A 60948-nucleotide genomic window follows, 5' to 3' on the forward strand; every position below is an offset into this window, starting at 1 on the left:
AACATAACCAAGAAGGCTTCAAGAGTTGTAAACCTAATCCTATGTAGCTTCTGCTCTGGCAATCTCTCACTACTTACCAGAGCTTACAAAACTTTCGCCAGACCCATCCTTGAATATAGCTCACCTGTTTGGAACCCATATCGCATCTCAGACATTAATACCCTTGAAAATGTCACTCCTCCACTTGAAGCAGAATACCCTACGAGACTAGACTTTCAATCCTGGGCCTAGAAAGTTTAGAACTAAGACGCCTTAAATATGATCTAAGTATTGCCCACAAGATCATATGCTGCAATGTCCTGCCTGTTGGCGACTACTTCAGCTTCAACCACAACAACACAAGAGTACACAACAGATTTAAACTTAATATTAACCACTCCAAACTTGACTGTAAAAAATACGACTTCAGTAACTGAGTTGTCGAAGCGTGGAACTCATTACAGGACTCCATAGTGTCATCCCCAAACCCCCAACACTTTACCCTTAGATTATCCACGGTTGACCTATCCAGATTCCTAAGAGGTCAGTAAGGGGCGAGTACAAGTGCACTAGAGTGCCTCCCATCCTCTGTCCTATTGCTCTCCTACATCTCCTATACCTTTCTTCTATTCCTATATCTCTTCTTCTATTCTTTCATTGCTATGTTTTATTCCTATATCTTCTCTTCTATTCTTTCTTAGATATATTTTACTATGAGTATATCCTCTATAACCTTCATTAGGTATTTTACTATGTGAATACCCACTAAAACCTTCATTATGTATTGGACAAAATCAATCAATAAATAAAATAAATAAATAAAAAAATAAATAAATAAAAAAAAGCTAATTCAGAACAGAGGTAATCCTAAAATATCTTGGACTTCAGTGTTTGAGAAATTTGAAAGTCTTCAATGCTATACTGAATTATGCCTGAAAACAAATCTGTAACTAGTGTGTTCTTGCAAGTTTGGTAATGCCTATTTGCATTTTATCCTACTCTTGCATCATTAATTTACAAGACTTTATGAGCATCATGACGCAGGTAGTTCAGATGTAATTACAAGCTTTGTGTCACCAAAGCCAGGTGTGACCTCGTCAAGAATAGATACAATTGATGTATCTATTTAAACTAGGGAAAATTACTTATAACCTCAATTTCCACATACCTGAAGAATTTACCAGTAACTAGACAACCTGTCACCTTGGTTCATCATTTCAAAGTTATTTCCTTTATTGTACCAAATTTCTCAATGCCTTCATCAATGGTGGAACTTCTAATGTATTTTAGAAGTTGATAAACATTCAGGAAGATATTCAGAGATATATCTGCCTTGAAAGTAACCCATGTGGAAGTGTCTAGCATAGTCAAATATCAGGAGCTGACCACAGGAAATGTTTTATGGTATTTTGTATTTTGTCATAACATACTTTCACGATATTTTTAATGTCATGTTTTATAAGTTTCCAGATTTCAATTCCACTGGACTCATGAGTCCCAGAATTTGGGGGCATTCTGTGTTTAGTCCATTGTGGTATGTTGGTTGAAAAGGTTTTGCTCTATGGTGTACAATTTTGCCCAGTTAAAAGTTTCAGATACAAGAGTTTTAATAGTATACATATTAATCTGAAACCTCATTCTTCAAGGGAAGTATTCTCTGATCCAAAGCAGATAGCATTTGTATTTGCATTTGTCTGCTTTCTAACTAGAGTTACATCTCCCCTTATCCTTATTTGTTTGTTTGTTTTTCTGCGCTGCCCAACTCTCTAGGTATTCAGGGCGGCTCACAACAAAAACAAACATGAATCAATTTAAAATAATTTAAAATAATTTCAGCCAACCTCGCTAGTCATCCCCCCGAAGTCAATGACCCCAGGCTTGTCAGAAAAGCCAGGACTTATAGCTTTCCAGATTACCATTGTTAGTGTTCTGTCAGACTCTCTGATAGGAGCCTCCCGAAAATTCAAGGGTACAAATTTCAGACACACACACGTTTGAAAATTCAAAACAATGTTCTTTATCACAAAAGTCTAAATAAACTAAGCACTCTTTTTGTATTGCAAAGAGCACTCTTCCCAAAACAACCGGGTAGTCTGTACAATTTCCCTTAAGCAGTCATTAAGTACTTAGCCAGCAGCTGTGAAGAAACTTCACAACCCTTCTTCTTCCAATGAAGTGAGACACACACACACACACACGTTGCTCTGCTTTGGTTTCAAAGGTGTGAAAAAGCAACAAAGTCCAGCATACAAGATTCCTGACGAACTGCGATCAGATATTCTTCCACAATGGCCAAACCCACATGCTGCTATTTATAGCAGCAGCCCTAATTACTGGAGCCCCAGCCAAACACAGGTGGCCTCACTTATTTCCTGTAATATGTTCTTACTTCGTCTCTTCTACGCATAATTCTGCGCTTGTGTGGGTCCAAAATGTCATCATCTGAATCAATGGAAGATAAGGGAGATTGACTGCCTTGGCTGTGTGCCAAGCCCTCCCCTGCCGATTCACTGCCACCTTCTTCTTCGTCTGAGGAAACTAAACTCTGAACTTATTCTGTCGGCAATAACACAGGCCTGTAGCATGTTGAATTTTCCCCTGCATCCACACCCCCATTCCCTGGGGCAGGAGCTGGGCCAGAGGCAACCACAACAGTTAGTCTTCTTCCAGGACATTATTGACTCTAAATACTATTATTATTATTATTGTTATTGTTGTTGGTTGCTGTTGTTGGAAAGGACCTTGTAAGTCATCTAGTCCAACCCCCCACTCAAGACGGAGTTCCTACACCATTTGAGACAGATGGCAGTCCAGTCTCCCCTTGAAGGTCGCAAGTCTTGGGGATCTCACAACCTCTGTTGGCAAGCTGTTCCACTGGTTGATCGCTCTCACTGTCAGAAAGTTTCTCCTCACTTCTCTCTTTGGTCTGCTCCCATCCATTATTCCCATCCATTATTCCTTCTTTGGTGTTCTGGTGCCATGGAGAAAAGCCTATTCCTTCCTCTCTGTGGCATCCCCTCAAGTATTGAAACACTGCTATCATGTCACCCCTGTTCCTTCTCTTCACCAGACTAGCCAAACTCAGTTTCTGCAGTCACTCTTTGTATGTTTTATTTTCCAGACCTTTGCCATCCTGGTTGCTCTCTTCTGCACTTTCTCTAGAGTTTCAATGTTTCTCTAGAGTTTTTTGTAGTGTGGTGACCAAATCTGGATGCAGTACTCTAGATGTGGTACTAGTATCTCTCTGGCCCTTGATTGTATCCCTATTTAGGTAGCTCAGGACTGCATTGGCCTTTTTCGCTGCTGCTGCACACTGCTGGCTCATATTTAGTTGCCTGTCTACCAGGACTCTGAGATTCCTCTTGCAGTCGCTGCTGTTGAGTGTGGCTTTGCCCAGTTTATGTGTATGTTTGATTGTTTTTACCTAGGAGTAAAATTTTACTTTTCTCTTTGTTGAATTTCATTTTGTTGGTTTGGCCCAGTATTTGCTACTCCCGCCAATTCATCTGTGAATTTGGTTAGTTCTCCTGCTATTCTCACATCTAGATCATTTATGAAGACATTGAAGAGTACTGGGATGGAACCTTGTGGTTACCCCACTGCTTACTTTTCTCTATGTGGACTTAGAGTGATTGAGGAATACTCACTGGGTACGGTTAGTCGGCCAGTTGTTAATCCATCTGATTGTGTATCCCGCCTTTTTCTAGCTTGTGAAAAGGTACATTGTGGTCTACTTTGTCAAATACTTTGCTGAAGTCCAGGTATCTATTTTCGTAGATGGGGACATCAGTTCTTTTCCAGTCCTCAGGTAGTTCCCCCATATTCCATGATTTGTGGAAGATGTGATGCTGTGGTTTTGAGATGACTTCTGCTAGTTCTTTTAGAACTCTGGTATGTAATCTTTCTGGTCCTAGTGCTTTGTATTAGTTAAGTTCAGACAGGTGATCTCTTATTTTATTTTTGCTTAAGTTGAGTCTTGTTTTGAATCTATATTTAATATTTGTGTTGTTGGGTTGTTGGGCTGCAGTTTCCTTTTCTGTGAAGACTGATGCAAAGAACGTGTTAAGTAGCTCTGCTTTGTCTGTGTTGTCTGTTACTTGTTTGCCTTCTTCTCTCTTTAGTGGACCAACTTTTTCCTTGATATTTTTCTTGTTGTTTGTGTGTTGGAAGCAGCTTTTTTTCTTGTCTATTATTTCAGAACATTAGTAGCTTTCTTGGACGAAAAACGGGTTCCTTTCAGGGCGGGGAACAAAAAGAAGTCTGCTGGGGCGATGTCAGGACTATAGGGGGGGGCAGCATTGGCACCTGGTGTTTGGCCAGGAACTCGCAGACTTGTAGTGCATTGTGGCAAGGTGCATTTTTCGTCCATAGAAGAGATCCAATCAGCCATGATGAAGACCTTGCGAGAGGTCCCCAAAGACGCCTTCCAGGGTGCGTACCGGTCATGGCAGAGTCGCTGGAAAAAATGTGTAGAGGCCCAAGGACAGTACTTTGTAGAATTTTAGGTGTTTGTGCAAATCTGTTCAATAAATTACTTTTAAAAAATAATTGCATTACTTTTGGAATGCACACTATATCTAGAAGTCACCTAACTGAAGGAAACAGGACTTGCTTGTATAAGTAAACAGATTTACTTTTTTCCATGACCAGACTATTCAGAAGGGTTAAAGCCAGTGTAGATAACGAAGGATTAACTCTAGAACATCCATTCACTCTGTTGAGCAAATGGATCCTAGATTACTAGGTATGTGATTGAGGGTATGTATGTTGGTTGGGTTTATTAATGTTTATACTGTTTTACATTGTTTTTATATTGCTGTTATGTTTATTCCTTGGATATTGCTAATTATGTTTATTCCTTGGAAGTTGACCAGAGTCTTCTGGGAGTTGAGATGCATACAAAAATGACTAATAAATAACACTGGGGAACAGCAATTTCATTGTCTTAAATCTGTGACTTGTTTTGGCCTCTGGATCCAAAAATAACCACAGATTTTGGTTATCACATCAACTTTTTAAGCTACAGGATACCCTCAAAAGTCATGCAAATTGTGCATATAAAGGAAAATAAAGTAAAAACGTACCAAATATATTGTTTACAAAGAATAATTTTATTTATACAAAGGCTATAATAGTTACTGCAAGTTACATTGTGTTCATACAGATAATTGTTTTTTTTATCAAATGGTAATTATACATATTAAGGTAAATTTTTTCACTTATTGATTTTTCTGGAGTGGCTTGATGCTCCAACAAGTCAGACATCATATATACGTCCCATCTACCTTGATACTGTGCCTCCAAGACTTTCAAATCTTGGTGGAATCGCTCACCCTGCTCATCACTGACTGCACCAAGATTTTCCGGGAAGTTAGCAAGATGGTAAAAAATGCAATTTGATGCTCTTGTTGCCTAATTGACAATATTATATATATAAGGTGTAGAGAAAAAACTTGATATGGTAGAAGAAAACTAACTACAGTTTTGAAACCAGTATGCCTAATTAACTATAAAAAAAGCTCAAAAATCAAGCTCAACATAAATTTTGTTACAAATTGTTCCCCAGTGTGATTAAATAAACAGAAGCCTACTTGTGTCGTTTTATCTTAGAATATACTTTCACCAATAATTGATCAATGGGAATAACAATGGTTTTGGCAGGGGGTTGTTTTGTTTTCCTACTGCAAAGAATACAAGCATTTGGGTAAATAATGAGGGTATTTCAGGGTTTGTGAAACGTTTTTGGAGATTTTTTGCTTAGCTACCATTTATTGAAAAAAAAATGAAAAAGTTTGCAACCATCTATTGCAGGGGTGGGCAAAGTTGGCTCTTCTATGACTTGTAGACTTTAATACCCAGAATTCCTGAGCCAATCTTGCCAGCTCAGGAATTCTGGGAGTTGAAGTCCACATGTCATAGAAGAGCCAACTTTGCATACTCAGGATCTATTGAAACGTTTCAACGACCATGTGTCTTTTTCCACGGGGGTCCTCATCTGCATGCCCCTTTAAGACTTCGGCTACTCCAATCAACTTCCCAGGTTTCCTCCGGCCCCACAAAACACGTCATGGCAAACCGATGGTATCATCGCCCCTTTCAGCCTCGAGAGGAAGTGGGGTGCCGACGCGAAACAAAAGAATAATGTCGCGGGACAAGAGCATTCGAGAAGGTCAGTCGGTCGGGCCCGAGCAGCTTCAATGCAGGCAACGAGGAAAGCAGCACACACCTCCCTCCCTTCCTCATCGGCTTTTTCCATCTTCGGTTCACAGCGAGCGGATTGCTGTAAAGGAGTGACTCAGAAGGGGCGGGACTACGGTCTGTTTCTCCTTGAAGGAGTGACTCATCAGTGACCGCGGAAGCCGCCTCCAAAGGAAGGCGCATTATCTGACTATTTATAGCCTCCGAAAAGGCTGAAGAATGACGTCAGGCGAACGGTAGGTGGGCGGTGACCGGGTTTCGGCCTCGCCCCGCGATTGGCCTGCCTGCCTCTCCCTCCCCCCCACCTCCTTGGGATGTATTTTGAGCCCTGGAGCCATCCAACGTTCGATGCAAGAAGACGGTTGACCGCTAGGTGGCAGCAGATGGAATCCAAATCGTCTAGAGACGTATATAAAGTCGTCCGGAATTTTGGAGTTCTGAATAACGAGGTTGGGACGGAGGTGACAACGGCAGCTGTACCGTTTTCCAGCATAGGTTACTCTCCCCTTATAAGGGTAGCCAAAGGCAGTGGTGGGCTGCTGGGGTGTGTGTGGATGCAGTGAGGGTAGTAAGTTTATGCACAATTTATTGAATACTTAATAGTTCATTTATTGTCCTCTAGTATCTTAGTATGATCCTTAATTACTTTTAAAATAGTATATAATTAAATAGTATGTTTTTACCCATAAACGCTTTAATCATTTTAATCATTATCTAGAACTGAACTTTTATAACAATTAAAGAAAAACAAGCTACTTGCCTAATTTGTTATCATACTGAACCTGGTGGGTTCAGTACAAAACCTTAAAATGTTACTGGTGGTCTTGCAATCCAAATTCAGATGCTTGGCAACTAGTTCATATTTATGATTATTTATTTATTTATTTGTGAAATTTATATGCCGCCCAACTCCAATTGGATTCTGGGCAGCTTACAACAATAACAATAATTAAAAGTGTAAAAAATATGGGTTACAATAACAATAGTAAAAAAAAACCAATATCAAATGCATTAATAACACTTAAAAATCATACGTACTTTCTATCATTCATGGTCTCAGGCCTGCCAGAAAAGCCAGGTCTTAACGGCTTTCCCGAAGGAAGACCGTTAGGGTGGGTGTAATGCAGATCTCTGAAGGCAGTTGGTTCCAAAGCAGTGGAGCCACCACAAAGAAGGCCCTTCCCTGTGGCCCCGCCAGCCGGCATTGTTTGGCAGACAGGACCTGGAGGAGACCAACTCTTTGGGCCCTTATTGGCCGCTGGGAGATATGAGCTATTGCTGTGTCCCATGAGCATGTGATCACCTTTTGCAATTTTTTGACAAGCAAAATCAATGGGAAAGCCAGATTCATTTAACAAGCAGGTTACTAACTTATCAACTGCAGTGATTCACTTAACGACTGTGGCAAGAAAAGTGATAAAATGGGGCAAAACTCAACAAATGTCTCACTTAACAGACATTTGGGGCTCAATTGTCGTAAGTTGAGGACTATATGTTAAAGTTTCACCCTCCTGCTGATCAGGAGGTTAAGAGAAGAGCAGGTACTCAAAGGTCTTTTACAGTTCTGGGTGTCGTAATCCTCGAGTGCTGCAATATTATTTTCGTAACAGTTCCGAAGTAATGAAACTACTATGAAGGGTCATGACAATCTAGCAAACTATTTAAATTTCTAGAAGCCTTGTGGAATGGAGCTTCTGTTTAGTGTGAGGTTATATTATAATTTTTTTAAAAATCTATCTAAAATGCAGTGGCTACAATATTCTTTTTCCAGGGGGTGATTATAAATTGTAGCCTTTAATTTTATGAATAGATTTTAATATGAATTGATATATTAATTGGTGATAGTACAGTCACAAGCATCATCTGATTCCCTTATGTTCAACCTCAAGGGAAAAGCTTGTATGTGTACTATGAAAAGAAATAATAAATGCTCAAAAATAATAATAGCTTGGAATAAGAAGAAAGGAAAAGCAATCAATTACAAACTTTCAGGCTGAATAGCTATGTTTTTGGATGCCTTGTAGCATCTTCAGAGGCAGAGTGAGCTACTTTGCAGTGTCCTTCACTGGCAACTGACTGGGTTCTCATATTGATAACTGGCAAGATCCTCTGGTTGGCCTATATGACGGAATTCCAAGAAAGCTGGTTTCTCATCGATATAGGTTTCTGATTGTTCTGTTTTGAAGAACTTCCAAAAGAATTGGTACCTGATTTGCCTCTCTTTGAATGAGGCTGCCAATTGGTTCTTTGTACGATATATATGCAAATAACTTTTGAATTTTGATGTGGGAGATTTCTGAGAATACTATGGATTGGCAAAAAGCCCAAACAAATGGATCGCCAAACAAATCAGTGGTAGAAGTCTTACTGGGCACAAATGACCACTCTCTACTTATCCTACTTTAGACCCATTATGCAAAGCCCTAGCTCTCTCTAAAAGCTCTAATGCTGGGAAGGGAAGGGAAGAGGATGACGAGTAAGAAAAGAAAAAATTGTGCAGAATGCAGCTGCGAGAGCAATCATGGGCTTTTCCAAATATGCCCATGTTACACCAACACTCCGCAGTCTGCATTGGTTGCCGATCAGTTTCCGGTCACAATTCAAAGTGTTGGTTATGACCTATAAAGCCCTTCATGGCACCGGACCAGATTATCTCAGGGACCGCCTTCTGCCGCACGAATCCCAGCGACCAGTTAGGTCCCACAGAGTGGATCTTCTCCGGGTCCCGTCAACCAAACAATGCCGCTTGGCGGGACCCAGGGGAAGAGCCTTCTCTGTGGCGGCCCCGGCCCTCTGGAACCAACTCCCCCCAGAAATTAGAATTGCCCCCACCCTCCTTGCCTTTTGTAAGCTACTTAAAACCCACCTCTGCCGTCAGGCATGGGGGAATTGAGATACGCTTTCCCCCTAGGCCTTTACAATTATAAATAAATAAACAAACAAACAAACAAGAAGGATACATACAGTTGCAATAGCAATGAGTGCACTGTTGGAAGAGCTGAAGGACCAAAGGAGGGACAGATTGGCATGGAAAAATTTATCTGTGCTGGTGCTAAGAACTGACAATAACTTGGTGGCCTGCAATCAATCTATCCAGACTTATGACATATCAATTTTAGAGAAATCCAAGAAAACCCTGTTCCTCCTTAGCCAGTTTTTGAGCCATATTACTACTCTTTTTTTTTTTGGTGGTTTATTTATTATTTTATTTATTAATTATACTTATAGGCCACCCAACTCCTGCCGGACTCTGGGCGGTGTGCAACATGTAAAAAACAGTATAAAAACAATCTAAAACATGTAGAAAAACCATTCATCTTGTTTAGTGATTTGAACAAGATGTTATCAAGTTGCTCAACTGATTGAGCATGAGTTGCTTAATTGATTGAGCTAATGTGATTACCTAAGGGCTGTTTAGTCTTGGTGTGGCATAAGGCTAGGTTCCATGTTTTGTTGATTTCCAAACTCTCCTTCTCTTTATTGAAGTTATTGGAATGTTTATGGATCTCAATAGTATGTCTGGGTAGTGTATATTGTAGCTTGACAGACTGGCCAATACATCTGTGTCTTTGAAGTAGATGGTGGGTCAAATACATTCTTTGACATTGATTATATCAATGCCTTCCATGTTCCTTAAGCCAAAAATTAATAGACTTGTGGTTCCAATCTATACTTCTACACAACTAAAGCGCTGTGCTAATGATGCTTTTAGGTTTTGTTTGCTTTATTTAGTTGTTTCTCTAATAATTTTCTGATATGATTATAACTTTCTCAATATAAGGGAGAAACATTTTCCTATTGGAGGTGGTTTGCCTTTGGATGCAGTGTATTTATTGCTGTTAGATTGATTACTCACATTAGCTTATAGAGCATTATCAAGTCTGAAGTCATCTGATAATCTTGCAGTGTCCTAGATGAATCTGGAACAGTCAGTAGGAGTTTTGATGATGGTTCACTTCTGGGAGGATGATGGAACTTTTATATAAATAATGACTCATGTGTGTTGGCTTTCAATATACAATATGTCTTAGTTGCAGGTAGTCTTTGACTAATGATCACATAATTGAGACTGGAATTTCTGTTGCTAAGTGATGCAATTGTTAGTTGAGTTGTGCCCAATTTTACAACAATTTTGCCTGACCTAGAATCAGTTTTCTTGGACTCTGTGATACATCCAGTCAGAGGAGCTTGCCAAATTCAATAGAAGGGCCAAGAAATATACTACAAAGTAGCTCACTCTCCCTGTGAAGATGCTACAATTGTCATCAGGACACCAAAATACTCGACCACAAATATTTATAATAAACACTCATCACTTCTTGCTTGATACCAGCCGTGATACACACGTATATACTTTGTGCTGTTGTCATTTAAAATGCTTTTTCAAATTATTTTGTTTTCACATGTCCACGTAGCTGTTGAAACATGAACTTTTGGTTTTTTAAAACTTCCTTTCTGCCTTTTAAAGTTCACATTCCTTAACTCTGTTCAACCACCATTGTCTTAGTCTTACCTTTGTGTTAATTTATTCAGTCTTCCTTTGCATGTGCCTTGCATCTTGATTCTCATTTGTTGGGTCTATATGACTAGTCAGTTTTCTTTCATACTGATCACTCATTTTTGTATTTAATTTATATTTATTCAGCATCCATTCATAGATATTATCTATTTTTGTTTTACCACATATTTAAATGTGTTGAATTTATTTTTATATTTCCCTGACATATTCAACTGTCACTTCAGTATAAAAAGTTGAGTAGAAGCACACATGTTAAAAAGGTCACGTAATATTCAGTAAGCAACCCCATCCCTATTTTAACATTTCGCTAACCATTTTCTATATCTGCAAGCCTGTTGTCTGAATCCTAGCAGGTGTATTTTGTAATGCACTGTTTTTATAGTTTGGAATGTTGTGCTAACTTAGCGATTTGTATTCATTCAATCATTGTTTTCATTTCTGGAATGTTTTAATCTTTGTGTACTCTTCAGAATCACATCTCTGACATGGATAGCTCCATAAATTGCTTAAATAAATCAATACTTTAAATCAATAAGTCATCATTAATCAGATAATAGCTTAGAACCGTGATAGCGAACCTATGGTGCGGGTGCCAGAGATGGCATGCAGAGCCCTCTCCGCTGGCACGCGTACCATGAGTCCCAGGTCACAGCTCCGCTCACAGCTTCCCTGCAAACAATAATAATAATAATAATTTATTGGATTTGTATGCCGCCCCTCTTCGTAGACTCGGGGCAGCTAACAACAATGATAAAAACAGCATGTAACAATCCAATAATAAAACAACTAAAAACCCTTATTATAAAACCAAACATACACACAGACATACCATGCATAACTTGTAATGGCCTAGGGGGAAGGAATATCTCAACTCCCCCATGCCTGGCAGTATAAGTGAGTCTTGAGTAGTTTACGAAAGACAGGGAGGGTGGGGGCAATTCTAATCTCTGGGGGGAATTGGTTCCAGAGGGCCGGGACCACCACAGAGTAGGATCTTCCCCTGGGGCCCACCAAACAACATTGTTTAGTCGACGGGACCCGGAGAAGGCCAACTCTGTGGAACCTTATCGGTCGCTGTGATTCGTGCGATAGCAGGCGGTTCCGGAGGTAGTCTGGTCCAAAGCCATGTAGGGCTTTAAAGGTCATGACCAACACTTTGAATTGTGACTGGAAACTGATCGGCAGCCAATGCAAGCCACGGAGTGTTGAGGAAACATGGGCGAATCTTGGAAGCCCCACGATGGCTCTCGTGGCTGCGTTCTGAACGATCTGAAGTTTCCGAACACTTTTCAGAGGTAGCCCCATGTAGAGAGCATTGCAGTAATCGAACCTTGAGGTGATGAGGGCATGAGTGACTGTGAGCAGTGACTCCCTGTCTAAATAGAGCTGCAACTGGTGCCCCAGGCGAACCTGGGCAAACGCCCTCCTCGCCACAGCCGAAAGATGATGTTCCAATGTCAGCTGTCGATTGAGGAGGACACCCAAAACAACGAAACAGAAGCTCCCAAAAGAAAAAGAGCTTCCCTTTTGCGGCACTGCCGGTGTTGGTATGCCCCGTCTCCTGCCGGCTAGCTGTTTTTCAGATTTCTTCATGCACGCATGCCCATGTCTACGCATTCACCTTTCAGTTTGAGCATGCACATGTATACAGTTTGGGCACTCGGTGTCTAAAAGGGTCACCATCAGGGGTGGGCTACTGCCCGGACCGGTGGGAATGCAATAGGGTAGCGAAAACGGAGCTCCACCCCAGAGTACCCAATTTGCACTGAAAGATGTTGAAAGAAAATGCAGAGTGTCCTGCATAAGCCACGCCCACAGTGTGGTAGTAAAAATTTTGGTAGCCCTTCACTGGTCACCATTATAGGCTTAGCATGTTGGGTGACTATAACCATATTTTTTATATGACCATGGGACAAGCTTATTTTTTCCACATTTCTCAACCCACCCCCATTTCTAAGACTGGACAAGTTCTTGTTAATATAATTGTCCTCTTCCTGTTCCTGGCTATATAAATAGAATAAACAGCTAGAGTACCCGTGACTCTTCTAAATTTAGTTTTATTTCTTAATTTGGTAACAAAAACCAGAACTGAGCAAAAGCAGTCTGATTTTTTCACGTGACCTACTCATTTCTTAATTTCCAAAATGTGGTGGCTGGATTTCTTCACATTCAGTAGTCAGGAGTTAAAATTGAATATTAACTTAGGTATAATCCATCTGGTCCTGGTGATTTGAACTTGTCTAGGGCAGACAAAACTTATCATTTTCTTCCCTATTTTAACTTGTGTTCCTAATCTGTTTTTTGTGGTGCTGTTTTTGATAAGTTGGACTGTTTTTTTCTCTTTGCGTAAAGACAGTTGCAAACAATGAGTTAAGTACCATATTTTTCGGTGTATAAGATGCACCTTCCTCCCTAAAATAGGCTGATAATTAGGGTGCGTCTTATACTCTGAATGTAGCTTTTTTATTCAGCCCTAACTAGCTGCTAACGATCTTCCCAGCTCTTATCTTGCAGGCTCTTTCATTGTTTCTCTCTGTGAAGAATGTTTTCCAAGCCCTCAGTCTTTGCAGGGTTTTTTCATTACTCTAACTTGCTCTGAGTAACTTTCTTTCTAGCCCTAACCAGGTGCTAACGATGTTCCCAGCTCTTACCAGCTTGCAAACTCTTTCATTGTTAATCTCTGCCAAGAATGTATTCCAAATCCTGTCTTTGATTTTTTTTTTTCATTCTCTGTTTGCTCCAAATATTTCTTTCCAGCCCTAACTAGGTGCTAACAATGTTCCCACCTTTTACCGGCTTGCAAACTTTCATTGTTAATCTCTCAGACTAAAAACATAGAAACATAGAAACATAGAAGTCTGACGGCAGAAAAAGACCTCATGGTCCATCTAGTCTGCCCTTATACTATTTTCTGTATTTTATCTTAGGATGGATATATGTTTATCCCAGGCATGTTTAAATTCAGTTACTGTGGATTTATCTACCACGTCTGCTGGAAGTTTGTTCCAAGGATCTACTACTCTTTCAGTAAAATAATATTTTCTCATGTTGCTTTTGATCTTTCCCCCAACTAACTTCAGATTGTGTCCCCTTGTTCTTGTGTTCACTTTCCTATTAAAAACACTTCCCTCCTGGACCTTATTTAACCCTTTAATATATTTAAATGTTTCGATCATGTCCCCCCTTTTCCTTCTGTCCTCCAGACTATACAGATTGAGTTCATTAAGTCTTTCCTGATACGTTTAATGCTTAAGACCTTCCACCATTCTTGTAGCCCGTCTTTGGACCCGTTCAATTTTGTCAATATCTTTTTGTAGGTGAGGTCTCCAGAACTGAACACAGTATTCCAAATGTGGTCTCACCAGCATTCTATATAGTGGGATCATAATCTCCCTCTTCCTGCTTGTTATACCTCTAGCTATGCAGCCAAGCATCCTACTTGCTTCCCCTACTGCCTGACTGCACTGTTCACCCATTTTGAGACTGTCAGAAATCACTACCCCTAAATCCTTTTCTTTTGAAGTATTTGCCAACACAGAACTGCCAATACAATACTCAGATTGAGGATTCCTTTTCCCCAAGTGCATTATTTTACATTTGGAAACATTAAACTGCAGTTTCCATTGCTTAGACCATTTATCTAGTAAAGCTAAATCATTTACCATATTACAGACGCCTCCAGGAATATCAACCCTATTGCACACTTTAGAGTCATCGGCAAATAGGCAAACCTTCCCTACCAAACCTTCCCCTATGTCACTCACAAATATATTAAAAAGAATAGGACCCAGAACAGACCCTTGTGGCACACCGCTTGTAACCTGACTCTGCTCAGAATACTCGCCATTAACAATAACTCTCTGATGTCTACGCTTCAGCCAGCTGCAAATCCATTGAACTATCCAGGGATTAAGTCCAATCTTCACTAATTTATCTATCAGCTCTTTATGTGGAACCGTATCAAAGGCTTTGCTGAAGTCCAGGTAGGCAATATCCACGGCACCACCTTCATCCAACACCTTTGTGACATAGTCAAAGAAATCAATGAGATTAGTCTGACATGATTTGCCTTCAGTAAAGCCATGCTGATTTGGGTCCAATAAGTTATTGTTTTTTAGGTGCTGATTTATCCTCTTTTTGAGTAGAGTCTCCATCATTTTAACTACAACTGATGTCAAGCTAACTGGCCTGTAGTTACCAGCTTCTTCTCTACTGCCCTTCTTGTGAATAGGCACAACACTGGCCATTCTCCAATCCTCAGGAACTTCTCCTGTTAACAAGGATTGGTTAAACAAATGAGTCAGGGGGGTAGTAATGACAGATCTGAGTTCTTTAAGAACTCTGGGGTGGATGCCATCTGGACCCATTGCCTTATTTATCTTTAATGGTTCAAGTTCTTCTAAGAAAAATTAAGCCCTTAACCAGGGAATTAAATAATGTGTTGAAGCTGACCAGACTAAGTTTAAACACCTGGTAAGCAGATTCTTTCCCCTATTTTCCTCTCCAAAAACTAAGGTGTATCTTATATTCTGGTGCGTCTTATACTCCAAAAAATATGGTAGTTCTGCTTTCTCCCTGCTGCTTGTTATCTTCTTGCCACTTTCTCCCAACAATGGACCAATTGTTTCCTTAACCTTTTTCTTGTTTTTAACATTTAGGCCATGAAAACAAAATGCACATGTACAGCATATGTCAGTGTTAGTGAACCTTTTTGGCACTGAGTGTCAAAATGAAAGCATGCACGCATGCAGGAGAGCACCAGAAACTGGAATAGCCAGAAGAGCTTCCGGATTCGGGCGTGCACATGTTTGCCAGTCACCTGGTCTTTTGGTTTCTGGTGTGCATGCACACATGAAGACAGCTGGCTGGTGCGCATGTGATTACCGGAAACAGAAGTTCAGCTTCCTGGTGCATGCATGCACACCAGGGAGTTGCTCTTCTGGTTTCCGGCGATCCTGCATACATGCCAGAACCCGGAAGAGAAACGGGCAAGGGCTGGTGCGCCCAGAGAAATGGCTGTACATGCCACTTCCAGCATGCATGCCATAAGTTCACTATCACTAGTATATGTGGTACCTTGTTCAATAGTAGTAACTGTGAGAGGGATTTTGGAACCCTAGTGGACAACCAGGATCCCAAATATGAGCCAGCAGTGTGCCGTTGCTGTCAAAAAAGCCAACACAGTTCTAGGCTGCATTAACAGAGGGATAGAATCAAGATCATGTGAAGTGTTAATACCACTTTATGATGCCTTTGTAAGGCCACACTTTGAATACTGCTTTCAATTTTGGTTGCCATGGTGTAAAAAAGATGTTGAGACTCTAGAAAGAGTGCAGAGAAGAGCAACAATGATGATTAGGGGACTGGAGGCTAAAACATATGAAGAACTGTTGCAGGAACTGGGTGACATGATAGCAGTGTTCTAATATCTCAGAGGTTACCACAAAGAAAAGGAAGTCAAGCTATTCTCCAAAGCACCTGAAGGTAGAACAAGAAGCAATGGGTGGAAATTAATCAAGGAGAGAAGCAACCTAAAACCAAGGAGAAATTTCCTGACAGAACAATTAATCAGTGGAACAACTTGTCTTCAGAAGTTGTGAATGCTGCAACACTGATAGTTTTAAAGAAGATATTGGATAACCATTTGTCTGAAGCGGTGTAGGGTATCCTTCCTAAGTAGAGGGTTGACACAATCTGAAAAAGAGTCATTTTTTCTAGAATTCCTCAGTGAAGGAAGCTAAAAGCACTAGAAATTGGTCAGTGGTATGTAGAAAATTTCACTTATTTCTTGTTCCCATGTACTGCAGAAGAAAGTTAGCTGTTTTTAAACGGTAGTAATGGCAGTAAAGAAGGCTGGTGTGATAAATGCATTCCAGATTCCTGCATATTTTGTGGGTGGTTAGGCTTTTTACATTTGAAAAAAATGTACCTATATATACTCTGAATAAAGAAACCCTTTTCCTTTCTCCTTTTTTCCAGAATTATAGGTGCCGTATATGAATAGAGAGTCAATACATTTCTTAATGCTATTATAAATTTCAAAAGTGATTGGCATATGCACTTAGAAGATTGACAAGATTTTTTGATTGACTACTAGCTTTGTGAAGAGCTTAGATTGGAAAGGTCTGTTTCCTTCATTCTCAAACCTAACAGTAAGAAAAGGATAATAGTAAGAAGGAGCCCTATCATTTTGAGAATTCAGAATGTTTTCACTAGCTGAAAGAGATAATAGCTTTTAAGAAGAAAAGGTAATACCATGAAAGGTGGCAATTAAAACAAAGTAATCATCAATAAAGTACAGTGGTACCTCTACTTACGAACTTACCGTATTTCATTCTGTGGCCAGGTTCTTAAGTAGAAACGTTTGTAAGAAGAAGCAATTTTTCCCATAGGAATCAATGTAAAAGTAAATAATGAGTGCAATTGGGGAAACCACAGGGAGGATGGCGGCCCTGTTTCCTCCCAGGAGATTCCTAGAGAGGCCCCAAGGAGGCTTCTCACTGCCTTTTCCAGCCCTGTTTCTCCTAGGAGATTCCTAGAGAGGCCCCGCGGAGGCTTTGCCTTGCCTTTTCTGGTTACAGTTTCAGAGGCTTTGTAAGTGGAAAATGGTTCTTGAGAAGAGGCAAAAAAATCTCGAACACCCGGTTCTTATTTAGAAAAGTTTGTAAGTAGAGACGTTCTTTGGTAGAGGTACCACTGTATTACAAAAACCATGTCTTAAAATTGAAATGAATTTAATATTATATTAATTATGTTGTTTCAGCTAAACTGACATAAAGTCCCACAATTACTCATTTTTGCCATTATTACTCTTGTTTCCAACGAACTTTAAAAATAAATTCCAAATAGCTTTCATGTTTGTACCCATCTCATAATGATGGTTGAAACAATGTTTTCTACACTTAGAACTTTCCCTCAAAGCCTGACCACAAATCCATGTGACCCATATGATAACAGAGATGCTTAGATCATCTGATTGCTTGCCTCTTGAGCATGACTGTTGACTACTCAAGTTCCTGCTTTTTGTAGTTAAGGAAACACAAAGAACTCTATGTGACATAGTGAAAAAGAGCAGTGACTCAGCAGTTGTCCAAAAGTGGCAGTTACTGTAATTATTTCTGTGTTGTTTCATTTTAATACTGTGATTAGCAATCAAAGCTGTAATAAAGAACTTACGAATATCCAAATTGGATCATTTATAAGGACTTACTAAAAATAGTTTAATAATTTTAAAGTGAGCTTAAGTGGATTCGGAGGGATGGTAGACGACAGAAAGGCCTGGAGGAACGTTGTCGATGGGTTGGACATGACTTCGCAACTAACAACAACCAAAAAAACCCAAAGCTATAAAAGCATTTTATTTTTGGTAAAAAGACACATGTAAATATTTTTTCCTGTTTCTCTGTTTTGTTTCTTTGTAAATATGTAAGATAAATCAATATGAAGCAAATTACTTAGAACTGATTTGCAAATTATGAAGAAGCTGCCTGAGGAGTTATTGGTAATTACTACAGAAGGTGTTTCCCCCAAATTTTCCCCTAGAATAATTTTGTCTGTAGATTGATTGGAGAAAATGGGGAAGACTATCTGAGCCAAATGCTCTTCCATTTATTATTCTAGAAGACAGAATATAAAAAAGTGGATCACTAACTTGCCTCTTCAATGGTTTCTTTTGTTTACCGGTATTAGAAAATGCTCTGGTAAATTAATTCTATTATGGCCTGGTTCAGTCATTATTATAAACCATTATGCTTAACAGTGACTATTAAAAATGTCTTTTTAAAAAATGTATAAATCTTTATTGAAGAAAGAACAACACCACAAAGTATATGTGTCTACATGTCAGTGGTGGGTTCGCAATACCGGTAGCAAAAATTTTATTTTTATTTTTTCCCCCTTCTGGGCATGTTTTTCCTATCGCAGTAAATGAGGTTGAATGTGTATAATTTTAGAAGAGCTGTGCGTGCATGTGTGTACATACACTTTATATAGTAGATAATCAGGGGTGGGCTACTGCCCAGATTGGGGGGGGGAACGCAGTGGGGTAGCGAAAATGGAGCTCCACCCCAGAACACCCAATTTGCACTGAAAGATGTTGAAACAAAAAGCATAAGCCACGCCCACAGTGTGGTAATAAAAATTTGGTAGCCCATCACTGCTACATGTACATTGTCACAAGAAATAAATTCGAACATGAGGAATATAAGAACAAATACAAATATATAATGTTTGCATTAAACCTCTTTCATAATAGCTAGTTAGTGGCTTAGTTGAATAAAAAAGAAAAGAACAACACATTAATAAAATAAAAAAGGTCAAGAAGAAGTAAAAAAGTAAAGAAAGAAGGAGGAAGAAGAGGAAAGAGAAGAGAAAAAAAAAGAGAAGAGAAGGAAACTATACATATATACATATATACAACAGAGACAAGTCAACTTCTTTGTTTATTATCCTGTCTCACAGTTTTTATAAACTTGTTAGGTTTCTATTAATTACTGGTATTTTTGAAATCATTGGTTTATATAGGAAGAATTTCAAATTCTAAAACTGAAATTTTGTGCCATTATCTCGTGAGTCACCTATGTATGGTTAAAAAATGTCTTATTTACCTGTGCTTAGAAACTCACAACTGAGTTTGCACAATATACTAAATCACACTGTACCGTACCATACCATGTCACACCCCTGGATTATGTGTGAACTCAGTATTTTAATCTCTATTGGAAGCCTGGTTGAACCCTACGGTAGGTATCTGGGGTGTATGATAGGATTGCTCTCAAGCGGTCTTTCCAAATATATGTGTCCATGGTGGTTAGTTGCTTTACTGAGGAGCTTTGGGAGATGAAATGTCTACTAGGAAACCTGGATAAATGCTGGAGAACAAGGAGTGAAGATGATCAGAGATGAACCAATACAGGTGAAGGCCCAAATTCACATCTCTACCATTGATAGTGGTATCACTTCTTCATATTATCGGCTCCTTGGAAAGCCAGGTGTGCCATAAACTGCACTAAAGAATGAGTTGGTCTTTTGGGCTCTTGCATCCTGAAAGTTCATATTCTTGTGACTAGTTTGCTCAATAGTTTGGGCCAAATTCCTCATTCCCAATGTTAAACTTTCATGCAGAGGCAGCTAAAGACTTGATAGATCATATCAAGTCTTATATCATATCAAGGGGACACAATCTGAAGTTAGTTGGGGGAAAGATCAAAAGCAACATGAGAAAATATTATTTTACTGAAAGAGTAGTAGATCCTTGGAACAAACTTCCAGCAGACGTGGTAGATTAAATCAACAGTAACTGAATTTAAACCTGCCTGGGATAAACATATCCATCCTAAGATAAAATACAGAAAATAGTGTAAGGGCAGACTAGATGGACCATGAGGTCTTTTTCTGCCGTCAGACGTCTATGTTTCTTCATGTACACATTCTTTTTTTAAAAAAAGCATTTCTTGACCGAGGCACCTTAGATAACTTGGCTAATCTTCAATGTCCCATTCTTTAGTAAAGATGTTGATGAAGGGTGCCAATCTCACTCAGACTAATCAATCTCAAAAGATACTTTGTAATTTTTATGTAGGCAGATTCTCTTCCAATTGGTTTTGGTATAGTTTAACCTAATTCTCCCAACTTGTGCATGGGACATACAAGTGCATTGGATTTCAAAAGTTATTTGTTGTATTGTTGATTGTGGTCTATACTGTTTTATTGTATACAGTACTTGTATAGTGCTTAGAAGCTTATACCAAATAAAAATAGTACTAGTTGTAAATACTCTATTACTACCAATCATAATCGTTCTAAGGTATCTTTCTTAATGCAGTCTTCCCTAAACTTGCATCCTTCAGTTATGTTGATTTACCACTGCCATCATCTCCAGCCAAGAATCATAACAGCCATGCAGGATTTGTTAGATTTCAACTCCTAATAGGGCCAAGCAAGATCCATTGATTAATAATATTGAAGGTAATAAACAATTTAGAAAATAGGAGGTCAAAGATGCTCTATCAATAGAAGTAACTTGGTTTGAATAAGTGTTTTTGTTTATTTTTCCCAAGTCAAAATGTGCATGGCGTTTGGTGATTTACCTGGATATATCCACATGTATGAAAGTAAATTACTTCTACATTTTTAGAGGGGTTTTTATTCTACCTCTTATTTTGTCCTAGACACTTGACATTCCTAACTAATCCTAATTTCAAATACTATCAGGTCTTACCTTGCTTAATTTCCAAAACTAGCCAAAATTGGATAACTGTTGCTACTAGCTGGGCTAATAATAATAATAATAATAATAATAATTATTATTATTATTATTATTATTATTATTATTATTATTATTAATTAGATTTGTATGCCACCCCTCTCCGCAGACTCGGGCTAATTATTCCAATTATAAATGTCACTATCATAGTACTGAGAAAAACACAGTTATGATCAACTCCATAATCATACTTGCAGTTCTCACCTTCTTGCAAATAGGGATAATTGGTTTAAAGTTGATCAGAGCTGTTTGAACAAAATTATTGTTATTATTTATTAGATTTGTATGCCGCCCCTCTCCGAGAACTCGTAGTGGCTAAATATGAATAATTAGATATAAATAATGAAATCATAGAGAGGGAAGGGATCATGGACGATGTGGTCCATAGGCCGCTGTCCGTTCTAGTTATGATTCTTTCCTGATTGAAAGGCTGGTCTTTCACTCAAATGCCAAATGGACTGATGATTTTATCTGGCTGTTTGTCAGCACTAACAAAATAAGAGTCAGCTGAGGGCCAGTTTGGTCTAGTGAATAAGGCACTGGCCTAGAAACCAGGAACCATGAGTTCTAGTCCTGCTTTAGGCAAAAAAGCTGACTGGGCGTCTGTGCCAGTCACTCTCTTTCAGCACAACTCACCTTATCGGGTTGTTGTGGGGAAAATAGGAAGTAGAAAGAGTATTGCATGTATTGGCTGCCTTGAGTTATTTATAAATACAATACAGACAAGATTAAAGCATCTTTTAAAAAGACAGCAAACAAAAAGTAAGATGAAAGGTGAACCCTTTAGTGTGGTGAATCAGTACAAATACTAACAAAAAATTAAAAAGCAGGCAAATAGAAGAGAAAGGAGAACCAATGCTCTTCTAGGCATTGCAGGGTTGGGAAAGAAAAATGAGATGCATGGGCAGAAGCCAAGAGGAGGGTTAATAAGGCAGAGAGAGCAGCAGAGCTCAGAGTGCAAGGATGTGGCCCTTGGGGGGCTGTGTCTATGAAGAGTCTCAGTTATCCAGTCCAAGGTTGTCCCTAGTGGTACTTTTTTCAGAAGGCCTCTGGTTTTCCTTAAAGATGTTTCACTTCTCATCTAAGAAGCTTCTTCAGTTCTGACTCTGGTACTTTGGAGGCTGCATCCAGTGAAAGGCTGCAAAAAATGTACTACTACACTGTGGGCGTGGCTTATTGTGAGGGTGTTGCTTGGTGGTCATGTGACCAGGTGGGAGTGGCTTGACAATCATGTGATCGGGGTGGCTTAAAAGTCATGTAAAGAAGGGGGATAAAACCTTCTTCAGATATATTAGTGATAGGAAGAAGAAAAACTGCAGCATCACGAAGCTTAGTACCAGGAATAATACATGCATTGATGGGAATAAGGAGATTGCTAACCATTTCAATAGCTACTTCTGTTCAGTTTTCTCAAAAGACACCTTACAAAATAATACTATAGAGGGATATAGCATTGCTTCCAGCTGTACGGATTCAGCTCCAGTGATCTTAGAAGCCGATGTCTTAGAAGAACTTGAACGATTAAAGATAAATAAGGCAATGGGTCCAGATGGCATCCACCCCAGAGTTCTTAAAGAACTCAGATCTGTCATTGCTACCCCCCTGACTGATTTGTTTAACCAATCCTTGTTAACAGGAGATGTTCCTGAGGATTGGAGAATGGCCAGTGTTGTGCCTATCCACAAGAAGGGCAGTAGAGAAGAAGCTGGTAACTACAGACCAGTTAGCTTAATATCAGTTATAGTTAAAATGATGGAGACTCTACTCAAAAAGAGGATAAATCAGCACCTAAAAAACAATAACTTATTGGACCCAAATCAGCATGGCTTTACTGAAGGCAAATTATGTCAGACTAATCTCATTGATTTCTTTCACTATGTCACAAAGGTGTTGGATCAAGGTGGTGCTGTGGATATTGCCTATCTGGACTTCAGCAAAGCCTTTGATACGGTTCCACATAAAGAGCTGATAGATAAATTAGTGAAGATTGGTCTTAATCCCTGGATACTTCAGTGGATTTCAAGCTGGCTGGAGCATAGATATCAGAGAGTTATTGTTAATGGCGAGTATTCTGAGCAGAGACAGGTTACAAGCGGTGTGCCACAAGGGTCTGTTCTGGGTCCTATTCTTTTTAATATGTTTGTGAGTGACATAGGGGAAGGTTTCGTAGGGAAGGTTTGCCTATTTGCCGATGACTCTAAAGTGTGCAATAGGGTTGATATTCCTGGAGGGGTCTGTAATATGGTAAATGATTTAGCTTTACTAGATAAATAGTCAAAGCAATGGAAATTGCAGTTTAATGTTTCCAAATGTAACATAATGCACTTGAGGAAAAGGAATCCTCAATCTGAGTATTGCATTGGCAGTTCTGTGTTAGCAAAAACTTCAGAAGAGAAAGATTTAGGCGTAGTGATTTCTGACAGTCTCAAAATGGGTGAGCAGTGTGGTCGGGCAGTAGGAAAAGCAAGTAGGATGCTTGGCTGCATAGCTAGAGGTATAACAAGCAGGAAGAGGGAGATTGTGATCCCCTTATATAGAGCGCTGGTGAGACCACACTTGGAATACTGTGTTCAGTTCTGGAGACCTCACCTACAAAAAGATATTGAAAAAATTGAACAGGTCCAAAGACGGGCTACAAGAATGGTGGAAGGTCTTAAGCATAAAACGTATCAGGAAATACTTAATGAACTCAATCTGTATAGTCTGGAGGACAGAAGGAAAAGGGGGGACATGATCGAAACATTTAAATATGTTAAAGGGTTAAATAAGGTTCAGGAGGGAAGTGTTTTTAATAGGAAAGTGAACACAAGAACAAGGGGACACAATCTGAAGTTAGTTGGGGGAAAGATCAAAAGCAAGGTGAGGAAATATTATTTCACTGAAAGAGTAGTAGATCCTTGGAACAAAGTTCCAGCAGACGTGGTTGGTAAATCCACAGTAACTGAATTTAAACATGCCTGGGATAAACATATATCCATCCTAAGATAAAATACAGGAAATAGTATAAGGGCAGACTAGATGGACCATGAGGTCTTTTTCTGCCGTCAGTCTTCTATGTTTCTATGTGACTTAGTGGGAGCGGCTTGCCAACCAAGATAAGTTTTCAAATAGGTGCTTGGACTCTTTTTCAGTTGATTAAGTCACATTACAGTATTTGAATAGCCACAAAAAGGACAAAAGATAGAGAGCATTATTTGATGAGGAGCACAATATCATTTTAAGGTTTTGTACTGAACCCACATGGTTTAGTATGATAATAGATCAGGCAAGTAGCTCAATTTTCTTTAATTGCTATAAAAGTTCAGTTCCAGATAATGCTTAAAATGATTAAAGCGTTTATGGGTAAAAACATACTATTTAATTATTTCCTATTTTAAAAGTAATTAAGGATCATACTAAGGTACTAGAGAAGGAAGGACAATAAAAAAAACTATTAAGTATTCAATAAATAGTGCATAAACTTGCTATCCCCACTGGACACCCCCCACACCCGGTGGGGGCAGCAGCCCATCACTGGCTGCATCAGACCCTTGGCCAATTGCAATTTGCTCACTGAAGATTTGGAAAAAGGTTTTCTGATGTTGGTGTTCTGATTTACACATTAGGTGCAGAGAGAACAAATCCGAGTATTCTCAACTGGGGATGGTGATTCTAACTGTAAGTCACTGGGTATTGGGGAACTCTGCTTTTTATGTGATATCAGTGGGCCACACAGGACAGGATTGAAAAACTAAAGGAATTCTGCAGTTGCGTTTTTGTTTTGGGGTGGGGTTTTTTTGTTTTGTTTACACTATCATTGGAGGAAACTCTTGCACAAGCAATTTAGTCACAAAAGTATGCATATAGATAGACTTTCTTAAAGGGCATTGCCCTTAAGGACATTGGCCCCATACCCAAAGGAAAAAGATGTGATGTTGCTGACCTCATTCTCCCTGGAATGCTATGCATTGCTTGCATCACATGAAAAGTGAAATTTAGACTAAGGATATTTCACTAATAAGTACAAGATATGTGTGATTACTTATGAAACACCTGTACAGTATTTCTAAATGACCTTGTGGTGCTATTCCTACCTAGCAGCAAAACGTCTGAAGTTTCAGACGAGACAGGGAAATATTTCAGAAATGTAGGTTGGTAATGTGATCCTGCCTTCGTTAGGACTCATTTATACACTAGCAGCCCATAAACAGGATTTAATACCTTCCAAGAATTTGGTATCGAAAGAAGAGAAACCACATCAGACATAACATGCTGCATTTCATTGTGCTGATTGCTACAAGAGAAATCTTGCTTGATAAATACATTTAGTCTGGGAGATAGAGATGTGGAAAGTGAAAATTGACTTCACATTGTTCTGCCTTTCTAACAGAACCAGTTCTTCTATCTCACACTAAGTTCATGCCTGTTACATGATGAAAATGGAATCATAGGTTTCAGTGATAGCCTTTTGCAATGCCTTTCTGTTGTAGATCTCTTGAAAGAAGTAGTTAAAGACATCAAATGTGAGGTGATGACAATAAATACTGAAGAAAAAATAATATCACAAACTCGGAATTCTGTAGGAGGCAAAAATTTTGCTTTTTGGCAATAGATACCGTGTTTCCCCGATAGTAAGACCCCCCCGATTGTAAGACATATGGGGGGTTTCAGGGGGGTTGGCTAATATAAGCCATACCCCGAAAGTAAGACATATGTCTTACTTTCGGGGAAACACGGTACTACGTAAAAGCGAGGGAGCTGTGCGCGGTGGCGCGCTGCGCCCAGAGCTTGGGCCACCCAGCGGGCGAGGCGGCGGCCCTGGCCAAAGCGGCGCGGCTCTGGCTGCGGCACGAGCGGGAGCTCCGACTGCGCTTCCTGTGCAAGCCCAACGCCGACAAAGAGACGTCCAAAGGCGGACCCTTGAAGCTCAGCGACATCGGCGCCGAGGACAAGTCCAGCTTCAAGCCTTACTCCAAACCCGGCGCAGATAAGGAGGACTCCTCGTCCGGCGGAGGAAGCGCGGCGGCGGTGGCAGGCTCCGGAGGGAGCTCGGGCGGTGGCCGCTCCACCGCTTCGGCCAGTGCCGCCGCCTCGCCCGCCGGGTGGCCCAAGCTCTGGGCGCAGAATAGGACCCAGAACAGACCCTTGTGGCACACCGCTTGTACCCTGTCTCTGCTCAGAATACTCGCCATTAACAATAACTCTCTGATGTCTATGCTTCAGCCAGCTTGAAATCCACTGAACTATCCAGGGATTAAGTCCAATCTTCACTAATTTATCTATCAGCTCTTTATGTGGAACCGTATCAAAGGCTTTGCTGAAGTCCAGATAGGCAATATTCACGGAACCACCTTGATCCAACACCTTTGTGACATAGTCAAAGAACTCAATGAGATTAGTCTGACACGATTTGCCTTCAGTAAAGCCATGCTGATTTGGGTCCAATAAGTTATTGTTTTTTAGATGCTGATTTATCCTCTTTTTGAGTAGAGTCTCCATCATTTTAACTACAACTGATGTCAAGCTAACTGGCCTGTAGTTACCAGCTTCTTCTCTACTGCCCTTCTTGTGGATAGGCACAATGATGGGAATAAGGAGATCGCTGACCATTTCAATAGCTACTTCTGTTCAGTTTTCTCCAAAGACACCTTACAAAATAATACTATAGAGGGATATAGCATTGCTTCCAGCTGTACGGATTCAGCTCCAGTGATCTTAGAAGCCGATGTCTTAGAAGAACTTGAAAGATTAAAGATAAATAAGGCAATGGGTCCAGATGGCATCCACCCCAGAGTTCTTAAAGAACTCAGATCTGTCATTGCTACCCCCCTGACTGATTTGTTTAACCAAATTTCATTTTCAAACTCCAAATGGTTTGGGTGGATAATTTGAAATGATGTCTTAATAACTACCCAGAGCTGCTGGCAGTCAGGTGGCATATAAATAATAATTTATTTTAATTTAATAATCTGTTTTATATGTTATAATTTATGTATTATTATTATTATTATTAATACAATGCAGATCCTAAGATCATCTTGCAAAGTACTTTTCTATGGACTGCCTAGAGAAAAATAACATTTTTCACTAATGGTACCACATTTACAAAAATATTTCTTTTATATACACATACACACATTAAAAATTAAAATAATAGAAACTAATGCAAGCTTTAAAAGTTTAAAAAGAAAAATAGAAACTGCAAAAAAGAAAAAAAAGTAGGAAGAAAAATAAGAATATAATAAAAACAAGAAATATGTAGAGGAATGACTTTCCCCTCCACCACAAATATAAACAATTTTAGTAACTTTCTGTTAAAATACAACAAATGGTCTTTTCTTCCCATATCTCATCTCTTATTTATAAATAAATCCATAAAACCTAATTATTTCAGTCCTGATGTCAGCGAAGTCCATTAAGAGTTACCAGAGTTAATAACCTCTATTTCAACCTTGATCAAATAAATCAACTTCATATTCCTTCCTTTTTAACAATTTTGATCTTTAGTCCTTCCAAATAATGTTCTAGAAATTGATTTATTTTCATTTTTTTCCTTGTCCTTTCTCACAAAATTCTTCAAAGCTTTAACAAGCCTCTTTTCTAAATGAAATATAGAAAAAATATTCATTTCATTCTCTTCATTTCTTATTTGCATATCCCTTTTAATTATTAACACATCAGTAGGGGTTTTTTTTTTGCTTGGGGGGGGGTTATGTCCAATGTGACATCCTTTTCTATTTATTTATTTATTTATTTATTAGATTTGTATGCCGCCCCTCTCCGTCATTCTTTTGGCCTGTCATTTTAAAATCCACTTTCAAAGTCTTGTCAACACTAATGACAATAAAACAGAAACCAACTCAAAGACCAAATACAAACTAGATGTTCTGTCTGAGTTCAATCCCTCTGATATCTATCTATAATCTGCTAACAATGTAATATGCAACCATCCTCAATATACACACCCACACCCACAACACTATAATTTAAAAATATGTCGTTAAACTGCATACACCTGCTATATCGCAGGTATCATCCCTTTCCCTTTCCCCACTCAAATCCTACCTTATCTTATCTAATCATACTAATATGTTACTAAATAAATCTATAGATACGAAACTACAAAACATTAAATATTAAGTATAACATGAAAATGTACAGTTAAATGTTTAAAACTGATATACAATAAGTTATATATCTTATGCTGAAATATGTTTATTGTTCTGTATCGCCCTTACTTTTTGTATCCCTATTTCCCCCCCCCTTTTTTTTCCTTTTTCTTTTTCCTTTTTTTTCTTCTCTTAAAAAATCAATAAACTATATTTTAATTTTTAAAAAACCCCAGTTCCTTTTCCATAACAGTCTATCTATAGAGGCAAACACTCTTAAAATTTGTTCAAAAGATCCTTCAATATGTCCAGCATTGAAACATTTGGCTTCATTTTGCATTTGTAAGTTGAATTTGAGTGTTCTCCTTTTATTCTCTTTCTAGTTCCCTCTAGTGCCCAATGTTTAAATTCTTATCTTAATACATTTTTTAAAAATAAAAAACAAATCATTTTCCCATTAAAAGGATTCTTTATAATTATTTTCAAAATGTTATTTCAAATTTATCTGGGACCTTAATGCATTTATAATTTTCAAAAATTAAAGTTTTAAACACCCTTTTGCTGTTTATAAAAAAAAAGAGTTAAGCCCTTAAACTTACTGTACTAATAAGGATTGAAGGAAACTAATTTGATACTGTAAAACCTATTGATCCAGAGATTCCTAATAGCCAAAAAGAAGTTAACAACAATTTTCAAAAGATATTTGAAAAGAAGTATGCAAATCCAGTGTCCTTTCAAATGTGCTGACCACAGTTTGAGCAAGATGATTATTTACTCATATAATAGAGCTCTAAACCAATCAGAAACTTTTGTCTTTATTTTAGGGTTTTGTTTATTTTATTTATTTTATTTTTATTTCATTTAATTTTTTTATTTTATTATTATTTATATACAGTATATTTATTTAACTTTTATATAGATGACCATCGTATTACAAACTCTAGGGCAGTAGTTCTCAACCTTCCGAATGCTGCAACCCTTTAATATAGTTCAGTGATAGCGAACCTTTTTTTTAGTCAGGTGCTGAAAGAGCACATGCACGAGTGCCCACACTCATAATTCAATACCTGGGAAGGGCAAAAACATCTCTCCCCCCCCCGGAGGCCCTCTGGAGCCCAACAACGGAATGTTTCCCAACTTCTGGTCCCAGTAGGCTCGTGCTTGCTCTCCCCAGGCTCCAAGTATATATTCTGTTATTTCCTTAGCACTGATTTGCATTTATTTACCATTCAAAGAGTGATTGGAGTTTATTTTTCACCTTTTCGTCGCAAATTTTACTTAACATATAATCTTTCACCTTGTCCCATCGTTCCATCAGTTTCTCCAGTTTGTTTTCATTAAAGTTGTTTAATCTTATTTCCATAATTTCAAAGTGAATGTGATCCACCATATACCAGTTCCAATTCTGTAATGTCCATTTTTTAGGTGGTGGGGAATGTATGTTTAGTCGGGTGATGGGAACACATGCACAGAGCACCGTTGTATGTTGTTTGTATTGTGTTATGTATGTGCAAAAACCAATAATATATATATATATTTTAAAAAGGCTTCCCTGGAGCCAGGGGAGGGTAAAAGTGCCCTCCCCATCCTCCCAGAGGCCCTCTGGAAGCCAAAAACACCCTCCCAGAGCCTCTGTGTGAGCCAAAAATCAGTTGGCAGGCTCTCACATGCACGTTGGAGCTGAGCTAGGGCAACAGCTCATGTGCCAGCAGATATGGCTCTGCGTGCCATTTGTGGCCCCTTTGCCATAGGTTTGCCATCACTGATATAGTTTGTCATGTTGTGGTGACCTCTTACCATAAAATAATAAAATTAGGAAACTCAGGGGTGGGTTATAACTTACCTCGCTGCTGCTTCATTTTTACTTCCTCCTGTGCTGTGTGGCTCCATCTTGTGGCTGGATGCGCACTGCATGCACAGTGCTGATTTTTTTTAAAATGCCAAAAAAAACCAAAAACAAGATGGCAACACGTGCGTAAAGCCAGAAATTTCGCTTCTGCATGCTCAGACGTTTCCATGGTACAGATTTTTTATTTTTTATTTTGCAATAGTTTAATTGCATGTGGGTGGACACACCTGGAGACAGATAGAGCAGTGTTTCCCAACTTTGGCAACTTGAAGATATTTGGACTTCAACTCCCAGAATTCCCCAGCCAGCGAATGCTGGCTGGGGAATTCTGGGAGTTGAAGTCCAGATATCTTCAAGTTGCCAAGGTTGGGAAATACTGAGATAGAGGAACGGTGTCTCGGTTACTAAGACCATAGGAAATATGTGTTTCCCAATGGTCTTAGGCAATCCCTGTGAAAGGTTCATTCCACCCCCAAAAGGGTTGCAACCCACAGGTTGAGAACTGCTGCTATAGGGGCTCCAAATCAAAATAATCTTGTATTCCTCATGAGAAACAACTGCATGGTGTACTTGTGGGCAATCTCAAGTCCTTTCCTGGTCTAGGTTTATCCAAGAGGCAATTATTTGCCAGCTGTTCATTCCACTGCTCTTTTTGTCTCTCTGAATTTTCTCTTCCTTCCCCGGAAGTGAAACATTTCTTCAAAAATGTTTTACTGATAAAGTAGTTTTTTCATTGTTGTTGTTGGCACTGTTGTTATTTTTCCAGCATTTTAGGATTTTTGGTAATTTAACCCTCTGAATTTTGTTCTATGTTTCTTCCTATCAATTTTAATTTGCATGCTTGTTTTACCTTTAATTCATATTGTAATTTATGGTTTTTCATATTGGCTCAATATAGCTTTTTGTAGTGGTTTAATGCACCTGGCTAGAAACTGGCAGGCTGTGAGTTGTAGTTCTGCTTGGACATGTAGGCAACTTGATGACTTTGGGCCAATCATTTTTTCTCAGCTCCAAGAAAACGACAATGGTAATCCACATCAAAAAAACTTGCCAATAAACTGCAGGGACTTGTTCCTCTTGTCCAGGGGTGTCAAAATCAAGGCCCACGGGCCAAATCTGGCCTGCAGATTGTTTAGATATGGCCCACGGGGCCGACCTGGAAACAGCAATGGACCAGCCTGCGGTGCCTCTGGCAGTGAAAATGGAGTGGAGGGGGGCCTCCCAAGCTCCATTTCCACTTTCAGAGAGTTGCAGGAGGCCGTCGCAGCTGAAAACAGAGCTCGGGAGCCCGTTTTCACTGGCAGGCCATTTGGGCCACCACAGATGCCCCTGACATGAGTGACATCAAGCTGGCTGTGCCCATCTTTTTTGAGGTCAAACACCACCTTGATGGGGCCCTCCATGAAACTGAGTTTGGCACACCTGTTCTAGTTACTACGGTAGGAATTGACTTTTTACACTACCGCACTGTCCCCCCCCCCCCTAAAAGTGGTTGAAAATGTAGGGGCATCTTATAGACCAAATACGGGGGGGTTTGGCCTCTTGAACCCTCCGCGTGTCACATTTTTGCCCTCCCTGGCCCATAGAAGCAGCCTGCCTTGCTCCACATGACCCATTTTTGCTAAAAACAGCCCATTTTGGGGCTCCCAAGCCCTCTGTGCATCACGTTTTTGTCCTCCCCAGCCCCCGAAGCACTTTGCAGTGCTCCATGTGGCTTGTTTTGGGGAAAAACAGGCCGTGTGGATCACTGTAGAGTGCTTCTGGGAGCCAAGGAGAGCAAAAATGCAACATGCGAGGCCAAAAGCTATTTTTTTCTTGTTTCCCTCCTGTAAATTCAGATGCGTCTTATAGTCTGAAAAATAAGGTAATTAACTTGCATTGGTTTGATACATCACCCAAAGACATTTGCTAATAGTAAAACTGTGTAATACATGTTTAAACAAAGAAGTATAATAAAATTAGGTTTCTGACCAACTTGTTCTTCAGAACATAGTGCTAATATCACCAAAGCTAGGAATTCAAAATGCATGCTCATCATGTTGGACTTCTCTTTTCTAAAAAGGGATGCTTTGCATTCTGAAAATTCCAGTTTCAGTTTCTTGAATCTCAAGTTAAAAGATCTATTAGCAAGGAACAGTAAGTAATACTGCCAGAAACTCTGGACAGCAACTGGCAGACAAAGCCCTTTTTTGCCACAAAGAATTGTAGTGCCTTCATAGCTTTACCCAGCCATTATTCAGATGATATAAGACCTGTTATTTTTATTGTAACAGTGATGGGGGGATACAAGATACAACAGTGATGGGGGGATACAAGATACAATATTCCTTATTCTTACCTAATTTGGTCCTACATATCATCATTCATACACATTGGAAAATAATACCATTCAGGGACAATCTTCATCAACGATTTTCTATAATCAAGTTGTTACTAAAGACATATTAATGCATCTGACTAATTGACTGATAGTTTTTGGAATTCTAAGCTCAGAAAATTATGATTATCTTTCCCTTCTCAATAGAATAGAGTAGAATAGAATAGAATAGAATAGAATAGAATAGAATTTTATTGGCCAAATGTGATTGGACGCACAAGGAATCTTGTGCGTCCTTGGTTATGACCTATAAAGCCCTTCATGGCATCGGACCAGAATATCTCTGGGACTGCCTTCTGCCGCACGAATCCCAGCGACCAGTTAGATCCCACAGAGTGGGCCTTCTCCAGGTCCCATCAACTAAACAATGTTGTTTGGCGGGATCCAGGGCCCTGGCCCACTGGAACTAGCTCCCCCCAGAGATCAGAATTGCCCCCACCCTCCTCGCCTTTTGTAAGCTCCTTAAAACCCACCTCTGTCATCAGGCATGGGGGAATTGAGATATTCCTTCCCCCTAGGCCTATACAATTTATGTATGGTATGTTTGTGTGTATGTTTGGTTTTTAATAAGGGTTTTTAGTTATTTTAAATATTAGATTTGTTATATGCTGTTTTTATTGTTGTTGTTAGCAGCCCAGAGTCTACAGAGAGGGGCGGCATACAAATCTAATAAATAAATAAATAAATCTGTCTTGGTGGATATGCTATCAGTGTACATAAAAGAAAAGATAAGTTACTCAAGAATCATAAAGTACAACACTTAATGATAGTTCAGGTACAAATAAGCAATCAAATCATATTAGGTACCAGTCAATATAAATCGTAAGGATACAAGCAACAAAGTTACAGTCATACAGTCATTTGTGGGAGGAGAGGGGTGATGGGAATGATGAGAAGATTAATAGTAGTGGAGATTTAGTAAATAGTTTGATGACAGTGTTGAGGGAATTATTTCTTTAGCAGAGTGATAGCATTTGGGGGAAAACTGTTATTGTGTCCAGTTGTTCTGGTGTGCAGTGTCCTATAGCATCGTTTGAGGGAAGGAGTTGAAGCAGTTTGTTTCCATCATGTGAGGTGTCTGTAAATATTTTCACAGCCTTCTTTTTGGCTTGTGCAGTATACAGGCCCTCAATGGAAGGCAGTTTGGTAGCAACTGTTTTTTCTGCAGTTCTAATTAATCTCTGAAGTTTGTGTCTGTCTTGTTGGGTTGCAGAACCAAACTAGAGAGTTATAGTAGTGTAGATGACAGATTCAATAATTCCTCTGTAGAACTGTATCAGCAGTTCCCTGGGCAGTTTGAGCTTTCTGAGGTGGCGCAGAAATAACATTCTTCGTTGTGCTTTTTTGATGACGTTTTTGATGTTAGGTGTCTATTTTAGATCTTGTGGTATGGTCGAACCTAGAAATTTGAAGGTTTCTACTGTTACAATACTAGACTAGTAGGTGGTCTAATAGGGAGTTGTTTAAGAGGGATGGTTTGCATCCATCATACAGAGGTACCCAGGTGCTCGGTGAGGAATTCAGAACTTTTTTGGACAGGCATTTAAACTAGGTAAAGGGGACAGAGATGTAACTGATGTGGGTGATTTCTGTCCCCGACCAATGAGGATAAAGCAGTTTTTGGAAGCTTATGAAAAGGGAGCTGCAAATAATATAGATGTAGTTGATGATAAGGGGCAAACTAATAACGAAAATAATGTTCTTCGGGTAATGTGCACCAATGCTCGAAGCTTGAGCAACAAGCTCTGTGAATTAATGGCCATAATATCTAGAGATAATTTGGACCTGGTTGCCATAACTGAGACATGGTTTAAGGATTCTAATGAATGGGAAATATCCATACCAGGATATACACTGTATAGGAAGGATAGAATAGAGAGAAGGGGAGGTGGAGTAGCCATTTATATTAAAGAAAGTCTAAAAACAACACTAATTCAAAATACGTGTCAAGATCTAGAGACTCTCTGGATTTGCATGCAAAATAAAGAAGGTTCTGTCATTAGAATTGGGGTGATCTATAGGCCTCCAGGGCAATCCGAGGAATATGACAACAAGATGGTGGATGAAATTACCCAAATGGCAGTAAAGGGAGATATTGTGGTTATGGGTGATTTCAACATGCCTGATGTTGACTGGAATATCCCCAGTGCCCTTACATGCAAAAGTAAGAATATAGTAGAGGCCTTTACAGGAGCAGCTCTGGCACAGCTGGTTAAGACACCAACTAGAGGGGAGAATATTCTAGATTTAGTTTTTACGAATGGGAATTGGGTTTCAGATGTCAAGGTGGGAGAAAATTTAGGTTGCAGTGACCATCTATGTTTGTGGTTTGATGTAAAAACTCATTGTGAGCAATCCTATAATGCAACCAAAGTATTGGATTTCAGAAAAACAAATTTTAATGCAATGGGAGAATATTTAGATAATGAATTAAAGGGGAGGGATAAAATGGCAGGAGCGAGCATCCAGTGGACTGTATTAAAAAAGGCCATCTTAAAAGCCACTGGACTGTATGTAAGACAAATAACTAAAGGTAAAAGGAAGAAGAAACCGCTATGGTTTAGCAATGATGTAAGGGCTATAGTCAATGAAAAAAAGGCTGCCTATAGGAGGTATAAAGAGTCTGGAAGTATAGCTGATAGGGAGGTGTATAAAATGAGGCAGAAGGAGGCGAAACAGATAATATATCTGTACAGATAATATATCTGCCTCCAACTGTACGGATTCAGCTCCAGTGATCTTAGAAGCCGATGTCTTAGAAGAACTTGAACGATTAAAGATAAATAAGGCAATGGGTCCAGATGGCATCCACCCCAGAGTTCTTAAAGAACTCAGATCTGTCATTGCTACCCCCCTGACTGATTTGTTTAACCAATCCTTGTTAACAGGAGATGTTCCTGAGGATTGGAGAATGGCAAGTGTTGTGCCTATCCACAAGAAGGGCAGTAGAGAAGAAGCTGGTAACTACAGGCCAGTTAGCTTGACATCAGTTGTCGTTAAAATGATGGAGACTCTACTGAAAAAGAGGATAAATCAGCACCTAAAAAACAATAAATTATTGGACCCAAATCAGCATGGCTTTACTGAAGGCAAATCATGTCAAACTAATCTCATTGATTTCTTTGACTATGTCACAAAGGTGTTGGATGAAGGTGGTGCCGTGGATATTGCCTACCTGGACTTCAGCAAAGCCTTTGATACGGTTCCACATAAAGAGCTGATAGATAAATTAGTGAAGATTGGACTTAATCCCTGGATAGTTCAATGGATTTGCAGCTGGCTGAAGCATAGACACCAGAGGGTTGTTGTGAATGGCGAGTATTCTGAGCAGAGTCAGGTTACAAGCGGTGTGCCACAAGGGTCTGTTCTGGGTCCTATTCTTTTTAATATGTTTGTGAGTGACATAGGGGAAGGTCTGGTAGGGAAGGTTTGCCTATTTGCCGATGACTCTAAAGTGTGCAATAGGGTTGATAGTCCTGGAGGCGTCGGCAATATGGTAAATGATTTAGCTTTACTAGATAAATGGTCAAAGCAATGGAAACTGCAGTTTAATGTTTCCAAATGTAAAATAATGCACTTGGGGAAAAGGAATCCTCAATCTGACTATTGTATTGGCAGTTCTGTGTTAGCAAATACTTCAAAAGAAAAGGATTTAGGCGTAGTGATTTCTGACAGTCTCAAAATGGGTGAACAGTGCAGTCAGGCAGTAGGGAAAGCAAGTAGGATGCTTGGCTGCATAGCTAGAGGTATAACAAGCAGGAAGAGGGAGATTATGATCCCGCTATATAGAATGCTGGTGAGACCACATTTGGAATACTGTGTTCAGTTCTGGAGACCTCACCTACAAAAAGATATTGACAAAATTGAACGGGTCCAAAGACGGGCTACAAGAATGGTGGAAGGTCTTAAGTATAAAACGTATCAGGAAAGACTTAATGAACTCAATCTGTATAGTCTGGAGGACAGAAGGAAAAGGGGGGACATGATCGAAACATTTAAATATATTAAAGGGTTAAATAAGGTCCAGGAGGGAAGTGTTTTTAATAGGAAAGTGAACACAAGAACAAGGGGACACAATCTGAGGTTAGTTGGGGGAAAGATCAAAAGCAACATGAGAAAATATTATTTTACTGAAAGAGTAGTAGATCCTTGGAACAAACTTCCAGCAGACGTGGTAGATAAATCCACAGTAACTGAATTTAAACATGCCTGGGATAAACATATATCCATCCTAAGATAAAATACAGAAAATAGTATAAGGGCAGACTAGATGGACCATGGGGTCTTTTTCTGCCGTTAGACTTCTATGTTTCTATGTTTCTATATATGCTGCTAAAGCCTCAAAAGAGGAAGAAATTGCCAAATCTATAAAGAAGGGGGATAAAACCTTCTTCAGATATATTAATGATAAGAAGAAGAAAAACTGCGGCATCACGAAGCTTAGTACCGGGAATAATACATGCATTAATGGGAATAAGGAGATCGCTGACCATTTCAATAGCTACTTCTGTTCAGTTTTCTCAAAAGACACCTTACAAAATAATACTATAGAGGGATATAGCATTGCTTCCAGCTGTACGGATTCAGCTCCAGTGATCTTAGAAGCCGATGTCTTAGAAGAACTTGAACGATTAAAGATAAATAAGGCAATGGGTCCAGATGGCATCCACCCCAGAGTTCTTAAAGAACTCAGATCTGTCATTGCTACCCCCCTGACTGATTTGTTTAACCAATCCTTGTTAACAGGAGAAGTTCCTGAGGATTGGAGAATGGCCAGTGTTGTGCCTATTCACAAGAAGGGCAGTAGAGAAGAAGCTGGTAACTACAGGCCAGTTAGCTTGACATCAGTTGTAGTTAAAATGATGGAGACTCTACTCAAAAAGAGGATAAATCAGCACCTAAAAAACAATAACTTATTAGACCCAAATCAGCATGGCTTTACTGAAGGCAAATCATGTCAGACTAATCTCATTGATTTCTTTGACTATGTCACAAAGGTGTTGGATGAAGGTGGTGCCGTGGATATTGCCTACCTGGACTTCAGCAAAGCCTTTGATACGGTTCCACATAAAGAGCTGATAGATAAATTAGTGAAGATTGGACTTAATCCCTGGATAGTTCAATGGATTTGCAGCTGGCTGAAGCGTAGACATCAGAGAGTTATTGTTAATGGCGAGTATTCTGAGCAGAGTCAGGTTACAAGCGGTGTGCCACAAGGATCTGTTCTGGGTCCTATTCTTTTTAATATATTTGTGAGTGACATAGGGGAAGGTTTGGTAGGGAAGGTTTGCCTATTTGCCGATGACTCTAAAGTGTGCAATAGGGTTGATATTCCTGGAGGCGTCTGTAATATGGTAAATGATTTAGCTTTACTAGATAAATGGTCTAAGCAATGGAAACTGCAGTTTAATGTTTCCAAATGTAAAATAATGCACTTGGGGAAAAGGAATCCTCAATCTGAGTATTGTATTGGCAGTTCAGTGTTGGCAAATACTTCAAAAGAAAAGGATTTAGGGGTACTGATTTCTGACAGTTTCAAAATGGGTGAACAGTGCAGTCAGGCGGTAGGGAAAGCAAGTAGGATGCTTGGCTGCATAGCTAGAGGTATAACAAGCAGGAAGAGGGAGATTATGATCCCATTATATAGAATGCTGGTGAGACCACATTTGGAATACTGTGTTCAGTTCTGGAGACCTCACCTACAAAAAGATATTGACAAAATTGAACGGGTCCAAAGATGGGCTACAAGAATGGTGGAAGGTCTTAAGCATAAAACGTATCAGGAAAGACTTAATGAACTCAATCTGTATAGTCTGGAGGACAGAAGGAAAAGGGGGGACATGATCGAAACATTTAAATATATTAAAGGGTTAAATAAGGTCCAGGAGGGAAGTGTTTTTAATAGGAAAGTGAACACAAGAACAAGGGGACACAATCTGAAGTTAGTTGGGGGAAAGATCAAAAGCAACATGAGAAAATATTATTTTACTGAAAGAGTAGTAGATCCTTGGAACAAACTTCCAGCAGATGTGGTAGATAAATCCACAGTAACTGAATTTAAACATGCCTGGGATAAACATATATCCATCCTAAGATAAAATACAGAAAATAGTATAAGGGCAGACTAGATGGACCATGAGGTCTTTTTCTGCTGTCAGACTTCTATGTTTCTATGTTTCTATGTTTCTAGACTGTCTATCTTCCAATACTAGACTGTTTTGTCTAGTATTGTAAGAGGTGAAAGTATGGGTGTGTTTCTCCTAAAGTCTACCGTCATTTCTACTGTTTTGAGTATATTCAGTTCCAGATTGTTTCGGTCACACCACAAGGTTAGTTGTTCAACCTCCCATCTATATGCGGATTCATCATTGTCTTGAATGAGGCCGATCACTGTTGTATCATCTGTGAACTTCAGTAGTTTACAGATGGATTGTTAGAGATGCAGTCGTTGGTATATAGAGAGAAAAGAAATGGAGAGAGCACACAGCCTTTGTGGTGGAGGTGGAGGTCTGTGCTAATTGTACAGGTATCTGGTGATGTGATTCTGCTTAGCTTCACCTGATGCTTCCTGTTTGTTAGGAAGCTTATGATCCACATGCATGTTCAGGTGCCGCTAGCTTAGTTAGAAGAGTGTTTGGAACGCTGAACTAAAGTCTACAAAGAGGAACCTTATGTAGGTTTTTCAAGATTCAAGATATTGTAGGATGTAGTGCAGAGCCATATTAACAGCATCATCTGTTAATATTAATGTTAATATCTGTTAGTACAAGTGCACTAGAGTGCCTTCCGTCCCCTGTCCTATTGCTCTCCTATATCTCCTATACCTTTCTTCTATTCCTATGTCTCTTCTTCTATTCTTTCATTGATATGTTCTATTACTATATCTTCTTTTCTATTCTTTCTTAGATATATTTTACTATGAGTATCTCCTCTATAACCTTCATCATGTATTTTACTATGTGTATATATATATATATATATATGCCCACTAAAACCCTCATTGTGTATTGGACAAAATAAATGAATGAATGAATGAATAAATAAATATTTGGTATGCAAATTGCAGGGGGTCTAACAGTGGATCTGTGATGATTTTCAAGTGGGATACCACTAGCCTTACAAATGTTTTCGTAACTCCAGCTATTAAAGCAACTGGTCGGTAGTCATTCAGTTCTTTGATGGTGGGCTTCTTCAGCACTGGGATGGTAGTAGAGTGTTTGAAGCAAGAAGGAACATGGCATATCTCTAGAGATTTAGTGAAGATTTTGGGCCAATTGGTCAGCACAGACTTTTAAGCAAGAAGGAGTTACCTTGTCTGGGCCTGGAGCTTTTCCTGGCTTCTGCCTGTGAAATAGATCTTGCACTTCCTTTTCTGTGATCACCAGGGGTTGTGAACCCAATGGGATGGGGTCAGTTGCAGGAGGCTTTGCTGTTGTGGTGTGACTGAGATGGGACTTGTGGAGATAGGTGGCTGTAGTTTCCTTTCAAACCTTCAATAAAACAGATTCAGGTCATCTGCCAGTTGCTGATTTCCCTCAGCCTAGGAAGGTGGTTTGCAATAACCAGTGATATTTTAAAGAGTTTTCCACATATTTGCTGGTTCATTTGTTTAGAACTGATTCTTTTAGCTTTTCAGAGTAGTTTCTTTTTGCTCATCAATATACTCATCAAGGCCAATCAGTGGAAACGTTCTTGCACCTTAAATTCAGTTTTTAATCAAGGGAGGAGGACCAACATTGTGAACTACAGTAGCCAGGAGCCATATCATCGTCCACAGGTAATAATCCTCAACATTCAGTAACATCTTCAGGCCCATCCATCTGTCTAGAAAATGATTCTGCTTGAAAAGCATGTATTTGAAAGCAATGCAGCTGTGTTACAATCCAGCTATCCAAGTTGCTTTGCTTCTTTATATAGAATCAATAACAGAATTAGGAATTAACTGGAAAGTGTAATTTTAAGAACCCCCTTATTTATGCGAGCCCAGCCTTTCCGTAAAAGAATTAGTATGCTGTAAGCAAGGATGACACTATTTCATCTTGGTACTGCAAGTCATATGTTTAATTGGAAATGATTTCAGTTTGTTTCTGCAATGTCCTCACCAAACAAAGTAGCACATGATTGTGTTGTAAGCTTCTCATACCTGGGGGAAATTTGATAAGGCTCTCAGGATCTGTATTGTAAGCAGATGGAGCAGTCTGGACCAATAGGAGAAGCCTCTGCAGTGGCATCATCCACAAGAGTAAGGATGGAATGATTACTGCTGGCTGGTCAGACAACATTGGTAATGAAAGATTCATAAGGAGATGATGCTTTATGGATGAGTATCTAATACTGATGCCAAGACACAAGTGTGATGTAACTAATCCATACAATTCATCCTCCTGGAAGAAACTAATAGAGTGTGTTGATTAGAGATAAAATGTTTTAACATCTCAGATACAGAACTAAGCATTCTTCCAGCCACAGCTTTTAAGAAATTGTACTATTTGACATGTAATTCAGGAGTGAAATGCATGCAGCTCTAACTGGCTCACACAGGCCAGTAGGCCTGATCGCGCAAAGCCCCATCCACTTCCCCCACATCATGACGTCACTTTTTTGGGAACAGTTTTCACGTTCTGCGCAGGCGCAGAAGGCTTTGCGCGCACACATTTGCAAGCCGGTTGGGGAGGTAAGTGGATTTCTCCCTTGGTGTAATTGCATAGAAATATTAGAAGTAGCCTGCATCTGATCCCAGGAGGTTTTGTGTGATTTACTTCTCAATTAGTATGTAGCAGATTATGTAAGGAAAATCCCTATGAAACATTACTCTAAAGCAGGGGTCGCCAATCTTTCGGACCTCATGGACCACTAAATTCATAGAAACATAGAAACATAGAAGACTGACGGCAGAAAAAGACCTCATGGTCCATCTAGTCTGCCCTAATACTATTTCCTGTATTTTATCTTAGGATGGATATATGTTTATCCCAGGCATGTTTAAATTCAGTTACTGTGGATTTATCTACCACGTCTGCTGGAAGTTTGTTCCAAGGATCTACTACTCTTTCAGTAAAATGATATTTTCTCATGTTGCTTTTGATCTTTCCCCCAACTAACTTCAGATTGTGTCCCCTTGTTCTTGTGTTCACTTTCCTATTAAAAACACTTCCCTCCTGGACCTTATTTAACCCTTTAGCATATTTAAATGTTTCGATCATGTCCCCCCTTTTCCTTCTGTCCTCCAGACTATATAGATTGAGTTCATTAAGTCTTTCCTGATACGTTTTATGCTTAAGACCATCCACCATTCTTGTAGCCCGTCTTTGGACCCGTTCAATTTTGTCAATATCTTTTTGTAGGTGAGGTCTCCAGAACTGAACACAGTATTCCAAATGTGGTCTCACCAGCATTCTATATAGCGGAATCATAATCTCCCTCTTCCTGCTTGTTATACCTCTAGCTATGCAGCCAAGCATCCTACTTGCTTTTCCTACTGCCCGACCACACTGCTCACCCATTTTGAGACTGTCAGAAATCACTACCCCTAAATCCTTCTCTTCTGAAGTTTTTGCTAACACAGAACTGCCAATGCAATACTCAGATTGAGGATTCCTTTTCCCCAAGTGCATTATTTTACATTTTGAAACATTAAACTGCAGTTTCCATTGCTTTGATCATTTATCTAGTAAAGCTAAATCATTTACCATATTACAGACCCCTCCAGGAATATCAACCCTATTGCACACTTTAGAGTCATCGGCAAATAGGCAAACCTTTCCTACCAAACCTTCCCCTATGTTACTCACAAACATATTAAAAAGAATAGGTCCCAGAACAGACCCTTGTGGCACACCGCTTCATAATTTTAAATCCCGCAGACCACTAATATATATATATTTAAAGATAAGCAGTATTTAGTACAATATTAAAAATGCTAATAATTTTTCGACGGACCACCAAAATTTTCTCACGGACCACCAGTAGTCTATGGACCACCAGTTGGTCACCACTGCTCTAAAGTGCTGGTATCTATTGATGCCAATCTGCATTTTACAATTCATCAACAGAACCATATTGTTAGCCCTATAATAATAATAATTATTATTTATTAGATTTGTATGCCGCCCCTCTCCGGAGACTCGGAGCAGCTCACAACAGCAAAGCACAGTACAAATCCAATGATTAAAAAGAACAGTTAAAACTCTTAGTGTTGTGGTTAGCTCTGGCCCAGCTCCTGCCCCAAGGACTGTGGATGTGGGGGAGACATCCACATGCTGCAGGCCTGTTTTGCCCCCGGTGGAATCTGATGATGAAGGCTCCTCTGACCAAGAAGACATGAGTGACATGGAGGAGGAGAGTGTGGCAGACAGCTCAGAAGGAGATCCATTATCTAGCTCCTCCTTGGATTCAGAACAAGAGTTAATGATACAGCCACGCATGCGGAGAGCGATGCATAGGCAACAACAACTGAGAGATTATTATCAAGGAAAATGAGGCCACCTGTGGTTGGGTGGGGCTGTGGTAATTAGTGAGGCTGCTATAAATAGCAGCCTGTGGATTTGGCCATTGTGGAGGATTATCTGATCGTTGTGTTTTGTGACTGCTTTACTGACTTTGCCTTTTTGTGTGCTGATTTTTCCCCGCTTTGAAACTAAACCAGAGCAAAGTGTGTTTCACTTTGTGAAAGAAGGACTGTGAATTGCCTCACAGCTGCAAGCTAAGTATCACAGAACTGATAAGGGACTTGTACAAATTACCAGTTTGTTTGGAGACGAGTGCTCTTTGCTATACCAAAAGAGGGCTTGGTTTAAGTGAATTTTCATTATAAAGAACATTGTTTTGAATTTTCAAACGTGTGTGTGTGTCTGAAATTTGTACCTGTGAAGTTTTGGGAGGATTCTATCAGAGAGCCCGACAGAACACTTAGTATAAAAACAGTCATACATCCCAAACAAAGCATACATAAAATGAAACAGCCAGGGGAAATCAATTGGGAAAGACTAAGCAACAATCAGTTTGTAGATCTAAAACAACCTTCCAAGAATTTGTGAGATTAGAAATGCTAAATGAATAAATTTTAGGCCAATGAGCCCATGACCAAGCAATGTTCCATGATCGTATTGTTATATATCCTCTTTCATCCAACTGGTAGAAAATGCTAGAGACACTGGCATATGGATTTTGTTTCCTTTAGCTGTTTTGAGGATGTTTGTTCTCCCCCACCAGTATTTGATTTATATACATACATGTTAATAGGACACAGAGGAAGCAAAGAAGATATCTATTTCCACCAGGTACCATATGATTCCCATGCAGAGGCATTTGCACGCCAATTTTTGGTTGAATAGCTTTCTTTGTTAGAAAAGATATTTACTCCAAGTTCAAATAAAAAAACCACGTATCACAAGGATGCCCCAAATCCTTGAAGCTGCCCATTACTAGTTGAGTATGTGTATATACCCAGTCATCTGATCATTCATAAATAATCTTCCTGACCCAGAAAATGATTCTATTTATTCTAACTTCATGAAAGTAAAGACCTGGTATTCAGATGACATTAACTCAAAACATCCCCTGATCTTTTAATAGTGCAAAATAAGTTTATTATTTATGACTAATTCAGTCTGAAGGCATTCGATTTATAGCATAGGTAGACGTAATCAAATAGAGGCAAATCCTGCCAATTTGTAGCAGAAATGAAATGGGATGATCCAATGATGCGTGATGTATATATGCTTTTAGAAGACATCTTGAGAATCTTCCCTTTCCAGGATTCATAGGACAGTTGTCAGACAAATCACAACTTGTGAATAAGTTTTGATTTGTTTGGCACATAAAACAATTGTTGATCCTGTGAATTTTGGAAAGGGAGGATTCTCAGAACATTTTGTAAAAGAAAAGAACATTGAGATCTCATTGGATCAAATTGCTTCCAGTCTTGACTAGACTCTAAAGCAGTGTTTCCCAACCTTGGCAACTTGAAGATATCTGGACTTCAACTCCCAGAATTCCCCAGCCGGCATTCGCTGGCTGGGGAATTCTGGGAGTTGAAGTCCAAATATCTTCAAGTTGCCAAGGTTGGGAAACACTGCTCTAGAGGATTCTAGAGTTTATAAAGCTTTGGCATACACTGGTCACAGGCCATACTACACATGAGAGAATCTTTGCTAGACAGGATAGATTAAAACAGAGGTCACCAACTGATGGTCCATGAGAAAATTTTGGTGATCCACCTGGGTGGAGGAGCTGCTCTGGGATGACCAATGGGCCAGTCCTGTGTCTAGAGCTCTGGGATATGGGACCAATCAAGCAGCTTGTTGTGGGGCTGAAAATCTTCACCATAGAGGGTGGTATGTGCAACATGCAACTTTGCAGGTGGTGCAACATGCCAAGAGTAGCGCAGCTCTTGTCGGCCAGAACGAGGTAATGATGCTATTGCGGTAAGGGAGGCGGAAGCATAGGTAGACTGAAGCAATGGATGTCAGCAACCCGCGACACTGCCATCCCTCTGCTGTGGCTCTCTGTTGGCTGAACCCACCAGTGGCTGGTCCCACACCTCACCCTCCCCTCGCAGGGTCTGAGATGGTAAGGGTGGGGACTGGAGACCCGCTCCATCTTTCAGAGCGGGAGCAAAGCATCCCTGTATCTGCTTGTAATCTCTTGCTGGGTCTCAGGGGTGCCCTTTTTGGTGCTGCACGTACCTCGGTCGCTCGGGGAGACGCACAACTTCCTCTCTGTTCTCAAATACTGGCCTGGCCCTGCCATTTCTCTTCATCGCCGCTGTTGGTGCCTCCATAGCTTGCCCACTATTCTTGCAGCACCTTGTGCAGCAGTTAAATCTGGCATGCTTCATAATGAAGGAGACGATGTACCCTTCTCTTCTTGGAGCCCATTGCAACATGGAGCAGTGGCCACAGCCGGGTTGGGCAAGTGTCTTGGGGCAGAGGTTATGCATCTCCCCAAGTGACCGAGGTGCGTCAAGCACCAACAAAGGCTGAAGAAGCACCTGCAAGACCCAGAGAGCAATGGAGAATCAGAATGGGGGAGAGAGAGAGAGAGATGAGAGAGAAAGAGAAACACGTGAGAAAGGGAGAGAGATGAGAGAGAAAGGGACAAAGAGCCGCCCCGAGTCTTCGGAGAGGGGTGGCATACAAATCTAAATAATAAATAAATAAATAAAGAGAGATGTGTGAGAGAGATGACAGACCGAGAAAGAGAAACAGAGAGATGAGAAAGAGACAGAGATGAAAGAGAGAGGGACAAAGGGAGAGGGGTGTGTGAGAGAGATGACAGAGAAAGTGGGACACAGAGAGAGATATGAGGGAGGAACAAAGAAATGTGTGAGAGAGATGAGAGAAAGAGAAGGAAAGACAGATGAGAGAGAAGGACACAAAGAGTGGCAGACAAAGATGTGTGAAAGAGAGACAGAAAGATGAGAGAGGGAGAGAGAGAGGAACAAAGATGTGAGAGAAAGATGAGAGAACGAGAAAGACAAACAGAGTTTAGAGAGAGACAGAAATAGATGAGAGGGGGGGACAGAGAGAAAGAGAGATGAGAGAGAGAGAGAAAGAGAAATGTGAGACTGAGATGAGAGAAAGAGAAAAATAGAGATCAGAGAGACAGAGATAGATGAGAGAGAAAAAGACAGACAGAAAGAGATGAGAGAGAGGGAGAGAGAAAGAGGGATGTGAGAGAGTGAGATGAGAGGAAAAAAGAGAGATGAGAGAGAGAGGATAAGAGAAAGAGAGATGAGAGGGAAAGGGAGATGGAGAGAGCGAGTTCTGGATTGATATTAGTGGTCCGCGGGATTTAAAATTACGAATTTAGTGGTCCCTGAGGTCTGAAAGGTTAGTGACTCCTGGATTAAAAGGTCTGAATGACATGCAGTCCAATAGACAATGTAGCCAGAAAGCTGTTCCTGTAACAACTGTTCCCAGATTCACTATCAACATGATTGCTTTTCTTAAAGGAAAAGAGGGCTGATCTTCCCTGCTTTTATTTTTGCAGAGTCATTCCACTTCTTTGAAGGCACCAAGCCAGCTGGGTAACCTTTAGCCAGTCACTCTCTCTCAGTCCTAGAAAGGAGGAAAGGGCAAACCACTTCCAAGAAATCTTGTCAAGAAAATGATGTGGATTAGTCTGGACGTTTACCAGGAGTAAAAAAAATGGACTCAAAAGTACGTATCCACACCCACCCACCCACAAATACCCCACACCACAAAATGTATTTCCTAATATAAGGCAAGGATTCCTCGTCTCTGGCACTACTGGTGTGGTCCTGGAGACCAAGGCAAGCGTGTTGGGGCAAGATTCAGCTTCTGTGCGTGCGTAAAAGCAAAAACCCACCAAAAATTGGTGAAATCTCCCACACGTGAGCATCCTCAAGAGATTTTGCTTCTGGCGCACGTGCAGAAGCCATATCACGCATTGGCATTCCCATTCACATGTCAACACAGAGAATAAACAAACAAACAAACAAACAAACAAATAAATAAATAATAGTCTCAATTCCATGCCTGGAGGGAATTGAGGCATGGGGGAATTGAGACCCTCTTCCCCCTAGGCCTTTACAATTCTATGCATGGTATGTATGTATGTATGTTTGGTTGTTTATATTAATGGGTTTTTAATTGTTTCTAACATCAGACTACTATTGTACACTGCTTTATTGTTGCTCTTAGCCGCGGCATACAAATAAATAAATAAATAAATAAATAAATAAATAAATAAATAAATAAATAAATAAATAAATAAATAAATAAATAAATAAATAAATAAATAAATAAATAAATAAATAAATAAATAAATAAATAAATAAATAAATAAATAAATAAATAATGTAGCCCGTACCAGGTGCAACCAGGGGTAGGCAGTAGGCAGGACGGGGTGGAACACAGTTCCACCGGCGGAAATGAAGATGTGTGCACAGCTCCAGATGATCAGTGGCTGTCACTTCCTGGAGTACTGGTCTCGGCCCTGCTCTCCTTTTTTTCCCCTTCTGCTGCTGCTGCGTCTGCGTTCCTTGCTTTTTTCCTCTTTCCCCCTTCCTGGCCTCAGATGACCTTCCCTCTCTCCTGCCCGGCTCCCCTCCAGCCTCACATGGCCACCTCCTGCCTGAGGTGCAAGCAGAAGGCATGGGTGGAAGCGGCGCTGGCAGCATTTATGCTTCAGGCAGCACCTGTTCGCCTAGCTACCCAGCCTGAGGCAGGGGTGGGGTGACCCAGGAAGGAAAGCCCGGGAAACGCGAAGCAAATTCTCACCCCAGCGAGCGACACTGGTAAGGTTTGTAAGTCAAGGACTTAACAGTTCACTTGATTATCACATGGCCGGCAAGCCACTCCTACCCAGTCACATGACTATTAAGCCACACCCACAAAATAAGCCACACCCACAGTGTGGCAGTACAAATTTTGGCAGCCCATTACTGGGTGCAACTCACTACTGCCTAATACAACTTGGACAGCTTTTCCTGGAAAACAGGAGGGAATGGATCCCTTTGTTCTTTGATCTGGGGATCTTTATTGTTGCAGCCACCGTTTGGTTCTGTTTCTCTGGTCTGGCATTGAAACTTCATTAAATTAAGAGTTTTTGTCTTTAGCAATGTGAGAAAGCTTGAAGGTAATCACTCTGCTTCTGACTTCGGAGGAAATGTAGTTTATATATAAATATGATATATTTATAAATATCATATTTATATTTTTGATAAAATGCAGGGCACGTGGATTAACCTTGTAATTTTACATTTGCTATTTGTAACACGAATGCCAGCATTAATAAGCGGAAGACACTCACATTGTTGCATAGAGTTTGAAAACAGAATTTTTAGTTCTGGTAACAGGAGCTTGTAATTGCCTAAGCAATGACACAGAGCTTGTTCATCACTCCCCCTGCTCATCAGACTCATTTTTGCTTACAATTTCTTGTAAAGCTTTACGACTATAAAGTTGCCTTAGCTGTGCATGTGACAGAGTGACTGAAGTGGACTCTGAGATCATCCTGTTTCTACTGGAGAGAGGAACCTTTTGTGATTACAAGCTCTCCAACTTCTGGAGAGAAAGGGACTCACTTTCCTACAGAGTTGGTGGCTGCCGAGCAGCTGTGGACATGCTAAACTGGCAGGGGTCTTCAACCTCTGCCACTTTAAGACTTGGGGACTTCAACTCCCAGAATTCCCTCAACCAGCTTTGGAATTCTGGGAGTTGAAATCCACAAGTCTTAAAGTGGCCAAGGTTGGAGACCCCTCTGTGCAACAGCACAGAGGAAAGAGAAACAGGATTAGTAACACAATGACGCAACACCAAGTTTCTTTCTTGGACAAGGTCCTGTCAAGCGATGGTCAAGCAAGACACCTTTTCTTAGAATCCCCTGAGTTATGCCATTGATAGGGGAAGTCCCTTTATGGCTCAATGTTTAAGCTACAGTTCTGTCCTTAGTAGTTTGTTTTCAGAGAGTTCCACAAGTACCGCCAGCAATTCACGTACATTTTTCTTCCAGCTAATTATTTTAACATGCTTCTTCTTAGAAAGCTAATGTTTAATACTCCCTGGGGAAATTGTCTTTTCCAATAATCTACTGACAGTATAGCTTAGTCTTCGGAGAGGAGCGGCATACAAATCTAATAAATTATTATTATTATTAATAATAATAATAATAATGTCAATACAACACAGCAAACGAGATCACTATGCTGGTTTTCATATTTCATCACCAGTTGGGTGCTTCCCAAGCACCTAAGACTGCATGATGTAGCGGCGAATTATGTTTGCCGATCCCAGTAAAGCGGCCTTTTGCAATTGACAGATGGAGATTTTGTCAATTCCGATGGTTTTCAAATGTCCGCTGAGATCCTTTGGCACTGCGCCCAGCGTGCCAAGTACCACTGGGACCACTTTCACTGGCTTATGCCAGAGTCTTTGCAGCTTGATTTTTAGATCTTCGTATTTCACTAATTTCTCTAGCTGCTTCTCCTCAATTCTGCTGTCTCCTGGGATTGCGATGTCGATGATCCATACTTTCTTTTTCTCCACAATCAGGATGTCTGGTGTGTTATGCTTCAGAATTTGGTCAGTTTGAAGTCAGAAGTCCCACAGTAGTTTTGCTTGCTCATTTTCGACCACTTTTTCGGGCTTATGGTCCCACCAGTTCTTTGCCACTGGGAAATGGAAATTATTATTATTGACATAATAATAATAATAATAATAATAATAATAATAATAATAATAATAATAATAAAATAATAATAATAATAAAAATAATAATAAAAATAATAATAAAAAATACATTTCTAGTTATAGACCAGTGGTTCCCAACGCTTTTCAGTCCACCGCCCCTTGGTGCTACAAACTCATCCTCACCCCACCCCATCCCCACCCTGAGGTGGGCGTTGCTGGGTGGTCAGGTGACCGGGTGGACGTGGCCAACTTGTAAAATGTGATGAAACTCAACAACACTCTTGCTTAGCAATCAAAATGTTATGCTCAATGGTCTTTCTTTTGTTCTTGTTTTGCTTTGCTCCTGGTTTGCTCCTGGTTTGCTCGGGCCTATCGGTTATTGGAGAGTTGGTCACGAAGGGAGGGAGCACGAGGCTCCGCCCAGACACTGCCATTTGGGTTCTTTTACCCTCTGCCCATGCACAAAATATTCCATGCATGTGCAGAGGGTAAAAGAACCCAAATGGTGGCATACAGGCGGATGGGCGGAGCCTCGCACTCTGTTTGCAACCGGTTGTCCAACGGTGGGCTACTGCCCGGACAGGAGAGAACACAGTAGGGTAGCAAAAATGGAGCTCCACCCCAGAGCACCCAATTTGCACTGAATTTATTGAAAGAAAATGCAGGGCATCCTGCATAAGCCACGCCCACAGTGTAGTAGTAAAAATTTTGGTAGCCCTTCACTGCCAACAACCAATAGGCATGAGCGAACAGGGAGCATTCCACCCTGAGTCTACAGAGAGGGGTGGCATACAAATCCAATAAATAAATAAGCATCCCCAGGATCAACTGATCAGAATTCAGACATTTGGCAACTTGTTTCTACTTATGACCGTTGGTCATGGGATCCCCTTTTGCAACCTTCTAAGAAGCAGAATCAATGAGGAAACCAGATTCACTTAACAAGTAGGTTACTAACTTATCAAGTGCAGTGATTCACTTAACAACTCAGGCAAGAAAAGTAATAAAATGGAGCAAAATTCACTTAAGAAATGCCTCGTTTAACCACAGAAATTTTGGCACACTTGTCGTCATAAGTTCCAGACTTGCCTTTATTGTGTTATTCAAAACTAGATTGGCTGAGTACTGTCACGTATCTTTGTCATATATCTCAGGTTCAGTGTAAGACAGCTATGTATATTAATATGATGTATGGCTTCTAACTGTGGCCTTTCCTTGTGCCTTTAGATTGCAATGTGAAACTTGCATAAAACTAAGGAACTTGTAAGATGTGTCATAAAAGGGTAGATGTGAACCTTTCCTTCTGCAATCTTTGTCCTTCCTTTACCCTCTGCTTACTCACCCTTGTTCCTCTTCCTTGTCTTTCTGCTTCATTAAAAAAAATGGCTGGAGGGCAGAGGTCATTCTGAAATATATTTCAAAGCCCTAAAGATAACAATGTCCTTGCAGAATTATACAGGTAGTCCCCGGGTTACATTATTCCCGACATACGACGTTTCGTCGTTACGACGACCCAGGGACAGCTTTGAAGCCACCTCTGCCGCCGCCGCCTCCATTCAGGCGAAGGGATCTCCACGGTGGGTGGTGGCTTCGGAGACCCCGCGGATACCCCCTCGCCTGAACGGAGGCGAAGGCGTCTTGAAGGAACCAACAGCCGGTTCTTCTCGCCGCTGCATTGCCGCCTCCGTTCAGGCGAGGGGATCTCTGCGGTGGGCGACCTCAGAGGCTGCTGCAACACAGCGCCGAGAAGGACCGGCTGTTGGTCCCTTGAAGACGTCACTGACGCCTCCGTTCATGTAAATCGGAAATACAGTATTCCGACTTACACGGAAATTCGGCTTACGATGCCCCGTAGGAACGGATCGACATTGTAAGTCGGGGACTACTTGTAAATCATTATACATCCTGTAACATTAGAGGATCGGGTAAATACTATTACCTTGAATCTATAATGCATATAGCTGCCCACCTTGTCTCTCAGAATGTCCTTTGATTTTTTTTAAAGGTTCCTAAGGCACATTTCTTCAACCTGATCTCCATTGGATATTGGATTTCCACATCATCTGCACAGGATCCTGTAATGCCACTTTTGGACCATGAGAAGCAACTGCTTGAAATGCAGAAATTAGTTGGGCTTGCATAAACCTAAGGAACTTACATACTTCTGTATGATTATGGCATTTTATTTATTAGCTTTATTTATTTATTAGATTTCTATGCCACCCTTCTCGAGGCGACTCAGGGCCTCTGGAAGTCTTCATAAAGACTTCTGGGTTTCTCCATTTAAGAACTGCAACCTTTCCAATCAGGAAAAACTCAACTATTAATATAATATCTCCGAGACCGCCTGCTGCCTCATGAATCCCAGCGACCAGTTAGGTCCCACAGAGTTGGCCTTCTCCGGGTCCTGTCAACTAAACAATGTCGGTTGGCGGGCCCCAGGGGGAAGAGCCTTCTCTGTGGCGGCCCCGACCCTCTGGAACCAACTCCCCCCGGAGATTAGAACTGCCGCTACCCTCCTTGCCTTTCGTAAGCTCCTTAAGACCCACCTTTGTCGTCAGGCATGGGGGAACTGAGACATCTCCCCCGGGCATATACAATTTATGACTGGTATGTTTGTATGTGTGTGTGTGTTTAGAAAATGGGGTCTTTTAAATATTTTTAAATAGTAATTTAGATTTGTTGTAAATTGTTTTTACTTTGTTGTGAGCTGCCCCGAGTCTGCGGAGAGGGGCGGCATACAAATCTAAATAATAAATAAATAAATAATAAATAAATAATACTGCCTGTGTACTTAATAATATTTTCCATCATATTAAATGGTTCCTTTTTTTCCCAACAACTTTTGGAGCTGCATTCAAGGCAGGTTTCTGAATGTCTGGAATAAAAGAACACGAGGAGACAAAATCTTTATCAGGGTCACTCAATCAATTCAACTGGTTACCTCAGTGTGCAGTTATTTTTAAGGCACTTAAAATACAACAGTTTTTAAAGACTGGAGGCAAAAACATATCTATTGAATATCAAGATAATTTTGAGTTGAAGTTGTTTCAGTTAATTTGGTCAATTCACTGAGCAGCTTTGAATGGAGGAAGTGGCAAGACACTCAAGAGTCAGAAGGCAAATCTTGAAGAAAAGAGGTTGGGCACAAAGCAGATGATTCCCATAAATAATCTCACTTTCTGTACAATTCAGTTTTTACTAATTGAACATTGGCCAGGAGAACAACACACATGCTGTCTTCTAAATTTTCTCATTTATGGCATGTCTTTAAAAACCTTTAGCAGGAGGCCCTAAAGACCAAGGTGAGATTTTGATTGGGCGATGGCCCTGCCTGTCTATAGGAAAACAAGTCTCATTTGTAGACATTTCCACAGTTAATCTATTGATGAGGAAAATGTTTTAATTAGTAGTGGTAGGAACTGTTAACCTTAAAGAAGCCTGGTTCTCTAAGATATGGAAATCTCTAAAGTGGCACTTGGGTGGTAACTATAGATAATGTAATTATGAGGCTTCAGGCTAAGTTACTTTTATTTTTAATTATTGGATATCACTCTTTATATAGGTGTGTCTAAATTTTAGATATTTTTTTGTAGCGTAACCACTGTGATTTTCACTTCCAATACATAGAAACATAGAAACATAGAAGACTGATGGCAGAAAAAGACCTCATGGTCCATCTAGTCTGCCCTTATACTATTTCCTGTATTTTATCTTACAATGGATATATGTTTATCCCAGGCATGTTTAAATTCAGTTACTGTGGATTTACCAACCACATCTGCTGGAAGTTTGTTCCAAGGATCTACTACTCTTTCAGTAAAATAATATTTTCTCATGTTGCCTTTGATCTTTCCCCCAACTAACTTCAGATTGTGTCCCCTTGTGTACTATTTTACACTGGAGACTTCATATTGGTATTGCAAGGTATACTTATTATTTCTGAACTCTGATGTTTGTTTTTTGTACTGTTAGAAAAGCAGGAAAGAAAGGGATTGTTCTTGCTATGTTATATATGCTCTTTGTCATCCATAAAACACAAAAGCATCCAGAACTAGATTCTTGAAGATCCATAGAAGAAGATGTTGCAATTGCCCTCAGGTTGTACAGTATTGTCATATTGTTAGAAACATAGAAACATAGAAGTCTGACGGCAGAAAAAGACCTCATGGTCCATCTAGTCTGCCCTTATACTATTTTCTGTATTTTATCTTAGGATGGATATATGTTTATCCCAGGCATGTTTAAATTCAGTTACTGTGGATTTATCTACCACATCTGCTGGAAGTTTGTTCCAAGGATCTACTACTCTTTCAGTAAAATAATATTTTCTCATGTTGCTTTTGATCTTTCCCCCAACTAACTTCAGATTGTGTCCCCTTGTTCTTGTGTTCACTTTCCTATTAAAAACACTTCCCTCCTGGACCTTATTTAACCCTTTAATATATTTAAATGTTTCGATCATGTCCCCCCTTTTCCTTCTGTCCTCCAGACTATACAGATTGAGTTCATTAAGTCTTTCCTGATACGTTTTATGCTTAAGATCTTCCACCATTCTTGTAGCCCGTCTTTGGACCTGTTCAATTTTGTCAATATCTTTTTGTAGGTGAGGTCTCCAGAACTGAACACAGTATTCCAAATGTGGTCTCACCAGCATTCTATATAGTGGGATCATAATCTCCCTCTTCCTGCTTGTTATACCTCTAGCTATGCAGCCAAGCATCCTACTTGCTTTCCCTACCGCCTGACTGCACTGTTCACCCATTTTGAGACTGTCAGAAATCACTACCCCTAAATCCTTTTCTTTTGAAGTATTTGCCAACACTGAACTGCCAATACAATACTCAGATTGAGGATTCCTTTTCCCCAAGTGCATTATTTTACATTTGGAAACATTAAACTGCAGTTTCCATTGCTTAGACCATTTATCTAGTAAAGCTAAATCATTTACCATATTACAGACGCCTCCAGGAATATCAACCCTATTGCACACTTTAGAGTCATCGGCAAATAGGCAAACCTTCCCTACCAAACCTTCCCCTATGTCACTCACAAATATATTAAAAAGAATAGGACCCAGAACAGATCCTTGTGGCACACCGCTTGTAACCTGACTCTGCTCAGAATACTCGCCATTAACAATAACTCTCTGATGTCTACGCTTCAGCCAGCTGCAAATCCATTGAACTATCCAGGGATTAAGTCCAATCTTCACTAATTTATCTATCAGCTCTTTATGTGGAACTGTATCAAAGGCTTTGCTGAAGTCCAGGTAGGCAATATCCACGGCACCACCTTCATCCAGCACCTTTGTGACATAGTCAAAGAAATCAATGAGATTAGTCTGACATGATTTGCCTTCAGTAAAGCCATGCTGATTTGGGTCTAATAAGTTATTGTTTTTTAGGTGCTGATTTATCCTCTTTTTGAGTAGAGTCTCCATCATTTTAACTACAACTGATGTCAAGCTAACTGGCCTGTAGTTATAAATCAATGTTGACATTGATTTATACAGAATAATTTGTAATAACTTGCTTTTACTACACATACTAACTTTTTTTTAAAAAAGCGCTTATAATTTATATTCAGACATGCTGTACACCAGTGTTTCCCAACCTTTTTGGAGCCGCGGCACATTTTTCATATTTTCAAAATCCTGGGGAACATTGGGGGGGGGGGGCGCTAAAAAAAGTTTGGATAAAAAAAATCTCTCTTCCTCCCTTTCGCTCTATTTCTCTCTCCCTCTTTCTCTCTCTTCCTTCCTTTCTCTCTCCATCCCTCTTTCTTTCTCTCTTCCTTCCTTCTTCTCTTTCTGTCTCCTCCTTCCTCTCTCATCTCTCTTTCCTTCCTCTCCCTCCCTTTCTCTCTTTCCTTTCTCTCCCTTTCTGTCTATCCTTTCTATCTCTCACCCCTTCTCCCTCTTTCATTCCCTTTCTCTCCCTCCCTTTCTCTCTCATTCCTTTCTCTCCCTCTTTCCTTTCTATCTCTCTTTCTTTTTCTCCCTCCTTCATATCTTCTTTCTCTCCCCCCTTCCTCCCTCTTTCCTTTCTCCCCCTCCCTTTCTCTTCCTTTTTCTCTATCCTTTCTACTTCTTACTCTTTCTTTCTCTCCCTCCTTCATTCAATTTTCTCTCCCTCCCTTTCTCTCTCTTTCCTTTCTCTCCCTCCCTTGTTCTCCCCTGGGGCTGCCTGTGCCTGCCCTGCACCACCCAACACGGACGGACAGCCCCCGGTCGTCAGTTCGTCGCCCCCCCCACACACGGAGGGAGATCAGCCACTGGAGGGAAATCGGGCTGGCGGGGGCGGCGAATCCACCTCCCCACTCGGGTGGAGGGAGATCGGGCTGGCGAGGGCGATGGATCCGCGTCCCCAGCCACTGGAGGGAAATCGGGCTTGCGGGGGCGGCGAATCCACCTCCCCACTCGGGTGGAGGGACATCGGGCTGGCGAGGGCGGTGGATCCGCGTCCCCAGCCACTGGAGGGAAATCGGGCTGGCGGGGGCGGCGAATCCACCTCCCCACTCGGGTGGAGGGAAATCGGGCTGGTGGGGGTGGCGAATCCACCTCCCCACTCGGGTGGAGGGAGATCGGGCTGGCGAGGGCGGTGGATCCGCGTCCCCAGCCGCGCGGAGGGAAATCGGGCAGGCGGGCGGGTGGCTGCGGCTCCCTGTGCGCCCCTGGAAAAGGGTGTGCGGGGGGCATTTTGGGGTGCGTTGGCGTGCAGGGAACGGTGCCCGGGGCCGCTGCAGCCGGCAGCCTGTTTCCGCTGCCAGTGCCCTCCCACCGGGCCCCAAGGGGCGCAGCAGGAGAGCGCCAGAAACCGCGGCATCGGGCAGAAGCCGGGAGGTCGGAGGCACCGGCAGCTCCCCGCCCAGCTGGAGCTGTCGCGGCACACCTGGCTGTGTCTCGCGGCACACTAGTGTGCCGCGGCACACCGGTTGGGAAACGCTGCTGTACACTACCCTGGGTTAATGGAGGCTGAGAATTTGATACCTTAGAATTCCAACATGAAATGGCTATCCTAAGCAGAGGCAACTTCATACATTCCAGACGTTTTGGACTTCTTCTCCCATCAAGCCCAATCAGTATGGCCAATAGCAGGAAATTGTTGGGAGCTGCAGGATCCAACATCAGGTTGCTTCCTCAGACTTCCAGTAATATCTGGACTGGGACTCACTGCTCACAGTCACTCATTTATTATTTATTTATTATTTAGATTCGTATGCCGCCACTCATGCCCTCATCACCTCGAGGTTCGACTACTGTAATGCTCTCTACATGGAGCTACCTTTGAAAAGTGTTCGGAAACTTCAGATCGTGCAGAATGCAGCTGCGAGAGCAATCATGGGCTTCCCAAAATATGCCCATGTTATTCCAACACTCCGCAGTCTGCATTGGTTGCCTATCAATTTCCGGTCACAATTCAAAGTGTTGGTTATGACCTATAAAGCCCTTCATGGCATCGGACCAGAATATCTCCAGGACCGCCTTCTGCCACACGAATCCCAGCGACCGGTTAGGTCCCACAGAGTTGGCCTTCTCCGAGACCCATCGACTAAGCAATGTCGTTTGGTGGGACCCAGGAGAAGAGCCTTCTCTGTGGTGGCCCCGACCCTCTGGAACCAGCTCCCCCCAGATATCAGAGTTGCCCCCACCCTCCTTGCCTTTCGCAAGCTCCTTAAAACCCACCTCTGTCGTCAGGCATGGGGGAATTGAAATTTCACTTCCCCCTAGGCTTATAGAATTTATACATGGTATGCTTGTATGTATGAGTGGTTCTTTAAATTGGGGTTTTTTAGATTATTTTTAATATTAGATTTGTTTTCATTGCCTTTTCATTGTTGTTAGCCGCCCCGAGTCTTCAGAAATAAATATGTTCTGGGATAATTGCTTAATATCTTTTAAGATCTGTTTGGAAAACATAAGCAAAACAACACAAAGTGCCTAGAGACTTTGTTTTATTTTTAATGTCATTTATTAGCTGTTCTTCCCTATTTGAGTCCATTGGATCTCTACTTAAAAACAGAGTACATGTCTTACTTTCATAAACATGCCCCACGTTTTCAACAATAGTAGTGAAATTGCTTGGCATATTTCTGTCCTTTTTGTATTTTCTTTATACTCAGGACTCATCCCCAAGCAGGCATGCCTGTACATATCCCTGGCTCTCTCCAATGTAGTATTTCGTTTGTGATAAGTATCAACTGCAGATCTTCCTTTTTGCCTTCTCAGTGTGACGTTAGTTCTGTCATTCAGAACAAGGTTTCTACACCAGGGGACTGTTCTCTTAAGCAAGAATACTAGGCTGGTTTTACTTTTACATGAGTCCCAGGAATACCATATTGCAAAATCCTTAGGAATTCTTAGTAGGTCAGCATAGTTTACAAATGGCCTCTGCTTGGGAAATTTGCTGAGAGGATCCAGTATGTCTGGGTAGAAATCTCTGTGAACTGCAAAGCATTATGGGATGTGGACGTATTCTAGATCAATGTTTCACAACTTTGGCAACTTTAAGATGTGTAGAATGTTCCAGCCAACTCCCAGAATTACTCCAGCCAACTCTCATTCTAGGAGTTGAAAGTCACATGTCTTAATGGTGCCAAGGTTGAATACACTTCACCAGTAATAGGTGAAGAAGCTGCTGTTCCCTCCTCTCTCCCCGTGCTTCGATTCTTCCATTACCGATCTTCTGACTAATAGCTGTGGATCTTCAAGAGCAGATCCATTTCGCAGGTCTATCTGGTCAAAATGGTGGCTAGCAGTATTCCACTCAACAGCACTTCCTCAATGCCTTGCAAACAATTACATTGATAGAAATGAAATCAATGGCTGGCTGCCTGATGCCATCTAGTACATAAAAATAGGATTCATTTCAAAGGCACATCAGACAAGTGTATCAACAAAGGGAGTTCAAGAAAACAGCATTAGGTGAAAATTCTAGCTTCTTTGGAAAAACCCTGACTACTAGCATACGAAAACAGGTTAAAAAATACCCTTGCTTCCAACGTACAGTGGTACCTCTACCTACAAATGCCTCTACTTATGAACTTTTCTAGATAAGAACCAGGTGTTCAAGATTTTTTTGCCTCTTCTCAAGATCAAGAACCATTTTTCACTTACAAACCTGAGCCTCTGAAACTGTAACCGGAAAAGGCAGGGAGAAGCCTCTGTGGGGCCTCTCTAGGAATATGCTGGGAGGAAACAGGGCCAGAAAAGGTGGGGAGAAGCCTCTGTGGGGCCTCTCTAGGAATCTGCTGGGAGGAAACAGGGCCAGAAAAGGCAGGGAGAAGCCTCCATGAAGCCTCTCTAGGAATCTCCTGGGAGGAAACAGGGCCTCCACCCGCCCTGTGATTTCCCCAATCGCACGCATTATTTGTTTTTACATTGATTCCTATGGGGAAAATTGCTTCTTCTTACAAACTTTTCTACTTAAGAACCTGGTCACGGATCGAATTAAGTTCGTAAGTAAAGGTACCACTGTATTAGCAAGTGCTACAGAAGAGAAATGTCTTTTCCTTGCAAGACGTTATTTGGCTTGGCAAGAAGAGCTGATGGCTCTTATTTTGAGAGTCTGCATGACTGTGCTTTAGGATATGCTTGCCATGGGTCATTCATTAAATCTCGTAATGTAGCAGGAGATTATAATAGATATAATGAACTCATTAGAGAAGTTGGGGGGGGGAATCAGTGCTGTGGTAAATCTATAAATATGTTAGGAAAAAGCCACTATGAATGAAGGAATTATTGCAAACTCTATTAATGGTCATAAAAGTGTTTAAAATAAGGAAGGAGAGACCATGTGACAGTTATTTAAGGCACAGATGAATATCTTTTTTAACCACACTGCAAGTCAAAACTGTCAACATGGCTTTTTAGAAATTATGCACTAAAAAGGAGAAAAGGGAAACTTCATTGTTGTTTCAAACACTTCTAGTTCAACCAAGCCCCGCCTTCCTTTAGTTTAGAAACTGACAACCCAGAAACTATTCATACTGTCAAAAATAGGCCTTTCTAGGGTACCTTCCCTGGTTGCAAAAATTTTGATGACCAGCATGGAAATGATTGAATCTATTAGTGGTCTAAATTTTTTTTGCTTCAAGTTGTTCATTGTCAAGTTGTTCATTACCTTCTTTTTTCTCTTTATTTCTGGACCAATTACTGAACCAATTTACATATCTTGTCATCACCCTCTCCCACGCAGTGACAATTGACATTGAGGTCAACTGCAGAATCGCCAAGGCAAGCTCTGCATTTGGCAGACTAATGACCTCGTGGAACCGATGTGGAATAAGCCTTGCTACAAAGGTCAAAGTCTACCAAGCAATAGTGCTAACTACCCTGTTGTATGCAGTAATGGGCAGCCAAATTTTTTACTGCCACACTGTAGGTGTGGCTTATTTTCTGGGTGTGGCTTAATGGTCATATGACTGGGTAGGAGTGGCTTGCTGGCTATGTGACCAGGTGGGAGTGGCTTGAATGATCATCATTGTTCAAGTGAATTGTTAAGCCCTCGACTTACACAACCTTACCAGGGGTGACAATTTGTTTCATGTTTCCTGCACTCTCATTCTTGGGTCGCCCCCCCCGCCTCAGGCTGGGTAGCTAGGCCAACGGGTGCTGCCAGAAGCATAAATGCTGCAGCGCCACTTCCACCCACCCCTTCTGCTTGCATCTCAGGCGGGAGGTGGCCACAGGAGGCTGGAGGGGAACCGGGCAGGAGAGAGGGAACCTTGTTCTAGGTCAGGAAGGAGGAAAGAGGAAAAAAGCAAGGAGCGCAGACGCAGCAGCAGCAGGGGAAAAAGGGAGAGCCAAGCTGAGACCTGTGATCCAGGAAGTGACAGCCACCAATAAGCCAGCGCTGCACACGCATCTTCATTTCCACCGGTGGAACTGTGTTCCACCCCGTCCTGCCTGCTGCCCACCCCTGGTTGTATGCCAGTAAGACTTGGACCATATACAGGAGACATGCTAGGCAATTGAACCCCTTCCACATGACCTGCCTCCATAGAATCCTGAGGATCCGGGGGCAGGTTGAGATGCCTGACACTGAGGTCCTCTCCAGAGCAGGCCTGCCATCAATTCCCACCTTGCTGATGAAAACCCAGACACGCTGGGCAGGCCATGTTGCTAGGATGCCAGACTATCACATCCCTAAACAGCTCCTCTATGATGAGCTGTCTAAAGGAAAGCGATCGCATGGGGGACAAAGGAAGCATTACAAAGACACGTTGAAAGCCTCCTTCAAGTCCCTCAATATGGACACCACCTCCTGGGAAACCCTGGCACAAGATCAACCAACATGGCGCATGATGATCCACCAAGGCTGCCAGACATCTGAGGCCAGAAAAACATTCATAGCAGAAGAGAAGTGAGCACTCCACAAATGCTGTGACAATGGTGCCCACACATATCTGCCCAACATGTGGCAGAACATTTTGTGCCCATATAGGCGTTACCAGCCATCTGCAGATACATTGTGTACAGCCCTCAATCCATGAGATGTCAAGGTCCTCCTCAAAC

The 60948-nt window shown here is 40.8% G+C and overlaps 1 long non-coding RNA gene across 1 annotated transcript; it reads left to right on the forward strand.

Moving 5' to 3' along the window:
• Positions 1-6534: 6534 nt before the first annotated feature.
• Positions 6535-51758, forward strand: LOC139161724 (uncharacterized). The gene is made up of 3 exons (XR_011558151.1): positions 6535-6626; positions 46267-46436; positions 51436-51758. It is a non-coding gene; the product is annotated as an uncharacterized lncRNA (long non-coding RNA).
• The last annotated feature ends 9190 nt before the right edge of the window (positions 51759-60948 follow it).

This window comes from Erythrolamprus reginae, chromosome 1, assembly GCF_031021105.1.
Source record: "Erythrolamprus reginae isolate rEryReg1 chromosome 1, rEryReg1.hap1, whole genome shotgun sequence".
Taxonomy (NCBI): Eukaryota; Metazoa; Chordata; class Lepidosauria; order Squamata; family Dipsadidae; genus Erythrolamprus; species Erythrolamprus reginae.